This window comes from Gorilla gorilla, chromosome 9, assembly GCF_029281585.2.
Source record: "Gorilla gorilla gorilla isolate KB3781 chromosome 9, NHGRI_mGorGor1-v2.1_pri, whole genome shotgun sequence".
NCBI classification, from domain to species: Eukaryota; Metazoa; Chordata; class Mammalia; order Primates; family Hominidae; genus Gorilla; species Gorilla gorilla.
Window position 1 is genome coordinate 12,100,172 of NC_073233.2, and position 70,252 is coordinate 12,170,423.

At 35.6% G+C, this 70,252-nt stretch overlaps 4 protein-coding genes and 1 pseudogene across 4 annotated transcripts in view; 3 read left to right on the plus strand and 2 right to left on the minus strand.

Moving 5' to 3' along the window:
- Window positions 1-7,724, plus strand: part of OR56B2 (olfactory receptor family 56 subfamily B member 2) — a 7,912-nt gene extending 188 nt beyond the window's left edge. Inside the window, exon 2 of the mRNA XM_055355298.2 lies at window positions 3,760-7,724. Within this exon, the coding sequence (XP_055211273.2) occupies window positions 3,760-4,709 (950 nt within the window). The 3' untranslated portion in view covers window positions 4,710-7,724. The remainder of the gene's footprint in view (window positions 1-3,759) is intronic.
- An 8,541-nt stretch (window positions 7,725-16,265) lies between these two features.
- OR52N5 (olfactory receptor family 52 subfamily N member 5) lies at window positions 16,266-17,241 on the minus strand. The gene is given in 4 exon segments (XM_019037086.4): window positions 16,266-16,299; window positions 16,301-17,034; window positions 17,036-17,197; window positions 17,200-17,241. Coding segments are annotated over 4 exon segments (972 nt in total).
- Window positions 17,242-25,079: 7,838 nt separating this feature from the next.
- OR52N1 (olfactory receptor family 52 subfamily N member 1) lies at window positions 25,080-29,869 on the minus strand. Its single transcript, XM_055355297.2, has 2 exons — window positions 29,715-29,869; window positions 25,080-27,461 (listed from the first exon to the last, which is right to left on the minus strand). The coding sequence occupies exon 2, from the start codon at window positions 27,415-27,417 to the stop codon at window positions 26,458-26,460; it is 960 nt and encodes a 319-aa protein (XP_055211272.2). The 5' UTR covers window positions 27,418-27,461; window positions 29,715-29,869; the 3' UTR covers window positions 25,080-26,457.
- A 9,089-nt stretch (window positions 29,870-38,958) lies between these two features.
- LOC129525431 (olfactory receptor 52N2-like) lies at window positions 38,959-39,919 on the plus strand (annotated as a pseudogene).
- An 8,147-nt stretch (window positions 39,920-48,066) lies between these two features.
- Window positions 48,067-60,691, plus strand: LOC101134980 (olfactory receptor 52N2). Its single transcript, XM_019037088.3, has 2 exons — window positions 48,067-48,214; window positions 59,490-60,691. Exon 2 carries the CDS (start codon window positions 59,544-59,546, stop codon window positions 60,507-60,509), a length of 966 nt encoding a protein of 321 aa, XP_018892633.3. The 5' UTR covers window positions 48,067-48,214; window positions 59,490-59,543; the 3' UTR covers window positions 60,510-60,691.
- Window positions 60,692-70,252: the final 9,561 nt, after the last annotated feature.

Below are 70,252 nucleotides of genomic sequence, written 5' to 3' on the forward strand. Positions count from 1 at the left end.
ATAATGCTTCTTTAATGACTGTGTAGAAACCATGAAATACACTTCATGTCAAATTAATCTGAATATTGGAAAACTTTATGGAACCTAATACAACAAAATGTTAGATATTTCATAATCACTATGTCTTAATATGTAAAAATAAAAGTATATTACCACCAGCATTTTTAGAATGATATTTCTCGTTTATTTATTGTTTCGGCATATTTTATTTTATTAGATACTTTGGAGCTTTGTAATTCTTCACAAAATTTTTTCAAGCTCAATATTTAGCTTTTGTATTAGACACTGTAACTCTCCAGCTCCGTTGAGTTTTTATGCATATTCCTGCACATGTCTTTCTTAGCTTGCTGACACATAATACCTGGTACCAGTTTCATGGTATTAGGCATCAAAGGCCCTCATTTAAAATTACCACATAAATATTAATTATCCCATCTTGCAAGAATTTTAATTAGGCATTTTAATAGAATTCTTAACACACTCCAGAATCTAGAAATGAATTATTATATTTCATAGAATAGAATCAAGAATCCTAGAGGCTAAGACTTTTGTTGAAGTTCATAGGGCCACACAGAATTTCATTTTCACCCAAAGTATTAGAATTTTTGCTGAACTGTGAGAATAATATATTTACATGTGTGTCTTTCAATTGGAAATACTAGAATTGGAAAGACAGAGTCTCACATACACCCGCCAAGAAGTAGTATTAATGTTTAGCAATCATCAATATATAAATATAATCCACTGTAAGAATAAATTGTACAGTTTTCTTCCAAGCAGTTTTTCATTATAAAAGATTTATCTTAAGTTTTCCTGGTATTTCAAGCTAGATCATTGTATTTTCTAAGATAGATGCCACATGTATTTTTTTTTCTTTACTAATCTATTGAACAGTGGACCCTTACTTCATTGAAGAAAAATAATTGACTTACTATACTCTCTAGCAATTTAAACAATTTTTCTCTGGAGGCCATGTCCAATACTATTTTATATTTGATTCATTTATCGTTTAATGCCCTTGCTAAATTTTTCTAAATATATGAATGTCATTTGTTTTTTATGGCTTTTGATAATTTTGCATGTTGTTTTATGAAATTTATGATATTCTTTGTTACTTCTCACTCATTACCCAAAGCATCACTGATATTCATGCTTCTTCTTTATGTATTTATGATCGGTAATCTCTTATTTTTTGCAAGAGATTTACATTTAACTCCTTTGGTACAAATATACAGTTATATAGAATAAATAAAACCTAGTATCTGATAGATCAGTAGACTGACTAAAGTTAACAATAATCTATTGTACATTTCAAAATAGCTGGAAGAGAATAATTTAAATGTTCCTAGCATCAAAGTATCACATGTACACTGAACATCTGTACATTTATGTATTAATAAAAAAAGACAAAAACAAATAATTCAAGAAAAAATCTATATCACTGCCAGTTTTTGTTTACGTATTTATTTAAAGAAATATATTTAAATATACTTTACCATAACCATACTTTGTCATTTTCTACTAGAATTTCAAGTTTAGGTTATGTGTTTGGGGTCAGGCTAGTCACAAATACTATATTACCCTGTTAATGTTTATTATAATGTTATTATCATTTCATAATTATTATTTTAACTGAATTACTAATTTTATATATGACATTGTTACATTGGTTTTCTTATCTAAGAATACCCGATTTATTCTGCTTTCAAATTTTGTATTAAAGTTTCTTTCAAAAATAGTACAGTTTTTAAAAATGTAACCTGAGTCTCTTTTTAATTAGCAATTATAATCTATAAGAATCAGTATGTTTACAGATGCATATGAATTACCTCTTTCATGTTTTATAATATGTATAATTTTATTTTTAGTTTTCATCTTGTCTTGATGAGATATCTGCTATACTCTTCTACCCCTTGATTGTTTCAACATGATTCTCCTTTCAATCCCTGTCTCCTTCCATTACATTATATTTATTTATTTATTTTTGAGACGGAGTTTCACTCTTGTTGCCCAGGCTGGAGTGCAGTGGTACCATCTCAGCTCACCGCAACCTCCGCCTCCTGGGTTCAAGCGATTCTCCTACCTCAGCCTCCTGAGTAACTGGGACTACAGGCATGCGCCACCATGCCTGGCTAATTTTTGTATTTTCAGTAGGGATGGAGTTTCACCATGTTGGCCAGGATGGTCTCAGTCTCTTGACCTCCTGATCCGTCTGCCTGGCCTCCCAAAGTGCTGGGATTACAGGCGTGAGCCACTGCGCCTGGCCTCCACTATATTTTTAACGTGCTTATATGTCAATAGCCCTAACCTCCTCATAAACAATACAAGACTCATGGACATAAAACTGCTTATTTCTGCTTCAGTATTCATTCACATAATATAAATTGAGTGCTTATTAAGTGTCTGTCTCTCGGGGAAAAACAGTGACATAAATAACGAATATCCCATGCCTTTAGGTTTCTATGGGAGATACGTATATCAACTCAATGACCTACACACTGATATATATTTTTCCTTCTTTGGGCAGTTAGACACAATACAGTATTCCCCAAGCCACATTTTAATTAAGCATTAAAATTTGTAGAAACAATTTCATCAATTAACCTTATTTTGTTACAAGTAGTATAAGATGTTATTACCTAGAGTAAAGTGAATATATGGACCAAGTCAACATAACATTGCCTCCTCTGTAGACTCTATAATTTTAGCGCACAAATTTTAAAAATAATTTTTTGCCTTTATATTGTATCCTTAATATTTTAAATACTTAAAAGGAAAGAAGAAATAAATAGTGCAGAGTAGCACAAGTAAAACATTTCATGAAAATTTGTTCTGAATATTTTAATTCAAATATTAACAAAAGAATATAGAAAGGAGGTGTCAGATACAGAGAGATTAGATATTAGGAGGCCTTATGCCAAAGCATTGCTCTCAAAATCACTGATTTGCATGCATGTCTATGTTTGTGTGTGCATGTGCGTGCATGTTTTTAACTTCTACGCCAGTCATCATGGCCATATGGCCATTAGAATGCTCCCAAAACCAAAAATATACGCAAGTAGAAATAAGTAACACAAAACTACAACCAACTGAATTTACAGAACACCGGTATTTCCAAACCACATTAAACTCTTTCATATTTGCATGGATTTATACACGTTATTAGAATGCTTACGCATCAATTACATGACTATAAAATGGGTATATAACTTAGCTCATACATTTTAATAAAAAGTAAATAATATAAATCAATACTTCATAAATGTTTAAGTACGTGAACAAAAAATAGTTCACTTCTATATACTCTATCATCAAATATCTTACCTAAAAGGCCTCCATGCATAAAAAACCACTACTCTGAGTTTATACATTAGGTCTCTAAAGAAACCAACTCGTTAACAAAGACAAACTTAGGAAACCGGGCTGCAATACCAGATCACTTTCAACTTGTCCTGCTCCTGTGACTTACTGTAAGGAAGCTCTTAAACAAGGTCCTGATTTTATAATGTCGTATACCTTAGATATGAGAAAATGGAAAAAATATGACCTACCTTATAGAGTATTACAGATGATTAACTGAGTTATCACAGAGAATGTACCTAATATCACATAGGATAATACATGTCCAATAGATGTAAGTGACAACATGAGATTAACGAGGCTGAGTCACACCTCAATATCATGATGCTAGGTAATTATTTTCTCAATATTTTCATTGAGATTATTAGAAATACTAATATCAAATATTTTTCCCCTTAGTGGTGCTCCAGGAGCTCAGAGATTCCAACAGCTCTAAGTTCCAAGTCTCTGAGTTTATCCTGATGGGATTCCCTGGCATTCACAGTTGGCAGCACTGGCTCTCCCTGCCCCTGGCTCTGCTCTACCTCTTAGCTCTCAGTGCCAACATCCTTATCCTGATCATCATCAACAAAGAGGCAGCACTGCACCAGCCTATGTACTATTTCCTGGGCATCTTGGCTGTGGCAGACATAGGCCTGGCTACCACCATCATGCCTAAGATTTTGGCCATCTTATGGTTCAATGCTAAGACCATCAGTCTCCTGGAGTGCTTTGCTCAGATGTATGCCATACATTGCTTTGTGGCCATGGAATCAAGTACCTTTGTCTGCATGGCTATTGATAGATATGTAGCCATCTGTCGACCGCTACGATATCCATCAATCATCACTGAATCTTTTGTTTTCAAAGCAACTGGGTTCATGGCACTGAGAAACAGCCTGTGTCTCATCTCAGTGTCTGTGTTGGCTGCCCAGAGGCATTACTGCTCCCAGAATCAAATTGAGCACTGTCTTTGTTCTAACCTTGGAGTCACTAGCCTATCTTGTGATGATCGAAGAATCAATAGCCTTAACCAGGTCCTTTTGGCTTGGACACTCATGGGAAGTGACCTGGGTTTGATTATTTTATCATATGCTTTAATACTTCACTCTGTCCTGAAGCTGAACTCTCCAGAAGCTGCATCCAAGGCCTTAAGTACCTGCACCTCCCACCTCATCTTAATCCTTTTCTTCTACACAGTCATCATTGTGATTTCCATTACTCATAGTACAGGAATGAGAGTTCCCCTTATTCCAGTTCTACTTAATGTGCTACACAATGTCATTCCCCCTGCCCTGAACCCCATGGTATATGCACTCAAGAACAAGGAACTCAGGCAAGGCTTATACAAGGTACTTAGACTGGAGTGAAGGGCACCTGATATGGAAAAGATATTCATTTTTTGAAAATTTTCTTCACATGTTTTTATATCGTATTCTCCAATTGCTGCAAATGGCAGAACAACAAAGAAATAGCATAACGAATTGGTGGCAACAACTGACACTTTAGAACAAAGGAGATAGAAGTAACATTTGAAATATTTGGGAGTCAAGCAAAAATCTTCATCACAAAGGGTAACGGTGATGCTATTTGTCTCAAGGAATTCAAAGAAAAGACTAATGTAATCTACATTTCATGTTCTTACCCACTTGTCTTAGCTAAAACTTCCAGACGTGTTGAATAGAAGTAGTCAGAGCAGATATTGTGTCAATCTATTCCTTTTAATTGAAGAGCTTAATATTTTATATTTGATGTAATAATTGATAAAATAGGAGATACTTCTGCATTTTCATGATTTGCTTTATTATGTGTCTTATACTTTTAATTTGCAAAGGACTTGAATAGACATTTCTCTAAGATTACATGCAAATGTCCAAAAAATACATGAAAAGATGCTCAACATAACTAGTCATTAATCATTAGGCAAATTCAATCAAAACCACAATAACACACCCCTTTACCCCCTATATTATACAACACCACAATAACACACCCCTTTACCCCCTATATTATACATATAAATGTACTGCAAATTTATTTTTTGCAATAAGAGATTAGTGTTTGCAAGTATATGGATACACTGAAATCTCAATACATTGTTGGGAAGTAAAAATGGCACGGTGGCTGTGGAAGAGTTTGGCAATTACTCAGAAACTTCAGTGCCATTAACATATGACCCAGGACCCAACTTTTAATAATACACCCAACATAATTGAAAAAAATGTTAATATAAAAACCTGTACACAAATATTTACAGTAGCATTATTAGCCAAAAAGTAGAAACAACCTATATATCTATAAGCTGTGTCTTGTTCTGTTTTGTGTTGTTACAACAGAATACCTAACACTGAGTTAGAAATACAGGTTTATTTAACTCATAGTTCTGCAGGCAGGGTACTTCAAGGACATGTCCCTGGCTTCACGTGAGGACTTTGGTGTTGCCTCATAACATGGCAGACAAGGTCAAAGGGAAAACAGACATGTGCAAAGAGACAAAACCCAACGGGCTTCCCAGCTTTATAACAACTCACTGTCATGACTAATCCATCTCCCAGAGAACTGATCCAGTTATGTAACAGAGAAAACTCAGTAACTGCCGCAAGAATAGCACCAAGTCATTCATGAGGAATCCATCCCCAGGACCCAAACATCTCTTACTGGGCCCCACTTCCCAATACCACTACAATGGGGATCAAATTTCAACCTGATTTTTGGTGGAGACAAGCAAACCCTATCCACACCATAGCAGCTACTGAATGGATAAACAAAATTAAGTGTATCTATACTAGGAATTATTATTTAATAAAAGGTACCTATATGAGATGATAGATATACTAATCAGCTTCACTATAATAATTATTTTGCTGTCTCTATCCCATAATTTCATGCTGTAAACCTCAAATATATATAGAATAAAACTTATCTTACAAAAATTCAACTTGATTGAATTAAAAATTGCTAAATTTAACAAAATGATATGGAAAATTTTGTATAGTAAAGAGGAAAAATATAAAAAGAATAAATTCTCCCAACAACAAACAAACAAAAGTAAATAAAGTACTCGTACAATCTGCAGCATACATGAACTTTGAAAACATTATGCTTAGGTTAGTGAAGAAAGCCAAACACAAAAGGCTACCTAGTATCTGATTCCATTTGTATGAATATCCAGAATAGGTTAAGTCTATAGAAAAAAAAAGCAAATTAGTTGTTAGCAGGGAATGGAGACTCCAGGCAATAATGAGAGACTAACTAATAGTTATGAAGTTTCCTTTTGAGGTAATGGAAATATTGTGAAATTAGATAGTGGCAATGGTTGCATAGCATAATGAATGTAGTGAAAGTCACCCAATTGTACTTTTTTTTTCATTTTATATAAAATTAAGGGGTACAACTGCTTTTTGATACATGGATGTATATCCATGTATAGCCTGGCTGTGGTGAAGTCTGGGCTTGTAGTGCACCCATCACCAGCATAGTGTATATTGTACCTACTAAGGAATTTCTCATTCCTCATTCCCCTTCCATCTGCCCATCCCCCAAATCTCCAATATTTATCTATTTCACACTCTATGCCTATGTGTACACATTAGGTAGTTCCCACTTAAAACTGAGAACATGTGGTATTTGCTTTTCTGTTTCTGAGTTATTTCACTTAAAATACTGGCCTCATAATCTATGCACGTTGCTGCAAAAAACATTATTTCATTTGTTTTCTTGACTGAGGAGTATTCCATTGTATATCATATCACATTTTCTTTATCCAGTCATCTGTTGATGGACACAGGTTGATTCCGTATCTTTCCCTGTGATAAACATACTAGTGCCAATATTTTTAAGTGTAATTATTTTAAATGCAATTATCTTCTTTTGGGTAGATACCTAGGATTGGCATTGCTGGATGGAATGGTAGTTCTAGTTTTAGTTTCTTGAATATTTCCGTACTGTTTTCCATAGAGGTTGTACTAACTTACATTCAATATAAAACAATATAAAAAACTGCAAAAATTATTCTCTACATGTATATTTGTTATATAACTTTCTGTAAATTAAAAGAACACAGATGTCTGAGAACAGGAAAATACTTAAGGAAGTGTGTAAAACACATAATGTGCCTTTATTTAATCATAATACTGAACAATCCTTTTTTGAATGTGCTTAATATAAACATTAACTGAAAATGATAGAATTTTTGTTTAAAATTTGATGTTATCCAAACGTTTGTCAAAAGCATATATAGCAATTGTATATAAAAGAAAAAGTATCAGAAGTTACCTCTACATTATAGAATTAGGTTCTAATTATCTCTGTGATGTCCTCATTTTTATTTTTACACTTAATAAAAATAAACATTTTTCTTCTAAATAAAAATACATAAAATTAGATTAATTATTGTCTTTTATTATTGCGTTTATTTGCATCACTATTATTATCTCAAAATTAAGGCATCTATTTATTGCTAGTTTAATATTTATATGTAATAAGTCTGAACTTTTGATTAATTTTTACAATTCCATAATATTCATCACCAATCTTCCTTGGAAATAAATTGCTTGAAAACCAAGGCCCATGTTTTCTGATGCTTTTTTCAAAGTTCCTAGACTAACTCTGAGAGTATGAAGCACTCAATGATGTTACTTAACACATGAAAACATAAAAAAAGGAAGATGCAAAGTTGTCTGTGTGAGCAATTAACACATTCTGTGCTTGCTTCCAATTTGTATGCCACAAGGCCTTAAGCAAAAAGAAACAACTCTGCAATCTTATTAATAACATTATTTTTAAAATAAAAACATCCTGTGTTCTTTCTCGCTTCCCCCCACATACACATGGCCACACATAAGCACATGTACAGATACATTCATAGGAAAGTATTCACTAGTTACTTATGAGGCATCATATAGGTGATGAGCATGGAGTGTTTCCACCCTTTCATCTCCTGTGAGCACTGTCTTAATTCCAACACTGTGACCCTAATTATATGAAATATCCCCTTGGGACATATAACACATAATTTTCTTTAAAGGCTCATATCAGTAGTAAAGGTATCAAGGGATTTTAATGTTGGGGGGAGTACATGTACATATATTGTAGGATTCTCATGTGTTCTTTGACCAAGATTCTGAACATCTGGGCCAAACTGCATTCAGCTCATTCTATTGGCATCTGGAAATTAGGTATTAAAGGACATAAAAAGGAGACAGGGGTAGTGACAGGATTTTTCTTGTTGTAGTTCATAGTAGATAAATTGGAGAGATGTTTTGCCAAAGTGTACAGAATCTTTGAGTGTATACTATTGATTATTCTCAGAAATTCAGACTTGATTTCATCCACTTAGTTTGAAGGTAGAAGTGTTGCAGACATTTGTTTTGCAGAATGTTTATTTCCCCAATTTTCAGGTTTTCATTCAGTGAAATTTTTATGATGATTTTGAATATTTATAAACAAAGCAAACACGAACCATTGGAAATGATGAAAGTCAGGTATGAACCACCCGACAAAAAATAGAAAACAGTTCTTGATTATGGTCAGAATTCTTCCATAATCAAGTTCTTACCCGTCCTCCTCTTGTTCCTTAGAATAAGAATCTAATTAACTGGCTTTATTCCTAGACAGACATAGTTGTGACTGTGTTTCTTTGATTTTGGATAGCAAACATACTTGGATGAACCTACAGTCATTTTGAGAGAAGAGCATGGTCTGTAAAGATTGAGCATGGTCAAGTGAGGAAACAAAGTTACTATTTACAGAGTTTGGGGTGAAAATACACAACCGATGATATCAAAATCATACTTTATAAATGGTGGTATTTGTTTTTAATGTTATCACTTAATAGACCTACTCACTCACAGCATAATACAAATCTATTATTCTTGCAGAATTATAAGGTAATATAGCATTAAAAGCATTTTATAGGCTTATATTTCTTGATGAGACTCATCACTTTTTTAAAAAAGTTGTGGCCCTCAGCTTCAAATCCTGATAATTGGGAACTCAGTGTATTGGGGACTAGAAGGTATTATAATTTCCCTTTTTCATAAAATATAAAGCTGAATTATCTTTCTTTCATCACCAGCAATTATATAGATTTGTGTAAATTTACATTGCCACAGCAGTCACATTGCCCAGCTGAGTTTCCAGCAAGTATAAATATCATTCTCAGAGGCAATTTATAGTACAGTTCAAACAGACATCTTTCTCAACCGAAATCTCTTTCCCTTTGACTCTCGGGAAGCACAAATTAGAGAAATACAGAAAGCGGCATGTAAGATAAAATTAAAATGTAGCTGCTGTATTAAAAGAAGAGAGAATTAACAAAGTAAAATAAATTTTTGCTAACTTTAAAAAAAGCGTTTTTAATTTGTTTTGGAGAAAGTATTATATAACTTGTGCTTAGTGCTATATTATTTTGTATCAGCAAGATCTTTAACTGAGATGCTTATAAATGTAATTGAGATGAGAACTAAACTTCTCATGTAACAATAAAGCCAGTTTTAGTAATTAAAACTATATAAAAAGGAAACACAAGAGACATAAATAGGATATTTATGTGTTTCCCTTTTATAGTTACAGTTTTAATATATATTAATATAATGTATATTAAATATATATAATGTGAGCTATAATGTAACATATATTAAATATATAATGTGAGATACTATATATGTAACATAAGATAAATATGCAATGTGAGATAAAGACAGCATAACTCATCCTAAAGATATATTTTTTATTTTCAACCTAGAGGTATCTTTACGTTCTCTAATTTCTCTACTTGCTTCTGTTACAGACATATAGAGTTAAGAGTTGACTGCTTAAATGAATCGATAAGGAAAAGCAAGCAATAATTCAATATTTTTCAAATATTTATGAGAACTTGGCATATATTAGTCAAGTATTTATCAAACTACATTAGAAAATCTAGCTTATTTTCACAGTAATCTATACAATTATGTATGTATGTGTATAAATTATTAATTTTGTTTCTTTAATAATAAATTATAAAGGAAATTTGAAAAATATAATACACAAACATGAAAAACAAATTTACAAGCTTCACAGAAAGAAAATTGATAATTTTGTTATACAAGGAAACACTTTCTCATTTTGTAAGCACATATTTTTCTTATAACCAGAATACTAATTACAAAGCTTTTCTTAGCCTTGAAATTATTTGTGTAAATCCATACCAGTGTTGCTAAGTCGAAAACTGAAGATCAGCCAAGAAGTTGTGTTAATGTAAGTGGATTCCCCATTTTAAAATGTTCATTGTGTACTAATAATGTGAGAAAAATAACTTCAGTGTTTTCCATTATTTTGCTTGAGGGAAACTGTGTCAGACAGGAAAATGAAACAATTTGGTTCAATCAGTTTTATTTTTTTTTAATTTTCAATTTTTTGTGGGTACATATTACATGTATATATTTATGGGGTATATGAGATGTTTTTATACAGGCATACAATGCATAATAATCACATCATGGAGGATGGGTTATCCATTCCTACAAGCATTTATCTTTGGTGTTACAAACAATCTAATTATACTACTTATTCTTAAATGTACAATTAAGTTATTATTGACTACAGTCAACCTGTTGTGCTATCAAATACTAGGTCTTATTCATTCTTCATAACTTTTTTTTTTGTACTCATTAACCATCACCACCTTCCCTGCCAGCTCCCACCCCAACCCACTACCCTTCCCGGCCTCTAGTAATTAACCTTCTATTCTCTATGATCATGAGTTCAATTGTTTTGGTTTTTAGATACCACAAATAAGTGAGAACATGTGATGTTTGTCTTTCTTGCCTGAACATAATTATTATGGTATTTTACTTCACATAATAATCTCCAGTTCCATCCCTGTTGTTGTAAATGACAGGATCTCATTCTTTACTATGGCTGAATAGTACTCCACCGTGTATATGTACCACATTTTCTTTATCCATTCATCTGTTGATGGACACAGGTTGCTTCCAAATCTTGGCTATTCTGAACAGTGCTGCAATCAGCTTTAATTGCATGGTGTCATGCATTTCATCTACTGTTTATTGAAAGTTGTCTCTACCCAGTACTTACTTTCTTTGGTTTCTACTTTTATATTTCCTCAAAAAATTTTGGGGAAGGTTTTTAGTATGTTTAGTTTCTATTTCTATGAAACTCTTTGTGCATATATTGTATATAATTTTGCCTTTGTACTTTTTTATTGCATATGTATGTATGTATGTGTATGTATGTTTATGTGTGTGTGTGTATATATATATATATATATATATATATATATACCCTAGCCCTGTGAAATAGGATCAACTTGTGGTAGAGATTAAATAATTAACCTTTACCTCCCAAACCAAAATATTTGTTTGGTCTGCCACCTTATTTACTTATTTATTTATTTTACCTTTTGGGGTTATCCTTTGTTTTCCCTAGGATTTTTCCAGGAATATTTTTTACATCATTATTAATCAAAAAGTAGAAATGACGTATATATCCATCAATTGCTGAAAGGATAAGCAAAATAAAGTATACCCATAAAAGGAATTATTATGGAATTATTATTCTGTCACCAGAAGAAGTGAAGTATGGTACATGTTGCAACATATATAACTATTGAAAACATATTAAGTGAAAAAGTTAGACTCAGTTGCCCATCTCTTGTGTGATTCCATTTATATGAATACCTACAATAGTCCATAGAAACAGAAAGCAAATGAATTGCTGTCAGAGCCAAGGGGGACAGGATGATAAGGACAGACTGACTAATGGTTACGGAGTTTCCTTTTGAGATGATGAAAGTATTCTGGGCTTACATACAGGTGATGGTTGCACAGCATTGTAACCATATTTAAAGCCACTCAATTGTACACTTAATTTTATTATTTTTAAATTTTGTGGATGCATAGTAGGTATTTATTATTTGATAAATGAGATGTTTTGCTCTAGACATGCAGTGTGAGATAAGCACATCATGGAGAATGGGGTATCCATTCCTTCAAGTATTTATCCTTTGAGTGACAATCCAATTCACTATTTAAGTTATTAAAAAATGTACAATTATTATTGATAATAGTCACTGTGTTGTGCTATCAAATAGTAACTTTTATTCATTCTTTCTATTTTTGTACCCATTCTTTCTATTTTTTAATTCATTCTTTCTAACTATTTTTTGTACTGTCTCCACCTCCCATGCCCAGACCTTCACTACACTTGCCAGCCTCTGGTAACCGTCCTTCTACTGTGTCCATGAGTTCAATTGCTTTGATTTTAGATCCCACTAATAAGTAAGAATATGAGATGTTTGTCTTTCTGTGCCGGGCTTATATCACTTAACATAATGATCTCCAGTTCCATCTATGTTGTTGCAAATGACAGTATCACTTTTTTAATGGTAGAATAGTACCCCACTGTGCATATGTAACACATTTTATTTTATTTATCCATTCATCTATTGATGATCAAAAGAAAGGAAATCAGTATATATTGAAGGGATATCTGCACTCTTATGTTTGTTGCAGCACCGTTTACAACAGCTAAGATTTGGAAGCAACGTAAGTGTCAACTGTATATTTTTAAAATGGTTAGAAAGGTTAATTTTATGTTATGTAGCTTCTATCACAAAAAAAGAAAAAGTTGTATTTAAAATGTTCTCTACATATATATTTGTTGCATCACTTCTTGTAAAATAAAAATCCACAGATGTCTAAGAATAGGAAAGTGGTTACATAAATCGTGTAAATATATTGGTGTATTTTTTATATATTAGTAAGAGAATGAAACTGAAAAAGGCAAATAATGCCTTAGTATTACTATGAAAATTGTTGTGACTTCATGTCTACACAAATGAACATGAAGCCCTCAACAATCCACGGATAACACCTCAACAACTGTTGCATTAGATATTCCAGAGGTAAAAGTGGAGGGAACAGGTGATAAATCACTAATGAGCAGTGAGCCAGGAAAGAGATACACAACTTAGAGATTATAGTGGAGAAAGTATATTCAAGACTTTTTTACACACCCGGTAGTTGTGAGCTTTATGTATTAAGGTATGAATATTCTTAATAGGCTATTTTATTCAATAGAGAAAATGTCATAAAATTAGTAAATGACTGATCAAAAATAAATCAATATTTAAAAACAGTATGTGTTTTGAGTCATATTCTGCATTTATTATTTTTGAGGCCTAACATATATATTATATGTATTCCTTATTCCCTGAGTAAATTGGCCTGCAGAACATTTTACAATATGACATTTACTAAAGGCCATTTTCAATAAATCCATGAATGCTATTTTTACCTGTATATTATCAGCATAATTCTTTTTCTTTTTTTTTTTTTTTTTGAGAAGGAGTTTCACTCTTGTTGCCTAGGCTGGAGTGTGGTGTCACAATCTTGGCTCACTGCAACCTCCACTTCCTGGATTCAAGCGATTCTCCTGCTTAAGGCTCCCAAGTAACTGGGATTGCAGGCGCCCACCACCATGCCCAGCTAAGTTTTTGTATTTTTAGTAGAGATGGGGTTTCATCATGTTGGTCAGGCTGGTCTCGAACTCCTGACCTCAGGTGATTCACCTGCCTCGCCCTCCCAAAGTGCTGGGATTACAGGCATGAGCCACTGTGCCCAGCCCAGCATAATCTTTTATTCAACCATGAGCAAATATGTACCTGCTTTTAATACCTCTTGTTATATTTGCTGATTTACAAAATTTTTAAGATAATAGGTACATAAATATTTCATTATAAAGGTTTTCATAAATGGAATACATTTAGCTGGAAGGAATTATACCACCAGGCAAGAAATAGCCTTGGTGAAGAAAAAAACAGAACTCTTTGTCTCCCTAGTAAATAGGGTTTTTTTTTTCATGATTTATATTCTGGTTTAAATACCATCTCTCTGTGACTTTCTTATTCTCTCAAGGTTAGAGGATCATTTTCTGTGCTGTTTCAGCACTTGTGCAAACTCTCTTATAATGCTCCTCTAAACTATAGTTTAATTGAATGTATATGTTTACTTGAGAGATTAAATTTTCATTTACTCTTTTATTCATCTCCTACTAAAATGTTCCAGTTAACATAATCACTCCTTTTCTTTTTTAGTTTGAATAGACTATTTGACTCTATCACTCTGCTTTCCATTAAGATGATTAGCATAGCACTGAATTCAACACATTTTTATTAATATTTCACCCCTTAGCTAGACTGTGGGCTTCTCTGTAACAAGGAGAATGTTTATATTTTTCTTATGGTTAATATCTAACATAAGGCCTAACTAATGTAGACTCATTCATCTAGTCATTTAATGAATATTTGTTTTATTTATACCTTTGAGTTGCATTTTGTCAGAGCCTGAAATACAAAGACAAATACATACCTAGTGCTTTCAAATACAACATGTTGTGGTATAGAATGAACAGATGTGTAAACAAATAAACTTATTATAAGAGTGTTGTGATAATATAGTGTGTGTGACAACCAGGAAGAGGTAATGATAAGTTCTATTTTAAGATTTAGCTGAGTTGATAAAAATATTCAGAAATATGGGAAATGAAATAACTAACAAACGAAGCATGAATGAATGAATCAATGAATCAATGATTTAATCAGTCATTTCACCAATTGGTTGACATTTAACTGGGAAAGCCATACCATATACCAACTAGCTCCTGCATTGACTTCTGGTGTACGCAAGCCTTGAGGTAAATAAGACTTGTCTGTCCATTCTAATATATAAATAAAAATATTTCTCATAATTTTAGCTTCAAAGACTGACTGGGCTGGAAAATGTTCTATAGGAAAGATTATCAACATAGACAAGACACTTAAGGACTCTTTCAAAGTTTAAGAGTATATCCAAGATGAATATATTAGATAAAAGTTGTGTGAATTCATACCAATGACTTCATTAAAACGGGCAATGTAACTTTTGTCTTTCTGTGGCTGGCTTATTTCATTTAACATGCTAATTTCCAGCTTCATCCATGATGCTGCAAATTACAGAATTTCATCATTTTTTATGATGCCACATTTTCTTTATCCACTTATCTGTTGATGGACACAGGTTGATTTCATGTCTTGGCTATTGTGAACAATGCTGCAACAAACATGGGAGTGCAGGTATCTGGTATCTCTTCAACATATTGTTTTTCTTTTTTTTGGATATATATTGTTGTTCTCATTTATATGTGGGAGCTAGAAAGGCGGATCTCAAGGAGATAGAGAGTAGACTGGTGGTTACCAGATGCTGGGAATGGTGGGAGGAAGAGAGGATGAAAAGAGGTTAATTAACAGGTACTAAAATACAGTTAAAAAGAATAAGACATAGTGTTCAATAGTACAGTGGATAACTGTAGTTAACAATAATTTATTACGTGTTTCAACATGGCTCAAAGAGAATTTGAATGTTTCCAATAAAAAGAAAAGATAAATGTTTGAGGTGATGGATATTCTAATTACCTTGATTGAATTATTACACATTTTATGCATGTATCAAAATATCATTTGCACCTCCCAAATGTGTAAAACTATTATGTATCAATTTAAAAAATTTAGAAAAATAACGTGATTTTTAAAAAAACACCATTCTACTTTTTACTTCTATGAATTGAACTAGTTTTAGCCATTCCGTAAGGTTTATATATATTTAAAACATTATGTTATATATGACATATTTAACTTTATGTGCCAATTTAAATAAATTGAATTAAATTTATTTTTTAAAAACTGGCAATAGACAAAAATTAAGGGAAAGGCACTGAGATATACATCCAGAATGGGCTATAAATTTCCCCAAAACAGTTTCAGAAAACGTAGACTGAGAGAGAAAATGTATGATACTACACATGAATAAATGTAAAATATCACACGTAAGTTTATTCTTTGTTATTTTTCATTTATCTTTCTTCCATCTGAATTAAGTTGCCTTGAATCAACCTGCACCCTTATCACCCTGGAAGAACTTTGACACTCTTTCGTATCTGTTTTGTCTTTACTCCATAAACAATAGGGTTTAGAGTTGGGGGAAGAAGAAGATAAAGATTAGCCGCAATGATGTGAAGAGAAGGGGGAATTGTGTGCCCCCCAAAACGGTGGGTAAAGAAAGTGAAGAATGCTGGAACATAGGTGATGATGATGGCAGATATATGGGCAGTGCAGGTGCTGAAAGCCTTCTGACGAGCATCTGATGAAGAGAGGCTGATCGCTGCCTTGAGGATCAAAGTGTAAGACAAAGATATACAACAAATGTCAAACACTCCAATCAGGAGAGCAACCATTAGACCATAGATTACATTGACCGTGATGCTGGCACAAGATAGCTTTACTACAGACATGTGGTCGCAGTACGTATGGGAGATAATATTGCTTTGGCAGAAAGGCAAACGCTTAACCAAGAATGGGAAAGGAATCATCAGCAATACACCCCTCAGGAAGGTGGCAAGCCCAGCCTTGGCAATGATAGGGTTGGTGAGTATGGTAGCATAACGCAAAGGGTAGCAAATGGCTACACAGCGGTCTAGAGCCATGAGCATGAGCACCCCAGACTCCACACCTGTGAACCCATGAACAAAGAACATCTGGGCCAAGCAAGCATTGAAGTTAATTTCTTTGAGACTGAACCAGAAGATGCAGAGTGCATTGGGTAGAGTGGTGGTGCAGGTAAGGAGGTCAATGAGGGAGAGAGCATGGCTGAAAAAAAAAATACATCGGATGATGTAAGGACTCTTCATAATAAATGAGGTACACAAGACCAAGATTCCCCACAAGGGAGATGATGTACATTGTGCAGAGTGGGAGGGAGATCCATACATGTACTCTTTCCAGACCAGGTATTCCATTAAGAATAAAAGATGGAGGAGTCACATATGAATTGTTGGAAACCAGCATAATGAATTAAATAGAGGCATTCTATTTTTCCAGAAGTTTCATCCTGAAGAGAAGGAATTATGAAACAAATTTCATTCAAATTTTCCTTGCAAATACAAATTCAAATTTAGAATAAAATTAAGTTTATAATGGCACCAACAATTATAAATAATAGTGACTATGAAAATATACAATGTATTGAATAATACTGTATTCCAGATAACATTTTAAAAGTTTCATAAACAGTCTAAATGTAATTCCATAGCCATAAGTAAAAAGTTGTATTTTTTTTACCACCAAATAAAAGTAGAAACTGGGGCATAGAAAGATTGAATAATATTAAATGTCACACAAGTAGATTCAGGAACAGAAACAGTATTCATATATGACTTCAACATTCATGCAGTCTTTTTACTGTGCATCCTGGCTTCACAGAGGACATATCCTATGACAGCATGTGAAGCACGGTCCAAAATTTCTTCAGTAAATTAATGTTGTGTGCCAATACACAATAGGAAGCTTATGGTTATTTCTACCAAATAGCACATTATTCATATTTCAGTTTTTTCTATACTAACTGTGTGACTTGATAAGCTTTATGTCACTCTCCAAGCCTCAGTTGCTCATCTTAAATGGGAAGCACGTGATACCTACCTCAAAGAGTTCTGAAAAATAATCAGAAGTTTATTTACTCTTAGGTTAATATTCTGATGGATTAGATATGCTGATTATTCAAAATGCAGGTATAGATACAAAATGGATATAAAACACAGGACTAATGACCATAAATGTCAATCTGATTTGATTGTTGCAAGAAGGAAGAAGAAAGAAACCTCTTTTTCTCAAGTACCCTATAATCCTTCAATGTCATTGAGATTATCTATTTTCTTTCCATATCTTCTCTTTTTATATAATTCTCAAGAAGCATATTATCTAGACTCACTTTATTCTCTTTTTGGGAAATGTTTTTACTCTTATGACCTCAAGTATAACCAACATGAAGATAATTTTCAGATAATTACTTGTATAAATAAGTTATGCCACAGCTGTTGAGTCCTTCTAAATGCATGATGACTATTTTCATCAGAAATATCCATAAAATTTTACATTTATTATGTCTAAGACTACACTTATTGCTTTAATCTCTACCTGTGCCCAAAATAGACTTTACCTCTAAGTTCTGTCTGTTGGATAATGGTGTCATTATCTACTACAATACCTAAACTAGTATATTTATGATCTTCTCTGGTATTTCTCCACCTCATCTTGGATATAATTCATTTACAGCTCAAAGGGTCCTAATTGTTACTCCACCCAGGTCACATCAACATATCTATTTTCTGTAGTCTATCTTCAGAAAAAAACTTTTAAATCAGAAAATTTCTTATATCAGCTCTTCCTTTCTAACACCACTTTCAGCGTAAAGACCACCTAGCCACATCCATTTATTTCTTGGCATTGCCTCTTTAGTATTTCATAAGTGAAATTTTTCCTGTAGTACAATTTTGAAGATGTTTTAATCCACTGCTTAATAATCTTCAATGTCTTCCCATTACTTTGAGAACAGGGCTCAAATTCCTTGGTATGACATTTAATAAAAGGAAATTTAGGTCTTATCTTTTCTTTCCTATTTCTTTCCATTTTCTAACCACTTATAAGCATCCTGGCTTAAACAACGCATTATATAGTCAATGCAGTTTAGCATTTCGGGTTTAAATACTTGCTAATCCCCCCCAGATACATATACTTAAAGTCTATGTTGACTTTTCTCAATTTCTTTCATTTATTTGCAAATATCTCTGCAAAGTAAAGAATATTATAGCTGAAGTAAATTAGAGACTAGAAAAATAATAGAAAAGATTGACAAAAATAAGAGTAACTTTCCTGAAAACACAAAACGAAAATTAACAAACATTTAGCTAGATTAACTGAGGGGGGAAAAAAAGAAAACTCAAATAAATAAAATGAAAATGAAAAATGAGACATTACAACTGATACAACAGACATACAAAGGATCATAAGAGACTACTATGAACAATTATACACCAGTAAATTGAATAATGTAGAAAAAATGGATTATTTGACTCAGTAACATACCAAGACTGAAAGATGAAACAGAAAAGAAAGCCCAGAAAAAAGCCCATATATCTACAGCAAAAAAATTTTCAGCAAAGGTGCCAAGAACACACAATCAGGAAAGACAGTGTCTTCAATAAATGGTGTTGGGAAAACTGAATACCCACACTCAGAAGAAAAAAATTAGACCCTTATATCATACCACATACAAAAATCAACTTAAAATAGATTAAAGACTTAAATGACTGATGCTTATCTTAGTAACACTGAGATAGGATGTTACTTTCTTTGAAGAAGACTGTGGTTTCCAGAGTCCAGAATGAGCTATTGCCGTTAAACACCCTGATTTAGATACAGGATGTTTAACTTGCTTAATCAAGGCTATTAGTGATTAACTCAGAATGAAACATAGGTTTCCTTAGGTCAGAATTTCACATATGCTCCATTAAAGCAAATCCCTTATAAACAGAATTGATGCAGAAGTTGTGGACTAACACGTAGTAGTTCAGTGATTTATTTTCTCATTTTTTTGATTTTGTATTTGTTTTCCTATTTCTTTGTTTTCCCTGTAGCAAGATGAGGCTTCATGTTTCTAGCGTGTGACCTCTAATGCTCCTGCTTCTTAAAATTTCTTCCTTGTCCAGCATTGCAGTCATTGTGAAGATAAATAGTAAGAAAGTTGTGTGGGATGATTTATATTTTTTTCTTTCAAAGGAGAAGGTAATTTGGTTACAAATACTATGCGGACTCACCCTGAGCCTACCCGACTTCTTTATTCTTGCTTGTGGTTCTGGGGAATTAAAAAAGGCAACAGAACATAGGCACGCATTTGAGGTATAATAATAACAAAACATACCACATCAAGATGTGCTGCAACATACGATCTTGTGTCAATCACAATTGCTTGTCCATCCTTGATGACAATGAGTTCCATTACCTGATGTAGGTGTCCACGCCTCCAGTATCTGGTGAAGGGTGGAGTGATTGATCCTATCACTGTTGCATCCTGTGCGGCCTCCTCATCCCACTCTGGGCAGCCATTTGACACAAAATATATGTAGCATCCATGGTTGCCTCTGGCTGTTTACAACAGAAAACAGGCTCCTTTGAATTACCACTTTATCCTAACCTTCAGAAAATGTGGATGAATCAGGAACTGCTTAGAAGTTAGGAAAGCCAAGGAGATTTACTTTTTCACTTCCTTTTAACTTCCACGCTATACTTCTCTAGTGATGGCTTGGAACAGTATTTTTTCAAGGAATTCAGGAACCAGTACACAGAATAAAATCCTATCAGGCATCTGAACGACCTATCCTTGATTCTCTGGAGAGGAATGTCAGGATAAAGCTGGATCCAGAAAAGAGACTTCTAGATTCTCTTATGCTATTTTATCTTTTCTGTTGTTGCTCTAAAATGTTTTCCCAGAAATGTCAAATCAACCTTTTAATGACACAAAATGCTGTAATTGAATCTGAATGTCTCAAGTGTATGGACTCCAAATTAAATTGAACATATTTCATTTGTAAAATTAAAAAATATATATATATATTATCTACTGTATCTGTGCCAGGCAATGTATCCTTTGGCACTTAGCAGAAGGACTTTCTCCATCTCTACTCTGGTGTTTTTAGGTTTATCTTGCACATAAATAGCAGATTTGCATATCAACTCCAATATTTATCCACATGACTAGACAAAAAAAAGTAATAGTAGTACTATTTGATTGTCTATATTTACCTGTTTAATATATTTGCTTATTTAATATTTGAATTAACTGGTGAATTTAATCACATTCTTATAATGTATCTGCTAATTAAATAGTATCTAATCACTATCTAATCAAGACTCTTTGTTCAATAGCTTGCCAAAGATACAGAATTTTGTGCTGTCTACACTAAATACTGGTGAGGCACAACCCCATCTCTCTTAAACCAAACCAGAATTATTATTTGAAATTCACCTTTCTTCCTCTTTGCTACCTTCACATTTTCTCCATTTTTATGATGATGATAACTTGGGCACCAGTGCTCAAACAATTTATATTTATTCTGTCTCCTTACTGACCTGTGAGCTGTTTTAGTCTATGGGCCAAATCTGCCACCTATTTTATCCCATGAAAAAGGACAGTACCCAGCTTAAAAAAGAATACTCAACAAATTGGAGTTGTATTGACTGACTCCAAGTTGTATGACCCAACTGAAGAAAAGGGAGGGACTGGGAAAGGATGGGCTAGTGACTTGAAGGGAAAACTTTATAGCCATTTGTTTTTTCCTGATTTAAGAGACAGTAAAGTTCTTACTGTCCACTTCTCTGACCCTGGCATTACAGCACATATTAAAAAAAAGAAGAATAATAAATATAAGGAGAGGAGTTCCTTAAATTCTAAAGGAGATTTTGAGGGCATCTAACCTGTACCTTGTCCACCAAGAACACATATCCCTTACAAGTACTATCTCTGCTTTGAATGTGGAATGAACATACTCTTCCTAATTTTCTCAGACTAAGAAATCACCAACAACATTTTCTGTAAGTCAGTGTCTTTGATCCTTATGATGACACAAACTGGCTAGAACAAGACAAGGCTTTGTCACACAATAATGTCTGGAAGGCAGAAATCTCTTACCCACAATATAGCTCCTGATGAGAAGTGCTGTGAAAGGTGTTCATGCCAGGGAGAGGGCCCAGGAATGCATGTGATGGCAGGACCCTGGCTTCAGCTTATAGAGTTTGGATCAGAAGTGCTTAGTCCAGCCGAGTTCCCACAGGAAACAGGCATAATCTCATATGCTCGAGAGTCTCAGTGTGAAACTGGGCTTCAGAGACCCCAGAGACCACAGAGCCCTAAGGGAAAGATTACTATATGTGAGGGAAAAAACTTCTGTGACTATAGCTGGGCTCCAAAAAAGAGCAGTCAGGAAAGTAAATCCCATGCCACAGCTATCCCACCATTAGGACTAGAACTTGGCAATTCGTGTCTAAGGCAATTAAAAATAAATAAAAGATGTATATGAGTGTGATATCATAAGTGTGTTGTTATTTATTATTGTTAATTCTAAAATAGTAAATGCTTATTAGTCGAAAAAGAAAAAAGTAACAATAAAGGCACTTCTGAATAGTACATACTTCAGATATTCAGAAACACTTGCTACTAGGATTTTGTGTGTTTTTATTTCCAGGTATGTGTAAATTTTTTTTGAAAATCACAGTTTTCAGAATATTCATAGTTTAGAGGATATTTTATCACGGTTTTTTCCATTATGTCATGAATATTTCACTCTTTCACTCCTCTGCAATATGTCAAAGTCAGCAAAGCTACTTTATGGCTATAAACTTTCCTTTATGTATTTTTAAAATTTAAAACATTGAGTTAATTTCCAATATGTTACAACTTTATGGTGAACATCAACACAATCATGATTAATTCCATTGGAAAATTTATAGACCTGAATAGATATTGAGTAAAAAATATGCTAATTTTAAAGCTTTTATGTTGCTAGACTGTTATCCCCCCAGAAAGATTGCACCAAAACTCTACTGTATGCTCTTGAACACAATCCAAGTATATATGCCACCTTATTCAGTAAGGTTCTCTATGAGTAACTGGTCTCCCCCAACTATAGGTGCCAGATAATGGAAAGTAAAATAGAACAGGCCATAAGTACATGTAAGTGGGACCAACCTTACCCATAGTCAGAATTGAGGGTCATTGTTACGTTGGATTTCTTGGTGTGCTGAAATTACGATTTAACTTCCCGATAAACTACCTTTCTGAGCGTGAAGATTTTCTACTTAACATTCAGTAATTTCAGGGCCAGGTGTGGTGGCTCACACCTGTAATCCCAGCACTTTGGGAGGCTGAGGCAGGCAGATGGCTTGAGGTCAGGAATTCAGGACCAGCCTGGCCAACATGGTGAAACCTCAGATCTACTAAAAATACAAAAATTAGCAGGGTGTGGTGGCAGGCACCTGTAATCCCAGCTACTAGGAAGGCTGAGACAGGAGAATTGCTTGAACCTGGGAGGCAGAGCTTGCAGTGAGCCAAGATTGCACCATTGCACTCTAGCCTGGGCGACAAGCAAGTCTCTGTCTCCAGAAAAAAAAAAAAAAATCAGTAATTTTGATAAGCATTGTAGTTTCTCAGCCTCCACTTTTTAAATATGAACAAACAAGTTATCAGTAACCTAGTTTATTCAAATCATTTTCTTTAATTATTCATTCAAGAAAATAACTATCAAGAGAATTAAAACAAAGATGCAGTTATGAGCTAAAATAAAGCAGAGGACTATCTGTATTCCTCCTGGCAAGTGTGTCAACAGGTGAATGGATAAAGAAAACATCATATATATATATATATATATATACACACAATAGAATATTATTTAACCTTCAAAAGAAAGAAATTCTACCATTTATAACAACATGGATGAACCTGGAAAACTAAGTGAAATAAGCCAGGCATAGAAAGATAAATACTTCATTATCTCACTTACATGTAGAATTTTTAAAAAGCCAAATTCATAGAAACAGAGAGAAGGGTGGAAACAGATTAGAAGCATGTTAGGGGGTGAGGGAAATGAAGAGGTGGTGGCCAAAAAATATAAGCTTACAGTTATCAAATGAGTACGTTATAAAGACATAATGTGCAGTATGGTGACTAGAGTTAATAATAATGCATTGTATGTTGAAATTTGCATAAAAAGTAGGTCACATATTCTGACAGTTGTGTGTCCGGGTTTGAATCTTCTATCAACAATTCTTCTAGGTATTTTGGCATTTCTTGGTATTTCTTAAAAATCACATTTTGAATTTGGTTCTTAAAAATTATTTCATAGTGGTTGGGATAAATTACTCTTTGCTTTAGCAGTTTCCTCTTTTAATAGCAATCATAAAGTCAGACATTTGACATCCTGAGGAGATGATCTATATCATTACTTTTATGTTTTACATTGCCTTGCCTTTTTCGTGTCCTTTTTGTGAGATTTTCACAACTTTATATTTCTTTTCTTGGATATTTTTGCTATCATTCCTTCTTCTCTGTTATAAATGTTATTTTCTAATTGTCTATAACTCCTTTCCTTTTTGATTGGTCCAAAATATTCTCAGAAGTCTCTGAAAAAATATTGATACTGGAAACATACTTCAAGAATAATGAAGATGATGATACTGAACTAATGAAGAAGAAAATATAATCCCTACTTTGCTGTAAAGTGATTAGCATTCATATTCAACACTCGTAAAATTATTTATATAATTATAGTAATTCAAATACTATTTATTAGTTTTCCGTTATTGCAACCAAACTATAAACAAATCAAAAAGATTTCCAGAATTAATGCAAGGTGGTAATTATCTTGTAACAGAAAATTAAAGATATAACATTGATGTTTTATATGTGTGTGTGTGATTATATACATACACATATACACATAAAATATTTTGAGGGAAAGGGCAGGTGACAGATATAGATACAGTTATTAAATCCTCACTGTGTGTAACAGAGTAGTTGGTAATCTTATTAAAGTTTAAACATAGCTTGGAGTAAAAGAAATAACCACCAAAAAGAAGAACAACAAAAACATACACATACACAAACAATATATATTTTTTATATTTTTTTATTATACTTTAAGTTCTGAGGTACATGTGCACAACGTGCAGGTTTGTTACATATGTATATATGTGCCATGTTGGTGTGCTGCACCCATTAACTCATCATTTAACATTAGGTATATCTCCTAATGTTATCCCTCCCCCCTCCCCCCACCCCACAACAGTCCCCAGTGTGTGATGTTCCCCTTCCTGTGTCCAAGTGTTCTCATTGTTCAATTCCCACCTATGAGCGAGAACATGCAGTGTTTGGTTTTTTGTCCTTGCGATAGTTTGCTGAGAATGATGGTTTCCAGCTTCATCCATGTCCCTACAAAGGACATGAGCTCATCCTTGTTTATGGCTGCATAGTATTCCATGGTGTATATGTGCCACATTTTCTTTATCCAGTCTATCATTGTTGGACATTTGGGTTGGTTCCAAGTCTTTGCTACACGAACAATATTTTTAAGAGGCCATCACTAAAAAGGGACTAGATGGAGGACAGTTTCAAAAGGGAAGTTTAATTTTTTTATGATGATCTTGTCTTTGTTGTTTTATTATGATTTGTACAAATATGCACATATTATTTATGCTAAATTTAACATACTTCTGAAAGAAAAGAAAGTATATATACTTTGTAAACTATAGACAGTTGTCATAGGAAGCAAGAAAGAAATGTCTCACAGCTTAGGGAGGTGAGAGTGTGTGCTCAAGACATATTATTTTAAATAAAAATGTTGAAGCATAGTACACAGGCAAAAAGAGCAGATATTACAAATAATAGGCTCATGAAATATCACTAAGTTGATACACCCTGCAACTACCATCCAGGTCAAGAACCAATCAACGGCGGTACCTCAGAAGCATCCCCTCATTACCTGGTTTCTCATTCTCAAAGTTAAACATTATCTCAGTTAGTTTGGCCTACTTCTGAACTGTACATCAATGACAATATATAATATGTGTTTTTATCTCTTTCACCTAATACTATATTTGAATAGACCACAATTATTTATTAATGTTGTCTAATGTTGATGGACATTGGTGTGATTGCCAGCTTCTGGGTATTACGGGCATGCTTCAGTTTACAACTTTAGAAGTTTTCTGGTTAACATATGTATGGGTTGCTACTGGATATACAGCTGGCAAACTTGGGATAGAAGCAGAATAAACTCTAAGTGATTTTGGCAGGAAAATGATGAGCTAAGTAAGTTAGGACAGACATAAATGAACACGGCTCATGTTTTGCCAGAGATTTAAATTTTTTAAAAAGTTTCACTCCAGTGTTAGTGATCCAACCACTGTGCTGCAAATTTGTGTAGACTGTCATTTAGGAGAGAAGATGATGTCTGTGAAGATTAAATGCAGTGAACTTCGAAGTCCTCTATAGTAAAAAGGCTTTAAAGAACATGGAATAACATAAGAGAGGGTATTTACCTATTTGATCATGATGGTACCCTTTCCAAAGATGTAGAGTAATCCGACTATCATAAAAATATTCCTGTGGCCAGATTTCTGGTGTCATTTAAAGAGCTCCCTATTGACTTGGTGATCTCAACCTGGCTAAGAAAATTCTAACATCTCAGAAGACTTTAAAAGGTATGAGAATTGTCCTTTCCCTTAAGAAAGAACCTAATGACACTTTCTCGTACCTGCCTAGTTTTCACCCCATACACAATAGGGTTCATTGTGGGAGGCATTAGTAGGTAGAGATTAGCCATAATAATATGTATGTGTGGAGGAATGGTGTGTCCCCCAAAACGGTGTGTAAAGAAGGTAAAGGCTGGAACATAGGTGATGACTATGGCACAGATGTGGGCAGTGCAGGTGCTGAAGGCCTTCTGTCGAGCATCTGCTGATGATAGACTCACAACTGCTCGAAGAATCATAGTGTAGGAGATTGTAATGCACAGGATATCAAAGCCCCCAATCAGCAGGGCAACTATCAAACCATAGATGGTGTTAACCCTGACATTACCACAAGATATCTTGGCCACAGACATGTGGTCACAGTAGGTGTGGGGTATGACGTTGCCCTTGCAGTATGGAAGGCGCTTGGTGAGGAAAGTGGAAGGGATAACAAGCATCACACCCCTAAGAAAAGTGAGGAACCCAGCTTTAGCAATGACTGAATTAGTGAGGATGGTGGCATAACGCAGAGGGAAGCAGACGGCCACATAGCGGTCCAGGGCCATGAGCATGAGCACCCCAGACTCCATCCCTGTGAAGGTGTGCACAAAGAACATCTGGGCGAGGCAGGCTTTAAAATCAATCTCCTTGAGATTAAACCACAATATGAAGAGAGTGTTGGGAAGGGTGCTGGTGCACATGAGCACATCTGTGAAGGAAAGAAGGGCTAGGAAGACATACATAGGTCTGTGTAAGGCCTCATCACAGTAGATGAGGTACATAAGGCCGAAGTTCCCTGTAATAGCAATGCTGTACATGGTACACAGTGGGAAGGAGATCCACAAATGCACATCTTCCAAACCAGGGATGCCATTTAGGATGAATGAAGCTGGAGTTAGGCTGGTGCCATTTAGAAATGACATAATGACTGTTGGAAGTTCATTGTATAGCAGTTATAGCATTGCCTCTGTGAGCAGGAAAAAAAAAAAGAGTAATTTCAGGGAGTAACTGACCATCAGTCTTCTTTCCCATAATGGCTATTTTGTTTTTCTTGTAGATCAATGACTATATTTGTTCTATTATGTTTAATATGTGATACATACACTGTCTGGGTGTGTGCCTTAAGCATTAGGTGTTGACAGGAAAAACTGAGTCTAGTCAGTATATTTGGACCCGAATATCTGGGGTCTTTTGTTATCATGTAGTCCATTCTCCAGGCCAATGTTGGCCATGAACTGAACAACTCTGTGGTCAATAATTGATTAAATATTTGCTCTATTCTAGGTGCTCACCATCTTAGAGATCTCCGTTGTATTCTGAAATGTTAACAGACTTCATTAGTTCCTGTGGGCTTACCTTTCAAATTAAATCTGTCCTAATGGACATACTGACAATATTTTCAATCTAGTTTTAGCCCAAACTCCACCCTTTTGGTTTGCAGAAAACTTAAATACAGAAAAATATGAATCATCCCCTTGTAGCTGTAGTTTTCTTGAAGCGAAATCATAGAATGATCTTAGAGGCAAATAAATAATAATAATAATAATCCACTTTCTAATATCATCAAAAGACCACTTGTTTTATAAGTACCATGATATATAGAGGATGAAGGAACATTAAAAATGCAAGAACTTATGAGAATCCAATGTTTTCCTAAGATTACAGTCTAGTCTAATTGACTCTAGAGTCAATTCAATGAAAATAAAGATGCTTATCATTCTAAACAAAATAAATTGACATTCCCTTTAGAACATAGTGCTTTATATTCTACCCATATCAAAACTTCCGCCATAGAATCAAATATTTTTGAGGCTTAAAATAAAGAATATTTTTATCAAATATTTTTGAGGCTATGTAATCTCCAAAACTAAGTTTCTTTTGTATACGGAAGATGTTCAGTACGTTTTTCAAGGCCCACAGAAGAACAGGCAGTGGTAGAACAAGGACCAACAAAACATTTCTGAATAGTAAGGGAGAGAATATTTGGTGTGATAGTGTGCTGTGAGAAAATAAGAACAAACTCAAAGTTATGACCACAGAATAGATGAAAATAGGCTTCACGGGTCTGAAGAAGTGGGCTATATCAGCCGGAATGTGTTGATTAAAATTTTTTAAAAGGAGCAAGTTGTGTGATGGGGGCATATTCCCATATAGAAGGATACTGGAGGAAAACTAAGTAGGCTTTCTAATTCAAAAATATCAATATTGATATTTATAGTTCCTCCTTGACATATTGGAGGTGACCCACCTGTCACTTCAGGGATGTCACTATTGAAAATTTAAGGTTGTATAAAACTGGCTATCCTATTTTCATATGTGTCTTTTATAAAATTTTTATGTCCTTATTTTATGAAATATTAGGGCTGAATAAATGAACTCTTGTCACTTTTCTAATTGAGATATAATTCAAATAACATTACTATCATGTGAAATAGAGGCAACTCACTGAAAAGAAGACAAAACACAGAAAAGTATGGAATGAGGCTGTCATCTCTCTTTTTTTCAGATCACAGAATAAATTCTTTTCTCTCAGAAATGCTGCTTTTAGCTTTCACAGCCAGAGGGAATAAATAGAATACTTCCTGCAAAGATTATGTTTCAGTAATTGAAATGGGAATATTTTATCCAAAGTGAAAATGGAACATACAAGCCAGTTTGTCTGCTGCACCATTTTAAAAGCTAGGAGAATAACTCTTCTGACAGCTCTCTTATTCATCCTCATTTCTCAGCTACTGCAATCTGCACCCATCCCTTTAATAAGAATAAAGCAATCTCAGTTCAGAAATCTGCTCACCCTAATGATCAGTGATGTTGAGCTTTTTCTCATATCATTGTTGGCCACATATGTGTTTTCTTCTGAGATGTGTCTGTTCATATCCTTTTCCTACTTTTTAATAGGTTGTTTTCTCCTTCTAAATTTAAGTTCCTTAAAGATCTGGATATTAGACCTTTGTCAGATACATAGTTTGCAAAAATGTTCTCCTATCCTGTAGGCTGTCTGTTTACTCTGTTGATAGTTTCTTTTGCTGTGCATAACTCCCATAGGAGGGAGAGAATCAGGAAAAATATCTAGTGGATACTAGGCTTAATATCTGGGTGATGAAATAATCCGCACAACAAACCTCCATGACACATATTAACTTACGTAACAAACTTCCAAATCCTGCACATGTAACCCTGAACTTAAAATAAAAGCTTAAACAAAAGTAAATCTGCTTACCCTGAAAACTACCGGAGTTCCTCAAGAAACTGAAGACCTATCCATGGATCAAGTCATATTTATGTCTATGTGATCCTCTTGGTCCTGAAGGAGAAATATAATACCTACACTGAGACCTTGGGAGGCAAGTGGAGGAGGGAACATTTCTATTATCTGTCCATATGTGTGTGTGCGTGCATGCATGCATGTGTGTATGTTGTGGATGTTTTATATTCTGAAGTTGAGTAATGGAAAACACTTGGTTGTTATTGTCTCTACTGTAGTCTCAGAAGAGAAGTGATTTCCCCAGTGAATGCATTTGTGTATGTGTGTATGTTTAGAATATGAACAAAAGAGAATTAAGAATCAGCTATATCTGGGTCCTAAGGATACTGGCTAAGCCAGTGGGAGCAGTCTTCAGAACTATTTTGACGTCATTATAGTCTGGGACTCCTGGGGACATAATTTTTTACAGGTACAGCAGAGATACATATGTCTGAAACCACTTGGAGTACCATAATTAAATCCTTTTGAGAGGCACACCTGCCTCTTTTTTCAAAACTTAGCACAATGTCATGCACAAAATTAGTACTGAAAAAGATGTTTTTAAAGAAAACTTAAATAATGCTGGTATGCAAACAATTGAGTTGTATATGTGACCTTTTATTTCATGTCTCCAATATATTTGCTTATTATTTATAACATTTTTATGAACATGATTTGGAATTATCTAGACATATTTTTCACTCTGTGAAAAATGAGTAATTTGCTTCTTTCTTTCCTATTTGTATGATTTTTTCTTGCCTTATTGCACTGGTTAGGATCTTCCTTCTATGCAATGTTTACCAAGAGTAGCAATAATGAATATCTTTGCTTCATTACTAAGGACTGGGTATAATGATGCCTACCGAGGGTAATGAAACTTAGTTCCAAATGATTATATAAAGACCTAGACTAATGGTACAGTGCAGAAGCATAGCTATGCCATAATAAAAAATAATATATTTCACTTAACAATGCCCTCTAGGTTCATCTATGTTGTTGCTTGTGACAGAATTTTCTGAATTTTTTAAGGCCAAATAGTATTCCATTGTGTATATATTCCATATTTTTAAGCCCATTCATTCATTGATGGACACATTTTGACTACTGCAAATAATACTGCAATGAACACGAGGTTGCAGACATCTCATTAACATATTGATTTCAATTTCTTTGAGCATATACCCAGTGAGACTGCTGGATCATATGGTAATTCCGTTTTTGATTTTTTGAGGAACCTCTATACTGTTTTCTAAAAGAACTGCACTAATTTAAATTCCCAACAAGAGTGTATAATGGTTCACTTTTCTCAACATTTTCATCAACAGCTCTTATCTTTCATCCTTTTGATAATAGCCAATATAACAGGTGTGAGGTAATAATGTCTTATTATGGTTTTAATTTGCATTTCTCTAAAGATTAGTGATGTTGAGCATTTCCTCACATACTTTTTGGCCACTTGTATGTCTTCTTTTGAGACATTTTTATTCAAGTCCTTTCTCTACTTTTTATAGGGTTTTTTTTTGGCAATTGAGTAGTTTGAATTCCTTGTTTATTTTGGATATTAGTCCTTATCCAGCATATGATTTGCAAATTTTTTTTTCAATCTGAGAAGTTATCTCTCTATTGGTATTTTTGGCTATACAGAAGCATTTTAATATAATCCAATCTCAATTGTTTATTTTTGCTTTTGTTGCCTGGTGCTTTTGGGGTCATAGTCATTAAATCTTTGCCCAAACCAATCTCATGGAGCTTTTCTCCTATGTTTTCTTTTATTAATTTAATGTTTCAAGTTTTATATTTGAATCTTTAATTTATTTTGAGTTGATTCTTGTATAAGAGATAAGCTAAGGGTTCATTTATATTTTCTGTATGTGGATATCAATTTTTCCCAATACCATTTATTGAAGACAGGTCCTTTTCTTTTTAAATGTGTGGGTTTGCTTCTGGGATCTCTATCCTATTCCATTGGTCAATGTATCTGTTTTTATGCCAGTACCATGCTGTTCTGATTACTATAGCTTTGCAATATATGTTGAAATTCTGTAGTGTGGTGTCTCCAGCTTTATTCTTTTTGGTCAATATTGCTTTGACTAATTAAGGTCTTTTATAGTTCCATAGAAATTTTAAGATTTTTTTCCATTTCTGTGAAGAATGATATTGGAATTTTTATAGAGATTGCATTGAATCTGCAGATTGCTTTGGGCTTTATAGACATTTTAAGAATATTAATTCTTCCAGTCCATGAACATGAGATATCAATCATTCCATTTATTTATGTCATCTTCAATTTCTCTTTTTTAACTTTTATTTTAGATTTGGTGGTACTTATATTTCTAATTTTATACCATTACTATATTTTATTGATTGTCATAGCATTATAATACATTTTTAAATTAGTGTAAGTGCTGTCAATTAGGTCCTTCTTTAAAAAGATTCTTTGGATATCCTTTGTCCTTTGCATTTCCATAGACAATTTAGAATTAATTGTTTAATTTCTACAAAAAGCTGTCTTGGATTTTTGTGAAGACAATATTGAACCTATAGATCAATTTGAGATTCCACAAACTGCACTCATAGGATGGCAAACTTAATTTATAAATGTTGTATGTATTCTCATTGCTACACTGGCCAGCCACTCTCCTGTCTCTCTCCCTCTTCTTGGGCCTCCCTGTTCCTTCAGGCACAACAATATTGAAATTAGGCCAATAAATGACCCTGCAATGGTCACTAAGTGTAGAGTGAAAGGAAGAGTCACATATCTCTCACTTTAAATTAAAAAAAAAAAACTATAAATGATTAAACTTAGTGAGAAAGGCATGACAAAAGCTGAGATAGACCAAAAGCCAGTCCTCTTATGCCAAACAGTTATCCAAGTTGTGAATGCAAAAGGAAAGTTATTGAAGGAAATTAAAGGGATACTGCAATGAACACATAAATGACAAGAAAGCAAAACAGCCTAATGGCTGATATGAAGAAAGTTTAAGTGGTCTAGACCAAACCAGCCACGATATTCCCTTAAGCCAAAACCTAATCTAGAGCAAGGCATCAACTATTTTAATTCTTTTAAGCCTGATAAATGTAAGGATGTTGCAGAAGAAAAGTTTAAGTTAGCAGAAGTTGGTTCATGAGGGAAAGAAGCCATCTCCATAACACGAAAGCGCAAGTGTTGATGTAGAACCTGCAGCAAGTTATCCAGAAGATCCCACGATCATTGATAAAAATGGATTCACTAAACAACAGATTTTCAATGTAGATGAAACAGCCTTCTCTCTCTCTCTCTCTCTCTCTACATATATATATATTTATTTATTTATTTATTTATTTATTTATTTATTTATTTATTTATTTTGAGACAGAGTTTCACTATTGTCACCCAGGCTGGAGTGCAATGGCCCGATCTTGGCTCACTGCAACCTCTGCCTCCCCGGTTCAAGTGATTCTCCTGCCTCAGCCTCCCAAGTAGCTAGGATTACAGGCTCCCTTGCCACGTCTGGCTACCTTTTTGTGTTTTTAATAGAGACAGGGTTTCACCATGTTGGCTAGACTGGTCTCAAACTCCTGACCGCAAGTGATCCACTCACCTTGGCCTCCCAAAGTGCCGGGATTACAGGCATGAGCCACCGTGTCTGGCTGAAACAGCCTTCTTTTGGAAGAGCATGTCATCATAGAGAGGATAAGTCAATGTCTGTCTTCAAAACTTCAAAGAACAGGCTGACTGTCTTGTTAGGGGCTAATGCAGCTGGTGACTTTAAGTTGAAACCAATGCTCATTTACCAATCCCCAAATCCTAGGGCCCTTAATAATTATTCTAACTCTATGTTGTCTTTGCTCTCTATATAGAACATCAAAGCCTGGATGACAGTACATATGTTTAGAGCATGGTTTATTGAATATTTTAAGCCCACTGTTGAAACCTACTGCTCAAGAAAAATGGATTCCTTTCAAAATATTCCTGCTCATTGACAATGCACCTGGCGACTCAAGAGCTGTAATGGAAACATACAGGGAGATTAATTTATTTTCAAGCCTGCTCATACAACATCCATTCTGCAGCACATGGAACAAGAAGCAATTGTGACTTTCAAGTCTTATTTATTTAAGAAATACATTTTGTAAGACTATAGCTGCCATCGATGGTAATTGTTCTGATGTGCATGTGTAAAGTCAACTGAAAACCTTCTAGAAAGGATTCACCATATTAGATACCATTAAGAACATTTATAATTCATGGGATGAGGTCAAAATATCAACATTAACAGGGGTTAGAAATAAGTTAGTTCTAACTTCGATGGAGTCAAGACTTTACTGGAGGAAATCACTAAAGATGTGATGTAAATAGCAAAAGAAATAGAATTGAAAACGAAACCTGATGATGTGACTGAATTGCTGCAATCTCATGAGAAAACATGAATAATGTGGAGTTGACTTTTGTGGATGAGCAAAGAAAATGGTTCCTTGAGATGGAATCTACTCTTGGTGAAGATGTTGTGAACATTGTTGAAATGACAACAAAGGATTTTGAATATTACCTAGATTTAGTTGAGAAAGCAGTAGTATGGTTTGAGAGGATTAACTCTGAAAGCTGCTTCACTGTGGGTAAAATGCTATCAAACAGCATCACATACCACAGGCAAATCTTTCATGAAAGTAAAAGTCAATCAATGGGGCAACATTTATTGTCCTATTTTAAGAAATTGCCACAATCACTCCAACCTTCAGCAACCACCACCCTAAGTAGTCAACAGCAATCAAAGACTCTCCACCAGCAAAAAGATTATGGCTCACGGAAGGCTCAGATAATCACTAGCATTTTTTAGCAATAGCATATTTTCAAAAAGGTCTATTTATTTTTTAGGCATAATGCTATTGTATACTTAATAGACCATAGTATAGTGTAAACATACATTTTATGTGCACTGAGAAACCCAAAATTCATGTGACTCACGTTATTGCAGTGGTCTGAAACTAAATCTGTGCTATGTCTAAGGTATGCCTGTATTATAACCAGATAAATAGACTTCATTTTAATTTCTCACACCTATTCATAAGTATATTATTATATACACATAGCATTTATAAGCAGATATACCTGCTTAATACAGTTTTAATTCAGAAAACAAACAAAAAGCAAAAAAAAAAACGAAGTAAGGATATTTTTCAAAGATTTTCTTACTTGAGGAACTTTGTAGCAGAGTCTAGGACTTGAAGCATTACCTAGCATCTGATAGCTTACTATTTATTTAAGTATTATTTTAAAAATGCTATTAATATTGTAACTCACAAGTTTTAAAAGGAAAGCTGACATCTATGTTTTTCATTTATTAGCTAACTGCTCTGGAATAAAGCTACACACCACCATATTGTTAATAATTGAAGACTCACTCTGGGCTGAAGCTCTATGGCATAGAGCTTATTTTATGTGTTTCGGTAAGCGAATTGGCTCACTGAAAAAGAAAAAAGGATCTACATTTGTGGGGATTCTGTCCATCGTAGCTGCTTGTGCTAGAAGAAAGATGTACCATTACATCATATTACTGTTTACCGTTTTCACCTCTCCATAGACTGCATTCATTCTACAAACCCAAGGTATTAAATTGTGGTCACGATGTTCTTTGATTCCTTTCCAGACATCTGTCTACTTTGAGGAGAATTTCAATCCCAGCCTTTGATGTTTCCTTAAACTTGATCAAGATGTACTAACAGGGATTGCAACAGAAAAGAATGCTATATTTCTACTGAAGTAAAGGGGAACAGTGATGGAGAGACAGTGCATTTAACAGTGTTAACCTTTCAAATAAAGACATAACTCAGCCTTATTGCAGAATATATATATTTTAATGAGCCCCTAGCATAAAAGATTCTGAAATTGTTTACTCAATATTTTTGAGAAAGCTTTAAAATACCCACATGGCACATGAATAAATATATAAAATGTTATGAAACTGGAATGGAACTGCCCTAGGGAGTCAGGTAAAATTCCAGGTTTATGATTCAATAGATGCTAGACACTTCACATGTCCCATCAATAATAAAATTTGAAATTTTTTTTCTGTCAGGCATAGACATATTCTAAATATAAATCTATTTTCAACAAAGGTAAATTCACCTCCTTTTCAGAGACCTATGGGACATCTATCTGTAAAGCCCCAAAGAATTTTTTTACCTTGGCTTGGAAAATCCCCAGAGAAGATATTAAGTTTGTTACATAGGGTTCCTCATCAATATTCTGCAACTGTTTCTGAGTAATATCAGTCATGAATGGGAATTTAAAAACATCTGGCACCAGGGTGAGTTTGGATGAAAATGGTTCAGATAAAAGGAAAACAAATATATAAAATGCACAAAATTGCTACTATACAGGAGGGATTTAAGTGAGAGAGCAGTTGAATAAGGAAGTTCTGAATTACTTCACTCTTTAGAATTTTGAAACCAAGGAATTTGCAAATTGCCTTGAGGAGGGAGAAGAGGGAGACAATTAAATGTAGTTTAGGTCCTGAAGGAAGGGGATTCCATGAGGCTGATGTGACAAGGACCAAAGAGATACAGGCAAGCATATTTCTATACAATAATAGAAAAACTTCTCTGCCCTCCATAGATGGAAGAGTATTCCTCAGGAAGCAGTAACATCTCTACCATTGAAAATGAATTAGTGTAAGAGTTAGGATGGAGGGTGGGAAGACGGAAAAGATCAGAGAAAATAACTAATGGGTACTAGACTTATTACCTGAGTGATGAAATAATCTCCACAACAAACCCCCATGACAAAAATTTACCTATGGAACAAACCTGCACTTGTATCCCTAAACTTAAAAGTTAAAAAAAAGAACACTTGGAAGAAATTCTAGTGATCACGTAGCCCAAGTTCTTGACGACATTAATGACATATGCCGTTTTCCCACTGCTTGATACCTCAGATGGCAGTGATCCCATTATCTTATTAGAAAATTTTATCTGTGTGAATGGGCAACATTCCTCAAAGCCAAATTTACATTTCTGTAACATTTTTCTATTTATAATATGTTTATTTTGGGGATATGCAAAATAACACAAAAGACAATTTGCATGCATCTACTACATGTACTCTTCCCAATTCTAAATATCTCCGATTTCATTAATTTTTAATTTTTGTAGGTAAGATTAAGGACGTCTTGAAACTTGAAATCATGTCTTCCTAATACATTTTTATTTTTCAAAGTTCATTGTGACACTAATTTGTTAAGGTATTTATGTATAAGCAGGAGGACCATCCAAAAAGGAGATTTTAGAATTTATTCATCCATCCATTCATTACACAGCTTGGGATGAACATAGCAGGCATTGATACTGCAAGTAGAAACATCTTTAATTGTACATGTTTGTTAAGCTTGAGAAAACTTCAGTAGGTATGGATGGACTGAGAGAATGAGAATTAGAATACTGGGAGATACATTCAGATATTTAAAAGAGCCCTAATTGTGTAGGATTTTGTAAACAAATATAAGGATGTTGGTGTTTGCTCTGAGTAAGACGGAAGTATCCAGGAGGTTTTAAGGGATGGCTCGATATAATTTTATTTTCACTTATTTTGTAGAGCAATATAATGATAATAATACTAACAATAATTATGATAGTATTACGTATTTTTCTTATTATGTTCCAGGTTGTGCTGAAAAATTACATGGTTTACTTTACTTAACATTAAAAGTATTTTGCCTTAAAGCAAAATGCTTTAAAAATAATCAGTTCTATTTTTTATTGTTTTCTAGAAGGTTTTACTTTTATCTTTTTTATATACTGAGATTATTTATACAGCAACACTTGAAAAGATTTCCACTGACTAATGGTTAAAAAAAACTCTGTAGAAAACTCTAGGTTAAATCCCATCACAGCGATAGAGACAGACAGACAGACACACACACACACACACAGAGAGAAAGAGAGAGAGAGAAGCAATCAAAATTAGAACTTTGAAGAAGGAGATTAAAATATAACAGAAGATAATATAAAATAATTTGTTAAATTGCAATGATATGGAAAAATGAATAATTCAATTTGGTAATCTACAGCAACCAATAACTGGGGAAATATTTTTAAAAAGAAAGAAAGAATGAAAGAAAGAAGGAAAGAAACAAAAGGTAAGACTATGGAGTCTCACTTTAATCAGAAAAGCTTACAAGGTTAGATTCATGTTTCAGACTTCAGAAGAAAGATGGAAAGCTAACCATTCTCAAAAACTGGACTAAAAAATTAGTAAAGATTTTATCCTACCCAATATAATTGTCTATAGTTATTTGGGGGCTAAAAATAATACATCAAAAGAAGGTATAAAATTATGATCATATGTAATACATGTACTGTATATTAATAGTATATGTAAGCACACTTATATAAAAGAGTGATATATATCATGGATTTATCATATGTATCATGCTCACATATATCATGCTTATATATATCATGCTTATCAACATAGAGATTTGAGGAGAGTTAACAAAAAGCATGAAAATTACGTAGAGCTTAATAATGTTATTAGCTAAATGCAAACATTTCAAAAATATTTCATGCTTACCATCAAGAAACCTGAAAGAATACAAAAAGAGACGAATACAAAATACACATGGCCATGATTTATAAATTGTAACTTATTATGTACCTTTCTGGCCCTTCCCATCTCTGCCCTTGATTTTTCCGACTTGGAAAATCCAGACTTGCCAGGTTTACACTTGTATACAGATCAAGCTGAATCATAATAGAAGTGCATAATTGGTAGGTGCTGACATAATTTGATTAACTATAACCCAGTGGACACATCTCAAAGTATTTCTTGAAAGAAGGGATAGTATGTAGTGAATTAAGAAAATCAATGTTACTTAAATAGAGTTTATAATTTGGAAATAGGTTGAGGTTGCAAAGTCAAGCATTACTAAATGGCCCAGGAATGTAAGCAGACACATATAAACAGAGTTTCCAGTAGAAAACCAAGCCAGGCCAGGGCTTTGGCACTATGTTTACAATATGTTTTTATTCTGTTGGTTCAGTTACAGTCACAGGACCATTCAATAGAATCAAAAAACATAGTTTGGGTACAAAATGATTATTTTTTCCTAAATTTATTATTTAGATTGTGAAAAATGCTTTTTTATATTTTTTTCTCTGGATGAAAATAATCTCACTACTCTCTCCTTATACAGGACAACTTTATTGGCACAAAAACTAGCATGTTTTGTAATTGGTGAGCATCATGCATGGAGCCAACAGTTCCAGCCTGACACCAAGATATTTCATTCTCAATGGCGTTCCTGGGCTGGAAGCTGCACACATCTGGATCTCCCTGCCTTTCTGCTTCATGTACATCATTGTTGTTTTGGGGAACTGTGGACTTATATACCTCATTAGCCATGAGGAGGCCCTGCACCAACCCACCTACTACTTCCTAGACTTGCTGTCTCTTACAGATGTTACTGGATGTACCTCATTTGTTCCCAATATGTTATGTATTTTTTGGTTTGGCCTCAAGGAAATTGACTTTAATGCCTGCCTTGTGCAGATGTTTTTCATCCACATGCTGACAGGCATGGAGTCTGGGGCGCTCATGCTTATGGCTCTAGACCGCTATGTGGCCATTTGCTACCCTCTACACTATTCCACCATCTTCACCGACACTGTAATTACCAAAGTTGGGCTTGTCACCTTCATTCAAAGTGTGTTGCTTATGATTCCATTTGCTTTCCTGATCAAGTGTCTTCCCTATTGCAGGGGCAACCTCATCCACCACACCTATTGTAACATATGTCTGTGGCCAAATTATGCTGTGGTAATGTCCAGATTAATGCCATCTATGGTCTCATAGCTGCCACATTGATTGGGGGGTTTGACGTGTTCTGTATCTCCATGTCTTACACCATGATTATCCGTGCTGTAGTGAATTTGTCATCTGCAGATGCTGCCACAAAGCCTTCAGTACCTGTACATCACATATATGTGCTATTTTCATCACTTATGTCCCAGCCTTTTTCAACTTCTTCACTCACCGCTTTGGGGGACATACCATACCTCATCATGTTCACATTTTTATAGCTAACCTTTACCTGATGCTGCCTCCCACCTTAAATCCAATTGTCTATGGAGTGAAGACCAAGCAGATCCGTGAAGGAGTGATCAAATTGTTTTTTAGAGAGAAAGGTATTTTAAGTATGACATAAATCTATGATATAGAAGTCTGAATCAGCATAAAGATAAAGTTATAGAGGAAGAGAATAAATGTAAGATTCAAAAACTATGAACTCAGGAAAAAATGTGAATATTCTGCCATAAATTTTATTAAATAATCACAAAATGTTTAATTGAAGACTTCAATGTGATAAAAGACATAAAATAGACAAGATATAATTATACATTTTACAAAACTTAACTTTAGTTAGACCTGTCGAATGGACTGAATTTCAAATGTCCTGTTATCCTTTCTAGTCTATATTTATGTGAAACTTGTATAACTTTAGAGAAAAACATCTTTGCCTGCTCATTTATCTCTGACATCCTGCTGCCTGGGTAAGTATTTGGATTTATATGAATGCTCCAGTGCACACAAAAATGAAGCTGCAATAAATGTGGTTACTAGAGTGATAACGATTGGGGAAATACTCTTTGCAGTTAATGTCAAGAATAATTTTGAAAGATTCAATGGATACTACTTGAGAGTTGTTTGAGGACAGGAGAGATGTAGAGGAAAGAAGACTTGAAGAAATCTACATACTTTGCCAATCAAAGATGTCTGGGCTTGACTGACTGATCTGAGTTTCATGTAGATGGAGAAGCAGTAGAGTGGTCAAGGACAATGGAGAAAGTCGTACAGTTGGCCCTCCTTATATGTGGGTTCTGCACCCTGGGATTCAACCAGCTGCAGATAAAAAATACTTGGAAAAAAATAATACAACCATAAAAATGATAGAAACAAATAATACAATATAACAACTGTTTACATAGAATTCACTTTGCATTAGGTATCATAAGTAATCTAGAAATGATTTAAAATACACAAGAGGATGTGTGTAGGTTATATAAAAACACCACACCATTTTATATAAAGGACTTGATCATCCACAGATTTTATTATGGGTCGTGTCCTGTAACCACTCCCTCATGAATACTGTGGGAACACTATACTTTATTTAGATTTCTGGAAATAGCAGAGATAAAGTGCATGGTAGTATTAGAATGATAAATGTATTTAGTAATAGCAAGATTGAATTAAACGTGAGAAAAATATTAAGAACATAATCCAAGAGAAAATTGAAGTAATAAATAGACTGTGATCACAAAATAAATATAAATGGATAAGCAGGTCAAGATGTTATATTGATGAAAATTATATTCTTATTTGCTAATATAAATGATATATTTTAATATCATGTTATATATAGTCAAATAGCAAAATAGTAAAATAGATTAATCACACCATATATTTTTGCAATAAGATTTTCATATCTGGGAGTAAAACCTGAGTTTTTTGTTTTTTTTTTTTTTTTTTTTTTTTTTTTTACATTTTTTTTTATTATACTTTAAGTTTTAGGGTACATGTGCACATTGTGCCGGTTAGTTACATATGTATACATGTGCCATTCTGGTGCACTGCACCCACTAACTCGTCATCTAGCATTAGGTATATCTCCCAATGCTATCCCTCCCCCCTCCCCCAACCCCACAACATTCCCCAGAGTGTGATATTCCCCTTCCTGTGTCCATGTGATCTCATTGTTCAATTCCCACCTATGAGTGAGAATATGCAGTGTTTGGTTTTTTGTTCTTGCGATAGTTTACTGAGAATGATGGTTTCCAATTTCATCCATGTCCCTACAAAGGACATGAACTCATCATTTTTTATGGCTGCATAGTATTCCATGGTGTATATGTGCCACATTTTCTTAATCCAGTCTATTATTGTTGGACATTTGGGTTGGTTCCAAGTCTTTGCTATTGTGAATAATGCCGCAATAAACATACGTGTGCATGTGTCTTTATAGCAGCATGATTTATAGTCCTTTGGGTATATACCCAGGAGTTTTATTTTTTAAACAAGCTAAAATTATGAAGTGTCTCTATGTAATGTAAATCATAAGCTTATCAATAGTAAAGTTTTTATATCTTAGAATTAGGTTTTTTCATTTGGTAAAGTTTGTTTATCAGGAAACTTCATTTAAGCCATTCAAAACACTATCAAACAGATCAATAAATTACTTTTCCTAAATTGTTGTTTTAAAACATATACATGGTCTAATATTATAATGATGTTTCACATTTATTATTTCACCAAACTTTTACTTCAAAACTATGAGATAGGTATAATTGTCTGCATTACATAAATGAAGAATATAAGGTACACAAGTGGAAAGACTGGATGAATCTTAGAATATTACAATTAAAATTTGAAAACAATAATGTTAATAGACCTATGCTGGGGTTGGGGGAAGAAACAACAGCAACAGCAACAAAGTAAAACAAGAATATATCCTTAAAATCTGGATAAGTAAAATGCAATAAATAAGATGTATTTGAGGCAATGAGTAACAATCGCAAATTAATCTTGTTATCTTCATCATTACAAATTCAAAAGTATGTTTCATGAAAAGAAAAAAGACTCTGAAAACTAAGACTCAAAATTGAATTACAGCCAGCAGGCCAATATCTTTGAGAAATTTCAAAAAGAAGTATAAGTTGGATGGCCATAGAACAAAATTCTACTTAGTATTCATGGGAGAAGAGACAGAGAGATAGATAGAGGTAGACATAGAGATAGAGATGGAGATAGAGATAAAGATAGAGATAGAGACAGAGATGATAGAGATAGAGAGAGATGGGAGAGAGAGACAGACAGACAGACAGATAGGGAAGAGGGAAGGAAATAAAAGGGAAGCAGGGGGAAACCAAGAGGACTGGGAAAGATAGTGGAAAACATTTTATTTTAAGTTGCATCTTGTGCCCTAGAGACCAAGTGTTGGGTGGCAGAGATCGGCAGGCTTTCTGAAACAGACCCCAATATTCCCACATCAACTTCACACAGTTACATTAGATCTAGAACCAAGGTATCAAAGAACTCACATTGAGATTTCAATTTGTTAAACCATGTTTCCTTTTCAAACTCTAAGAGATATATTAATATTCCCAAAGGAAAGGAAGAAAAAGAAAATGACAAAGTGATACAAAGTATAAGGAAGATTATCTTGTTTTTACAGAATCTCCAGAACCACTTAGTCAATCATTTCAGATGGGCCACATGTGCAGAGATAAAGAAAATGGAACAAAATAACAATACAGGTGGGAGGACACAAAATACAGCAAACATTCCACAGGAACTGCTTCTGCTCACAAATCTCTACTAATAGTTATGTTTTGTGTTTTACTGAACTGGCAAAATTAAGTCAAAAATATAACTAATATCTTATCTCACTCTTTCCCTGAGTTCTGTCTCTTTTAAATTAATGACAAATGTGCTTTCCCTTAAATTAAAAAAAAAACTATAGATATAGCTTGTTGTTGGGTATAAAAATACTCTGGGAATAAATGCTCGGTGCCACAAAGTGAAACCCGCACTCAGGCAAAAGTTATCTTAGCAAGGCAATTTACTTCTGCAGAAGGGTGCCACTCACATCAATCAAGATTGCAAGAGCACAGGGAACAAAGGAGAGCAGCGAGGTTTTCTCTCTAATGGTAGTTTCTACTTCTGTGTCACTCCCCCATGGGCCGGGGTCAGACCGCACAGTCTGAGCTAACCTGATTTGTTACTTGCAGATATCTTTCTAAATATGGAAGGGAAGGGGGACTTGAGGTACAGTGGTGAGGCCTGTGAGATGTGCAGTTTCGGGGGAACAGTGGGTGCAGACAACTAAGGGAACAGATGTGAGTTATTGATTAGAGCTGATGGGAAGCAGGTAGGCTGTTTTACAGTAACTAGGGACAAGGGGGAACAGGAAAGTTGAGTTTGAGAACAAAAGACAAGGAAGTTAGCAGGCTAAATCTTTGAAGAGAAACTCAGAGAAATTCATTGTATCTTACAATTCCACTCTTTTAATTTTCTTATGATTCTTTCTCTTCAAACGTTTTTAACATGTCTTGGCTTTGCCATTCGATTTGATCTTCTAAAAGGAAGAGCTTACTTGAATAAGGTGGAGGAGAACTAAGGGAGGCTTTAGGACGTGCTGTTTGTACAGTCCTTTGTATTAGCCTATGGATGCGTGGTATGACATAACACCTAACAAGAAAGAGTACACTTATTACAATTGCAAGAGAAATAAGAATTAAGGCTATGATTCTTTTCCGTTTACTGAACTACTTTCTTAGCCATCCTGAAATAGGGTCAGTGACTAGAATTTTTAGCTAGTTTATTGGATAAAGTGGTAAGTCTTTGTAAGGCCTTTTTTATGCTCCTATCGGGGGCAGTGTTGTTTGGGATTAAGGTAAAACATTGGGTTTTAATCATAACACAAACCTCACCTTTTTGGCTAATAACATGTCTAGTGCTATTCTGTTTTCTTAAGCTCTTTGGTTAGTAGGCTTTAATTGGTCAGCTATTCCTTTGATAGCATCCCTGGTGTAATTAATAAACTGCTGCTGATTATAATGGATGTAATTTATCTAAGCTACATTTTTATTAATAGTTACTTGTGGAAATATGGATTCAAATCCTGCAGCTATTTGGTCTCGGGCTTTGAACCTGTCAGGCACTCCTTGTGGGACACTAATGGCATCTATGTAAACTTGAGAGTTAAAAGACTTACAAGGGGCTTCTCTTATTTTTCGGTGTTGTGGTTTTTCTTTTTCTGGTTGATGAAATTCTAGAGTGAAAGGGATAGCCAACTGGACAAAAGCACAAGTGCCGCTCCCATTACTTGGCAGAGTGTCCAGTAAGGGTGTACTGCAACACTACCATATATCCGCTGAAGGATGACTAAGGGCAGACTGATGGGTAAGCTCTTGGAAGGGCCTAAGCTTGCTGCAACGTGTTAAGCTTCCAAGGAATGCCAAGTTCTCCCCGTTGGGAGAGACATGAGGTGAAACTGACATCAGGAGGTGGAAGCTGAATGGCCCTCGGGGGCTGACCTGCAGGGTGTTGGACTTCAGGATATAGCAGAGAGAGAGCTTGGCATGATTTGTTGCCTTAGGCTGTGGAATCTTGGAAAACAGCTACTATACAGCCCATGTCTGGTCGACTGAAGGACTATCCTAGTGGAAAGGAGACAATCTGGGCCTCTGGTCTGCTGTGCACACAAGAATAACAATTGCTTTTATTCAAAGTGCGGACAGAATATTGAATCCATCCCAAATAAGCATTTATATCTTTAGATCTTGTTTCAATTGCTAGAGTTTGTCTTAGATCCTTCACTTCTACAATATTTACTTTGGCATTGTTGTTGGGCAGGGTAGAAAGTTTAGAAGGTGAAGGAGGGTCAATAAAGCGTATTTTAAAGAGGCCTACAGGGTCGTATCCATTGGCCTCTGCCCCTAAGCCGTAAAAGCCTTCTAAAGAAAGCGTATGGTTGGTAGAGGTAGCGGCATTAATAGAGATAGTTACTGGGTTACAATGGTAAAGTTGGCAATTAGAGGGGATGGTTCCTTTGGTAAGGAGGAGGTAAGATTTTAGGTTGGTACAGCCTTCTGGGGAGGTCTCGCCGTGTTCATTGGTAGTCAGGATGACATCTGCTCATTGAGAACGTATCTCCTAACTTAAGGTGCCTTGGTACCCCCACCATGAGCAAGGCGTGAGGTCAGTGGTTTCTCTGAAGGGGCAGAGGTGTTTTTCTAAAGGAGAGACACACCTTTGCCATTGTTCGTCCTCTTCACAAGGCATAACAAGGCAAGCCTCAAAGGTAATGATTTGGGGTGAGTCTGACTTAGTTACATTGATAACAAGGTCAGCAATAGAATGAGGAAAGAAGAAAGGGTAATAGAATAGATAAAAGAGAGTTAAACTTTCTTTAACTTTAGTTTGAGGGTTTTTTTCCCTTGAATAATGGTCCATGACTTTGGGGATGGTGGTGCTTTCTTGACTCGGGCATGATGGGTCCATCTTTTCTTGCTGTTTGGACTGCAGTTTCAGTGGTTTGAAGCACTAGGCCAGCTCCTCAGGCTGGTGTCAATATACTGGGAACTTTAGGGGTGGCACCTGTACCGGAAAATTTTGAGTTCTGAGGGAAGAGAAAGTGGAAGATAAACCAAGTATGTAGGAATGTTGGCAGTAGATTGTTTTGGGAGGTAGTTTGGACTTACTAGGGTAATAGGAAGATAGAAGACATTTCATCTATGGCAACCAAGTCTCTAGACTTGTTTGGCTAAGGGTATAAATTCCTAAACACATATAAACTTTGACTGTGTTGTACATCGCTTGGGGTCTTTAATGGGTAATGTTTTTCTGAGTTCCCTTTAGTGCCTACAGGAGAAACAGCAGCCTGTTCGGCTTATCTGATTTGCTAGGTTATTTTAAAAGACAGGCTTTTCTGGTGCTTGGGGACATGGACAATAGATACTTGGGTGATTAACTCCTCATGAGCAAGGCTTTGACTTTTACTATTAATCCAGTCTGAAATTTGCTAAATGTATTAGCCACTGTAAAGGCGTATTTAGAATTAGTACAGATGGTTCTTTCCTGGCCCCGCAGGTAATTTAAAGCTTGACTAAGTGCAGACAGCTTATACATTTCTCTAGGAACTTCTTTATTAATTACTGAACACCTGTTGCGTTCTTTTTCCCTTAATCATTCCTGAAGAGGGTTTCTTCTAAGTTTGGCTGGACGTTTGTAATCAGTTAAATCTAAACACGTGTGCTTTCTTTTTAGCTTTGGATATGTCATTAAGAAACTTGCTAGATTAAGCGAATTATCAGTCATTAATGTTAAACTATACTTTTAAACTTGTAGTTATACACATGTAATACTTTTCTGGTGGTACATTTTAATATAAGTGACTTTAAATAATCAAAGTCTTTTCTGGTGGATATTTTCACTTTTAATACTGGCCTGACCCATAATAAATGCTAGCGGATATATCAGCTGAAAGATTATCTACTACTTGCTCAGGAAACTTAGCCGCGGGGATGCCTAGCTGCTTGGAGCCGCATCTGAAGCCTGTATTACTTGACCCTGGCAAAAGTAAGGCATATGTCCCATAATGTAGTCTGCTTAGGGCATAGGCTGTGGCAGAGCATGGGCTTTTTCTGCTGTGGGGGCGCACTAGAGGCTGCACGACAACGACAACATGTTGAGGCAGATCCTTGATGTCGCTAGCCTGTCAAAAGCCACCTGGCGAATTAGGAGCTTGGAGTCCTTTCAGAGAGGGGGACTTAGGCTGGGCCTGAAGGGAAGGGTTGGGGTTATTAGATGGGGGACTAGGGGCATTAGGTAAAGGATGGTCCAGGGAATCCTATGTGCTGTTTTCTTTGCTAGGATCCCCTGAGAACCCTCCTTCACTGTCTCCACAGTAGGGGCAGGTGCATAAGGGAAAGGGAGGACAGGTCTTTGCCTCCAAAAAAGAGCATAGTCCAGTTCTTCTTGAGAAACTGGGCTTTCATTATTTACATGTTAAACTGAAAGTTGACATAGTATATCCTCAGTTGACCCAAACTTTGGCCAGAAGATTGAGGGATTGAGGTTAGGTCTTTGAGTCCAAATAGAAAAGCAATATTTTATCATTTGTTGCTTTTTCTTATGTTTAGTTCTTTCATTATCTTCCCAACATTTTAGCATGAGACTTATGGGGCTATCAGGTGGTATATCTTTGTTACTATTCATATCTTTTTTCATGAGACTTAGGGGACTATCAGGTGGTATATATCTTTGTTACTATTCTTACCATTTTTGCTTGTAATATTTCCCATATTGGGTCTTGGCTAGGCGCAATCTCTCATATTAGGAATTTCTTGCCTAACGGGGGATTGCTGTGGCTCAACCCCATCATATTAGGGATCTCTCGCCTATTTGGCGAGGGATTCCTTGTGGCTCAACCCCTTGTGTTAGGGGACCTCTTGCCTATCCTTCACTGGAATCTTAACTGAGGCTCAATTCGCCTATCCTTTAGCCCCACCTGCTGGAGGCTCTTTGCATCCTTTCGCTTTGTCCACTCTGGCCGCTTCCCTCGTGGGAATATTTCAGGTTCCTCTTAGCCTTGATGGCGGGTCAGCATAAACCCCTGATGGGACCCCCATATGAGGTGACCACGGAACCACAGTTTGGACTCATTCATTCTGCGCAGCAGGAGAGCTTGCTACCATTCACGCACTTTCAACCTCCAGAATGCCCCGACCCACGGCCCCCAACCACCAAGGAAGTACTTTGTCGCCGCTGTGACGTTTCCTACCTTGATCTGTGCACAGAGTTTACCTGGTCACCGCGGTATTGCAAGCCTCTCCTCCTCGCGTTGCTGAGAGTCCGGGTTTATTCATCACAATGGGTGGGTCCCGATCTCCCCTCCCTGAGACTACCGCAACGGGGCATTGGAATGCGTCTCCCCTGGGTAGGATGACTGAAGATCCCTTTCTGAAGGAGAGTGGGGATCCCAGATGAGCCCCCAGAGTTGTTGGGTGTAAAAATGCTCTAGGAATAAATGCTCAGTGCCGCAAAGTGAAACCAACACTTAGGCAAAAGTTCTCTTAGTAAGGCAATTTACTTCTGTAGAAGGGTGCCACTCGCATCAATCAAGATCACAAGAGCACAGGGAAGGAAGGAGAGCAGGGAGCTTTTATCTCTGACAGTTTCTACTTCTGTGTCACTCCCCCATGGGCTGTGTCACTCCCCCATGGGCTGAGCTGACCGGATTGGCTACTTGCAAATATCTTTCTAAATATGGAAGGGAAGGGGAACATGGGGTACAGTGGTGAGGCATGTGAGATGTGCAGTTTCCGGGTAACAATGAGTCCAGGTAACTACGGCCAACAGATGTGAGTTATTGATTAGAGCTGATGGGAAGCGGTAGGCTGTTTTACAGTAACTAAGGAAAAGGAAAGTTGAGTTTGAGAACAAAAGACCAGGAAGTTAGCGGCTAAATCTTTGAAGAGGAACTCAGAGAAAATTATTGTATCTTACGTTGTCTTTCAAAAAAAAAAAAAAAAGTAAAGCTATTTTCAAAGCAGTTCTATAAAAAAGCTGAAAAGTGAATACCATTGCCCAAGGATAGTTTCACTATTCTGTGGGCTAATTAAAGACAAGAAATTTAAATGTGTCCCAGAGATTCTGGCACATTGTGTCTTTGTTCTCATTGATTTCAAAGAGCATCTTTATTTCTGCCTTCATTTCGTTATGTACCCAGTAGTCATTCAGGAGAGGCTATCACAATCTGAATTTAGTACAAGAACATACTGTATTATGAGAAAGAACAAATAGCAGTAAGTTTAAGGAAAGGAAGAGAGATTTGGGAAAAGGGTATAATTAATTATTCTACACTTATTACTTCAAGTATAATGACTTCATTTAGAACAACATTCTTCTTGTCATAACTCATTCCTCTGAGTGGGAGAAGCATCAGATATCAGTGAGCTATGGGTGAGTTATATGCTGAGCCTTGACGCTTCACAGAAGTCAATCTCCCTGCCTGAATAGGCCATGCATTCTGGTCTGTCCACATTAGCAAAGTCAGTGGCCAAGCTTTCCGAAAGAGACTTGTATGTGTCTATGCTAGGGACTGGATGAGCAAGCTAGTCTAAATCAGAGGCAAGGCAGAACAAGGTATTTTGCCTGAAAAATCTAAAGCCTCATTTTCCCAGATGTATATCATAAAATTGTTGACATTCTCTGTCAACTCCTTGTCTCCTGTGTGTCTCAGCTCTGAACTGAGGAGGAAAGTACAAGGTTGTATTAACAGGCCCTCAAAAATCCCAAAACATTTTAAAATGGAATTATGATGGAAAGATAAATAAATAAGGTAGGGGAAAAGTCAAATGAACCAAAAACGCAAAGGAATGTGTTATAAGTATAATGAGATGTAATGTCACAAATTACAAATACCAGAAAAGACTTTCAGAAGGAACAAATGCTCAAGGTGGTACAGAAGATAAGCTGGTGTTAACATTGTGGAAGGGGGATGGGAGGTAAGAACTGTTTAAGGAAGAGGAAATGGCCGGCATGGAGGTTTTGAGGAATGAATGTGCCACACATGAAGGGACTGAAAACAAGATTAAGTGGGCTCAAATCAGGGGCCAGTTCTATCTGAGTTTATAGTACACAATCTTTTTCTTTAACCTAATATGTTACCTTTTTGTTGTTTTGTTATTGTTGTTTTGCTTCATACTAAACCTAGAGCCCTGTGCCTATGATGTCAGGTAATTTCATAGAGTCATTTTTGGGTTTATGGTAAGAACAAGAGAGACAATGAAAAGGTTTAAGAAGATGAATGATAAAAGCTTTCTATTTGGAGATAAAAATTTTTTTATTGTAATACAGAAAGTTGAGAAAATAATTTTTGAAAAAACTATTGGCAAAAGTGGCTAAACACAAAATATATTAAAATTTATAAAATATGATATATAAATATAATTTAAACTTTGGCCACCTGTTTTATTCTTGATATGTAAGATTTAATATAAAAATGAAATTCAAAAGCTAAGAGAGTGTATTACCACCAGACCTGCCTTACAAGAAATGCTAAAGCTGAAAAAACAGGATGCTGATTAGTGACATGAAAAATATGAAAGAATAAAAGTCACTGGCAAAAGTAAGTACATAGTGAAACTCTGAATACTCTAATACTGTAATGGTGGTATGTAAATCACCTATATCATTAATATGAATGTTAAAAGACAAAATTAATTTAAAAAATAGACAGCTACAATAGTTTGTTAAGGGATATACAATATAAAAAGAAGTAAATGTGACATCAGAAACATAAAATATCAGGGAGAGTTGAGTAGAAGTATGGAACTTCTTTATGCAATTGAAGTTGTTATCAGCCTAAAATAGCCTTTTATAAATATAGAATGTTTTATGTAAGACTTGAGGTAACCACAAAGCAAAAACCTATAGTAGATGCACAAAATATAGAAAGTAAAGAACAAAAGCACACTATGAGAGAAAATTATCTATCACAAAAGAAGACAACAAGAGAAAAAGAAGGGAAGAAAGAATGTAAAAAACAACAAGAAAACAACAAAATGGCTGTAGTAAGTCCTTACTTATCAATAATTACCTTGAAAGCAAAATGATTAAATTCTTCAATCAGAAGACATAGATTTGCTGAATGAATTAAAAATAGAAGACCCAACTATTTGCTGCCTGTGAGGACATCACTTCACCTCTAAAGACACACACACAGGTTGAAAGCAAAGGAATGGAAAAAGATACTTTGGGCAAATATAAGGCAAAAGAGTTCAGAAGTAGCTATATGTATATTGGCCAAAATAGCATTTAAATCAAAAACTGTAAAGGCAGGAACAGAAAATCAAACACTGCATGTTCTCACTCATAAGTGGGAATTGAACAATGAGAACACATGGACATAGAGAGGGAAACAACACACACCAAGGCCTGTTGCGGGTTGGGGGTTGAGGGGAGGGAACTTAAAGGATGGGTCAATAGGTGCAGCAAACCACCATGGCACACGTATACCTATGTGACAAACCTGCACATTCTGCACACGTATCCTGTTTTTTACTTTGAGAAGAAATGAGGAGGGTCGGGCAAGGTGGCTCACACCTGTAATCCCAGCACTTTGGGAGGCCGAGGCAGGCGGATCACGAGGTCAGGAGATCTAGATCATCCTGGCTAACACGGTGAAACCCTGTATCTACTAAAAAATACAAAAAATTAGCTGGGCATGGTGGCGGGCGCCTATGTCCCAGCTACTCAGGAGGCTGAGGCAGGAGAATGGCGTGAACCCAGGAGGCGGAGCTTGCAGTGAGCCGAGATCCTGCCACTGCACTCCAGCCTGGGTGACAGAGCGAGACTCCATCTCAAAAAAAAAAAAAGGAAATGAGGAAAAACAAAAATTTTAAATAGTGTAAAGGTAATTCTATATTGATACAGAGGGCAATTAATCAAGCACATTAACCATTGTAAATATATATGTCTGTAATATCACAGCACCTAAATACATAAAGAAAATATTAATAGAGCTGAAGGGAGAGATAGACTGCAATAAAATAATAGTAGGGGATGTCAACACCGCATTTTCAACAATGAAAAGATCACCCATATAGATAATCAACAAGGAAACACTGGACTTGAACTACACTTCAGACCAAATCAGTTATATTTTAGGCTGGAAAACAAGTCTTAAAAAATTTAAATTTTAAATAAAAATTTAAAGACTGAAATCATATCAAATATATTTTTCTATCACAATTATATAAAACTAGAAACCAATAATAAGAGGAAGTTTGAAAAATTTACAAATACATGAAAATTACACTCCTGAAAAACCAATGGATCAAAAATTAAATAAAAGGGGAAACTAAATAATATATTGATACTAATGGAGATGTAAGCACAACAAAGGAAATCTCATGAGATGCTATGAAAGCAGTTCTACAAGGAAAGTTCATAGCAAGAAACACCTACATCAAAAAAAATAAAGATCTCAAATAAATAATCTAATGTTATATTTCAAGGAACTAGAAAAAGAAGAAAAAGCTTAACCTATGTAATTAGAAGGCAGGTAATGATAAAGATCAGATCAGAAATAAATGAAATAGAAATATAAAAAAATGTAAAAAGATTCAAATGAAATAAAATTAGAAATGAAAAAAGAGGCATTACAACTGAATCCAAAGAAATCCAAAGGGTCATAAGACACTACTACAAACAATTACATGCCAACAAATTGGATAACTTACAAGAAATGGATAAATTCCTTGGCACTTACAACTTACAGAAAGTGAATAAGGAAACATTGGACCTGAACTATACTTACAACTTACCAATACTAAATCATAAAGAAATAGAATATCTAAACAGACCAAAGATAAGTAAAACAATTGAATCAGTAATAAAAAATCTCCCATCAAAAAAAATAAAAAAAATCCAGGACATGGAGGCTTCACTGCTGAATTCTACCGAACATTTAAAGGGGAATTAATACCAATTATTTTCAAATTCTTCCAAAAAGTGAAAGAGAAGGGAATACTTCCAAACTCATTTTAATAAGCCAGCATTACATTGACATCCGCCAGACAAGGACAACAAAAAAGAAAACAATAGGCCAAAATCCTGTTAAACAGATGCAAAAATCCTCAACAAATTCTAGTGAACCGAATCAACAGCACAGTAAAAGGATCATTCACCATGATCACTTGGGCTTTATCACCGGAATACAAGGATGTTTCAACACACACAAATCAATAAATGCAACACACCTCATTAACAGAATGAATGACAAAAATATATGATCATTTCAATAAATGCAGAAAAAGCATTTGACACAATTCAACCTCCTTTCATGATGAAAACTTTTATCAAGTTAGATATTAAAGAAGTGTACCTCAACACACGTATCAGAAGCCCACAGCTAACATCATACTCGGTGGTGAAAAGTTGAAAGCTTTTCCTCTGAAATTAGACAAGACATAGGTATCCTCTTTCACAACTTCTATTCAACACAGTACTGAAAGTCCTAGCCAGAGCAATTAGGCAAGGACAAGAAATAAAAGGCCTCTCAATTGGAAAAGAAGAAGTAAAATTATCTTTCTTCACCGTTGAAATGATCTACTATGTAGAAAACCCTAAAGATTCCACAAAACTTGTCAAAATAATAAATAAGCAAGGTAACAAGATACGAAGTCAGAATGCAAAAATCAGTTGCCTTTTTATGCATTAACAACAAACAATCTAAAAAGAAATTTAGAAAAACAATTCACAATAGCACATAAAATAATAAAATACATAAGAAAATACAAAATACATAATAAAATTATATTTTATTTTTAATTCCATTGTAAATTAAATTATTTTCCTAATTTCCTTTCAGATTGTTTGTTATTAATGCAAAAGTTAGAAACTTATATAATTAGAACTGTAAAATATTGCAGAAATAAATTAAAGAAGACATTAATAAATGGAAATACATGCTATGTTCAAGGGGTGGACGATAGTATTGTTATGATGTCAGTACAACCCAAAGTAATCTACAGATTTAGTAAAATCCCTATCAAAATCCCAATAATTAATTTTGCAGAAATAGAAAAATCCATTCTACAATTCATATGAAATCTCAAGGGACCCTACATAGCCAAAGCAATCTTGAACAAAGAGAAAAGCTGGAGGACTCACATTTCTGATTTCAAAACTTATGACAAAGTGACAGTAAACCAAAACAGTGTGGCACTAGCACAAAGTCAGAACTGCAGACCAATGAAGTAGAATAGAGAGCCCAGAGATGAACCCTCACATATGTGGTAAAGTGACTTTTGACAAGAGTGTCAATATCATTCAATGTTGAAAGGACATTCTTTACAATAAATAGTGCTGAGAAAACTGGGTATCTACATGTACAGAAATGAAGTTGGACTGTTACATAACAGCATGTCCAAATATTAACTCAAAATGGATCAAAGATGTAAAAATAAAACCTAAAATTATGAAACTCTTGGAAGAAAACAAAGAGAAAAAATTTTATGACATTGGATTTGGTAATGATTTCTTGGAAATGACACTAAAGGCACAGGCACAGGAAACAAAAGAAAAAAACAGATAAATTAGACTTTATGAAATTTGTTTTTAAATTGTGCATCAAAAGATTCTATAAACAAAGTAAAAAGGCAACCCACAGACCAGAAGAAAATATTTATAAATTATATATCTGATAGGTATTAATATCCAAAATATATATAGAGCTCCTAAACCTCAACAACAACAACAAACAGCTTAATAAGAAACGGGCAAAGGATTAGAATAGACATTTCTCCAAAGAAGATATACAAATGGATAATAAACACATAAAGACACTGGACATCAGTAATCATTAGGGAACTGCAAATTAAAACTACAACAAAATACCACCTTACACCAATTAGGATGGCTACTATAAAAATAAACAGAAAATAATAAATGTCAGTGAGAATGTAGAGAAATTGGACCCTTGTGCCCTTTTGGCAAAAATGTAAAATGCTACAGCTGCGGTGGAAAACAGTATGGTAGTTCCTCAAAAAATTAAAACTAAAAATAGCATATGATTCAGCAATCTCACTATTGCGTGAGATCCCCAAGAGAATTGAAATCAGTATGTTGAAGAGGTGTCTGCAGTCACACGTTCATTGCAGCATTATTCACAGTAACCAAGATATAAGAACAATCTAATTGCCCATCAATGGATGAATGAATAATGGATAAGCAAAATGTAGTATGTACGTGTATGTGTGTATATACATATGTGTATATACGTGTGTATATATACATTATATATGTATATATATATGTATGTGTGTATATACCTGTACATATAATGCAATATTACTCAGACTTAAAAAGGAAGAACATTCTGACATCTGCTACCACATAGATGAAACTTAGGACATTATGCTAAATAAAATATGCCTGTCACAAAAAGACAAATATCATATGAGTCCATTTATATAAAGTACCTAGAAAGGTCAAAATCATTAGACAGCAGAAAGAATGGTGGTTGCCAGAGGCTGGTGGGAGGGCAAATGGAGAGTTATTGTTTAATGGGTGTAGAGTTTCAGTTTGACAGGATGAAAAGAGTTCTGGAGATGGATAGTGGTGATGGCTGCAAAACATGATGAATGTATTTAATGCCACTGAACTGTATATACCTGAACAGGCTGCAAAACATGATGAATGTATTTAATGCCACTGAACTGTATATACCTGAACATGATTAAGATGGTAAACTTTGTTATGTATATTTTACTACACTACAAAAAGAATGAATCAGGCATGTCAATAACTAAACCAAACACAATACAAATATTTATGAGCAAAGTGATAAATTATAGGGCACCCTATGAACTTTCTTTTTAAAGAACTGCATAGGAGGTCTTGATGCAGTTGAGTGTAAACAGTGCGGAGGCCATGTATGGTCTCCAATTTAGGAAGCCTGATATAAATTTTTTTTTTTTTTTTTTTTGAGAGACACGGTCTCACTCTGTCACCCAGGCTGGAGTGCAGTAGAGCTATCTCAGCTCACTGCAACCTCTGCCTCCCAGGCTCAAGCGACCCTCCCATCTCAGCCTCCCGAGTTGCTGGGACTACAGGCTTGCACTACCACGCCTGGCTAATCTTTGTATTTTTAGTGGAGACGGGTTTCACCATATTGTCCAGGAAGGTCTCAAACTCTTGGGCCCCCCAAAGTGCTGGGATTATAGGTGTGAGCCACCACGCCTGACCTCCTGATCTAAATCTAACCAATGTTTCATACCAATTCTCATTTTTCTACATTTTTAGATCTAAAAGAGAAGAGTTTACACTGAAACTCAAATATGTATTTTTGTAATAGCTGCATTAATTTAAATTTTGACAAAATAATTATGTGTGTATTCTATTGTTTTTTAAACACAACTAAATTTTTCATTTAAATGAAAGTTTTGTTTCCAAGGAGTCTCAGGAATCTTTATACACCTGTATGTAATATTGCTAATGCTGAAAGCTAAACAAAACAACAAAACGAATACATTAATTTTTTAAATACTTATAAATTTCTGGAAATACATGCATCAGACTTTAGGTTTTAATAGCATTTACTTCAGAAGTGGATTAAGGTGAAATGTGAGTTTATGGGAATGTTATGACTATTTTCTACTTCATATCATTTCATACAAAAGAGTTGAAGTATAGAAAATTGTGTTTTGTGGGGTTTTTTAGTAAAAAGGAAGAAAGGTCAAAATATACAATTACTTTCCACTATAATATAAAATTTAAAACCAATACTACCTTGAAAAAAATGTTTGCAAATACAACACACAATGAGTTGATAATTTTCATTTTGAAAGTGCTTATCATGCAATGAATAAACACTAACACCTCCAATGAAGATGGACAAGGAGGTGGATGACTAATGAATATACAAAAAAAGTTGACCAAGAACGCTTGAAAAAAGTGACATAATTACTACTAGTGAAGTTAATTTTAATTCAATTTAAAATACAAGTGAGACAGTATTTGCACTAGTGAAGCTTGGGAAAGAAGGAATATAATAGTATTCTTGGGGGGATGGTTCAGTCGCTTTGCATGGAAATGAACATCACCACAAATTTTATTGAAATGATTTTTTCTAACATTTATCAACACAATCAAAATTGTGCAAGCCTTTTGAGCCCATAAACTTCAATAACATTTCCATCTATCTGTAGAGAAGAAAAATCAGAAATGCATACAGAGTGGATTAAGATATTCATTGAGGAATTATATTTGATAGAAAAATTTGGAAACAAATATTCAAGAGTAATAAAACACATGATTAAATTTGGTACAGCTATTGGATGGAAAGAAGGTCTAGCTATTAAACTTTTTAATTCAAAGCATATACAATGTCATGATGAAATGTGCACAAAATAATACTAGCTGGAGATAGAAACAATGTATACAACTCCATATCATCTGCAATTTACTTTTTTGAAATCTCGGAATATTATACATAATAATTATAAAGTGATTGAATTAAGTACAGAAAACTTTTTAGAGGGCTTATTCCTCTGTTTTAGAATTACAAGTGATTTTCCACTCTTTATTATACTTTTCCATAGTTTCCAAATTTTCTATATTAAAGACATACTTCTCTTGTTGTAAGAGGAAAAAAAAAGTTTTAAAAAATTATGTTTTTCATGACCAGACTTGGTGACCATATTTCCCACTTGGGAAAAGGCATTAAACTTTCTCTACTCAAAAGCTGCTAAATATACATCTATTACCAGCAGGCCCAAAGTTCACTCTCTTTTAAACAGAACCCACGGAGACACCTAATTGTGGAGACTAAATCAGCCTGGGGCATCTTGTTGGAAGTTCCCCAGGGAAACAAAAAATTTTATGTAAGAAGATGTCAGCCTAGATTTCAAACAACTCCTAAAGATTCTCAGCCATGCATAGAGATTTGATTGTGCCTAGCACTGAGGTGAGATTGGTCAATTTTCATAAATCCCTATTTTAGGAAAGTGTAAAGACATTTTTGGCAAAGAATGCAACAGCCTGATACATTGAAACAGTTTTTAAAAAGTAATAGCAGTAAGGGGCAATGTATTTTACTTTCCCTTTCACTTCTTAAGAGGTAATGGCTCTTTTTCTTTCTGGGTGGCTTCCACTGGACTTAATCTTATTTTCTTTTCATCCCATTCATTTCAATGTGGTGTACACATAAAAGATGGTAGACACTAGAAATTTTAATCTTTAAGTTTGTCTTGTCTAAGAACATAAAATGATGGTTTCTTGAAACAGTGACATTCTGGAGAGGTACTGTGAGAACTTCCTTATAAGAAGGGATTATTTATATGAGATCCAGTCAGGTAGTATTCAGAGATCACGAGCTTCTGAAACATGTGGTTGCTTTATATTTCCCTCCATCACTGGAAATTTCCAGGTACTCTAGCCAGTGGACATGACAACTGCAGTGATTTCTAGAATGTTTCGGTCACAGAACTCTAAGCCTTGTGGATTCACAACCATGTAATCCATGCCATCACACTGCAAATATATATCTATTTCTGCTAGATAGTGAGGAATGTTTTGCATTGGCTTTGCTCCATGGGGTCTACTACAGAACTTAAGGATTAGGGTTTTATTCCGAATAAAAAAAATCTAATCATTAGGACACTTCAGCTTTCTTCAAACACCCCTGAAGCTATAAATTCCTTCAAATACTATTCAATTATTTCTACTGCTCCATCAAGAAATAGAATCCAAAGATGTGGTGCTATTTTTTAATTGACTTCCTTTCAGTTATAACAAAAATAATACTAAATTAAAGCAGTACAAACAATCAATAATCCCAGAACTTCAATGGCTTTTTGAGTGTAAATTTAGTATTGAGAATGGATAGGGAACTTGTGAAAAGATAGAGAAGCCAAATTTTATACCTAATTGAATTTAGATCTTTAGTAAAATCACTACTAAACTTACGTAAAACTTGTTAATGATTTAGAATTGTAAATATCTTCCTGTTTCTTGTCAAGAACTTCCTTTCAAATTCCATGGTATAGAAAAACATGATTTTGACATCAGATAGAGTTTGAGTATCAGACATACCAAATTCTTAACTCATGTATTCACTCATTCACATATATTTTATTATCTACTATGTATTTTCTTGAGTAAGTTATGTGGGACATTATTGACATCTTATATATAGAATATAAGCATTTTTTGTTATCAAGGCAGGGGAAAAGTGCTAATATTTGAGATATTGTTAAAAATGGAAAGTTAAGCTACTGATAAGAACTGGTCATATTAGGGTGATGCTGTAATTATACCCATGTGATTTCAGTGACAAGACTCAGGTACAATTAGAATGGGAAGATTCTGAGAGCACAGAATAGAAATGGACTTATTGAAGGAGGAAGACAGTTACAGCCTAGCTCACAATTTGTTATTAGAATGTAGTACAGTATAAGAGTTGTGCTGGGGAGAGGTGTGGTAAGTGAGGATAGTTAATCAAAGTTTGCAATGGCACATTGAGTAGTGGTAAGACTGTACTGCTTAGTGACTTTGGACACTGTAGTTCAAAGTCTTTCTTGCTATAGTTGGAAGAAAGAATTTCTGGTTATCAATGTAAGGTGAATGTACATGGCACTTGAGGTTCACTTTGTCCAAACCAGTACCTCTTATCTCGTCTCTAACTCTCCCTCTCCCTCTCCTAGGCAGAAAGCAATGGCTGCTAAAGAGTATAAAATGCTCTCCTCCTGTCAGCCATCATGTCTGGGGACAACAGCTCCAGCCTGACCCCAGGATTCTTTATCTTGAATGGCATTCCTGGGCTGGAAGCCACACACATCTGGATCTCCCTGCCATTCTGCTTTATGTACATCATTGCTGTTGTGGGGAACTGTGGGCTCATCTGCCTCATCAGCCATGAGGAGGCCCTGCACCGGCCCATGTACTACTTCCTGGCCCTGCTCTCCTTCACTGATGTCACCTTGTGCACCACCACGGTACCTAATATGCTGTGCGTATTCTGGTTCAACCTCAAGGAGATTGACTTTAATGCCTGCCTGGCCCAGATGTTTTTTGTCCATATGCTGACAGGGATGGAGTCTGGGGTGCTCATGCTCATGGCCCTGGACTGCTATGTGGCCATCTGCTACCCCTTACGCTATGCCACCATCCTTACCAACCCTGTCATCGCCAAGGCTGGTCTTGCCACCTTCTTGAGGAATGTGATGCTCATCATCCCATTCACTCTCCTCACCAAGCGCCTGCCCTATTGCCGGGGGAACTTCATCCCCCACACCTACTGTGACCGTATGTCTGTGGCCAAGGTATCCTGTGGCAATTTCAAGGTCAATGCTATTTATGGTCTGATGGTTGCTCTCCTGATTAGTGTGTTTGATATCTGCTGTATCTCTGTATCTTACACTATGATTTTGCAGGCTGTTATGAGCCTGTCATCAGCAGATGCTCGTCACAAAGCCTTCAGCACCTGCACATCTCACATGTGTGCCATTGTGATCACCTATGTTCCTGCTTTTTTCACTTTTTTCACTCATCGTTTTGGAGGACACAATATCCCAAACCACATACACATCATCGTGGCCAACCTTTATCTGCTACTGCCTCCTACCATGAACCCAATTGTTTATGGAGTCAAGACCAAGCAGATTCAGGAAGGTGTAATTAAATTTTTACTTGGAGACAAGGTTAGTTTTACCTATGACAAATGAAACATAGAATAGACATATTGTTTCAGGTGGTGAGAAAATAATGGAGACAAAATTTCACAAAAGATGTGAATAAAATGGTATTAAAATCATGACATGCAATTTACCCATGTAACAAACTTGCACATGTACCTAAAATAAAAATAGAAATAAAAAATCAAAATAAAGACATAAATTTGTAAGTCACCATAATATGTCAATTTTCTGAAGTCTCTGCAAGTTCTTGAATTTGTGTGTGTTGGGAGTGGGGGCAAGGATCTGCCAAAGCAGAGAACGCAAAATAAAGAAGTAATATACCCATTACTTAAAGAGTTGATGCTTTTCCTAAGCGTTTATAGACTCACATGTTTGTGAGACCAGAAAGGTAATAAAATAAGGACAGCAGATCTGCTGACAATCCACGCATTGTGTGTAAGTGGGGAGGCTATAGAGACATAGAGAAACATAGGTCCAGTGTTCACTATTTTTCAGTATTTTTTAAAGACAAGCTCGATTTATATGTTCTATGAAACCTCCCCATTTTAATTGTCAGCAAAATATGTGTTAAAATACCCTATAATTCATAGAAGAATGTCCAAGGGTTCTGTTTTTCCCAAGTCATCAGTTTAGGGTCTCCATTTAAAATGGATCTAAATGGGAACAATAGACTCCAGGGTCTTCGAAAGGAGTGGGAAGAATAAACACGGAAAAGCTTTCTGTTGGATACTACATTCACTATCTGGGTGAAAAAATCTACAGAAGCCCAAACCTCAGCATCATGTAATATAACCTTGTAACAAACCTACACATGTACACTCTGAATCTAAAGTAAAAATAAAATAAATAAATATATTATAAAATGGATCTGAAAATATAATTGTCATGTTATTGACCAAGCAGGCAAAACATTAAGCTATTAGTATGTATTATAATTTATTTATTCATTCACTCATCAATTCATTTTTTGAAACACTAATTTAAGCAATATTATTAGTCATATCTTAGATTTATTGAGAGGGAGGCAGATGATACGGTTCCTGGTTTCAAGATACTCAGAGTCTGGACTGTAGCCAGGGATGTGTGAGAAGAAATACATATAAAAGAAAGGGGAGAGAGAAAAAATGAATGCAGTGTGAAGGAAATAAAAAGTTTGTAGGAAAGAATTGGGGGAAATATAACATCAGTTTCAGATTCAATTCATCTCAAGTGTTAAGTCCTCTGTCTTTTAATTTCTAGCCACTAGAGTTGGACAGGCTACATAATCTCTCTAAATTTTGACTTCCATATTTTCTTCCAAATGTGAAAAAGAAAATGTATCACAGAGATGTTTCTTCTAATTAAATGCTCTGATGCAAAAAAAGCTTGTAGCACAATCTCTGATGTATACTAACCATTCAATAAATTTTAGTTATTTTTATGAGCTATTAGTTTCAACTCTGATTCATTATGAAAATCATAGTTTGAGGATAAATCTTTCCAGTTGTACAGGCAGTGCACAGTGCAGTATCAGTTTTGTGTGGACAAGCTTTCTTTTCTTTTTTTTTTGAGATGGGGTCTCACTCTGTCACTCAGGTTAGGCTGCAGTGGCATCATCTCGGCTCACTGCAACCTCTGCCTCCTGGACTCAAGTGATCCTCCCACCTCAGCCTCCTGAGTAGTTGTGACACAGGCATGTCCCACCATGCCCAGCTAATTTTTTTGTATTTTGGGTAGAAACAGGGTTTCACTATGTTGCTCAGGCTGGTCTTGAACTCCTGAGCTAAGGAGATTCGCCTGCCTTGGCACCCCAAGGTGCTGGGATTACAGGTGTGAGCCACTACGCCCAGCCATGGGCAAGTTTTCATTGAGTTCTCACAAACATACTATCAATGTCAGCCAACAAGTTTTTCTGGGTACAATCATGTGCCTGACTCCATGTGCCTACTCCACGCTGAGAAATGTAAATGAAAACAAAAACACTAGCTAATTCCTTGTCTAGTAGATATAAAATGCAATGGAATCATTATAAAATGATAACAAGGTAATTGTACATCACAGATGTTCACAAAACTCATGAATCCTGAGAGCATGATCATCAATATCTATTGGAGGTAGTGTGTAAAGATTTTACAGGGAAAATAGTATATAGGGTCAATCTCGAATTATATGTATAAGTGTCCTACAAAGAAAAGCAGATGGAAATTATTTGGAAAAAGATAAACAACCTAGCTCTAATATTAAGGCTGAACAAAGAATAGCAAGTTTAGGTTCACAAAGGTTTTTGTATATTCAGAGGTAAAAGAGAAAGGGTGAGGAGTAAAAAATGTGACTAGAAAGGTAGACAGAGGTCCTATCAGGAAGTGCTTTGTGAGTCTTGTCACAACTTCAGGCATGCCCCACATTGCTCTTCATCTGAGAGATACTAAGTATATTAGAATCACCCTTCACCTTTAAGCAGCTGTTGCCCCATTCGTTACCCTTCTGGACTGCTCACATCTCTGCCATAACCACTGCCTCTTAAATCCTGTCTCCCTCTGTTTTTTCCTCCCCAACGTTCTTCTTTCTTCCACTAAAACTCATTTTCTTAGTTTTTACTTGCTTTTTCATGCACCCAACCCAGGTTCTTTTCAGAACTCAAGGCATTCCTGTGTAGAGATCCCTTATGTCTTCCTCCATACTTACTTACTTTCAAAGTGTTAACTGTTCACACACACACACACACACACACACACACACACACAGTTTCAAGATAATAGCAACAACAACAACAAAAAGTACATAGCATTTATTTTCCAGAAATGTATTACTGTATTGCATTCTCATTTAATCCCAAAACCAACTGTAAGGATGGTACTATTTTATGCCCAGTTTACAGATAAGCAAACTTACAGATAAGATAATCTCTCTGAGCCACAGAGAGGTTAATAAGTTAATGAAAGTCATATAATCAGCGAGTGGTAGGTCTTGAATCTAAACACAGGCAGTCTGGTTCCAGTCTCTTTAATTTTAATGACTATAATACACTGGACCATTTCTACAAGGAATTTAAAAATTAAAAGAATTTGTAGTATGCACTTTATGATTGAGATGGTATAAAGTCCTCCAGTGATGGCCTGGCACTGGACAAAGTGACAGATTTTTTTTCAGAAAATGGCTTATTAAAATATGAAGGGCTGCCATTGAGGCAGAAGATAGGGTCTGGAGGCAGGGAACATAAGGCTGATCCACACTTCAGCTATAGAGGAAATACCCTCTCCATAGGGCATACACTGAGTAAATGACTTTGTAACTTTACTTCATCCTCTTCATTTACATACAGTGTACCCCAACTAGTGGGTATTTAAACTCACAAAAACCCTGTAACGGGGCCTTTGAGCCTCTATGCTCAGGCTGCTTCTACACTGTGGAGTGTACTTTCATTTTCAATAAATCCCTTCATGCCTTCCTTGCTTTGTTTGTGCATTTTGTCAAATTCTTTGTTCAAGACGCCAAGAACCTGGACATTTGATCCACTGTTAACATCAAATTCTGAAAGTGCCACATGGTATTACACAAATGTACATAGTCATAAGACTAAACATTTCTGCATTTTCTAACTCATCCTAACAAATGACTTCTACAAAAGCCACGAAGACAAATTAGAGGAGTTAAATACTTTATATTGCAACCTCTGAGTTTCTTCCCGCTATGAACAGAAGCATAATTTCTTGCTCAGTGATGACCACATCAAAGATTTATACCTTGAACACCATATTTAAAAGTGTACCTAGTGCTCCCAACTTTTTCTTACTCTCATATTTTTATAGAGCACATTCATTTCTAAATCATTATAAAATTTTATATATTTATTATGTTAACTGTTATTGGATGTCCTCTCCAATCATGCTCTTTAAATTATTAGTACCACAAGGCCAGGCACAGTGGTTCGTGCCTGTAATCCCAGCACTTTGGGAGGCCGAGGTGGGTGGATCACTTGAGGCCAGAGTTCAAGACCAGCTTGGCCAACATGTATCTTAGTCTCTACTAAAAATACAAAAATTAGCTGGGCATGGTGGCACATGCCTCTAATCCCAGTGATATGGTTTGGCTGTGTCCCTCTGGAAATCTCATCTTAAACTGTAACTTCCACAATTCCCACATGTCATGGGAGGAACCTAGTGAGAGGTACTTGAATCATGGGGGTGGATCTTTCCCATGCTGTTCTCATGATAGTGAGTATGTCTCAGGAGATTCGATGGTTGTAAAAATGGAAGTTTCCCTGCACAAGCTCTCTTCTCTTGTTTGCCACCAGGTGAGACATGCATTTCACCTTCCACCATGATTGTGAGGCCTCCCCAGCCACGTGGAGCTGTGAGTCCATTAAACCTCTTTCTTTTGTAAATTGCCCAGTCTCAAGTATGTCTTTATCAGCAGCATGAAAACAGACTAATACAGTAAACTGGTACCAGAACAGTGGAGTGCTGCTGAAAAGATACCTGAAAATGTAGAAGCAACTTTGGAACTGGGTAACAGGCAGAGGCTGGAACAGTTTGGAGGGCTCAGAAAAAGACAGAAAAATGTGGGAAGTTTGGAACTCCCTAGAGGCTTGTTGCATGGCTTTGACCAAAATGCTGATAATGATATGGACAGTGAAATCCAGGCTGTGGGGCTCTCAGATGGAGATGAGAAACTTGTTGGAAACTGGAGCAAAGGTGACTCTTGTTATGTTTTAGCAAAGAGACACAGCATTCGGCCCCTGCCCTAGAGATTTATAAAACTTTGAACCTGAGAGATGATTTAGGGTATCTGGCAGAAGAAATTTCTAAGGAGCAAAAAATTCAAGATGTGACTTGGGTGCTGTTAAACGCATTCAGTTTTAAAAAGGAAACAGAGCATAAAAGTTCAGAAAATTTGCAGCCTGATAATGAGATAAAAAAGAAAAACTCATTTTCTGAGGAGAAATTCAAGCTGGCTGCAGAAATTTGCATGAGTAACGAGGAGCCAAATGTTAATCACCAAGACAATGGGGAAAATGTCTCCAGGGCATGTCAGAGACCTTTGAAGCAGCCCTTCCCATCACAGGCTGGGAGGTTTAGGAAGAAAAAAATGGTTTCATAGGACATGCCCAGGGTCCCTTTTGCTGTGTGTAGTCTAGGGATTTGGTGTCTGTATCCCAGCTGCTCCACCCATGACTAAAAGAGGCCAAGGTACAGCTTGGGCTGTTTCTTCAGAGGGTGGAATCCCCAAGCCTTGGCAGTTTCCACATGGTGTTGAGACTGTGGGTGTACAGAAGTCAAGAACAGAGGTTTGGGAACCTCCATCTAGATTTCAGAGGATGCCTGGATGTCCAGGCAGAAATTTGCTGCATGGGTGGGGTCCTCATGGAGAAGCTCTGCTATGGCAGTGTGGAAGGGAAATGTGGGGTTGGAGCCACCACACAGAGTCCCTACTGGGGCACTGCCTAGTGGAGCTGTGAGAAGAGGGCCACAGTCCTCCAGATCCCCCAGAATGGTAGATCCACCAACGGCTTGCACTGTGCACCGGGAAAAGCTGCAGACACTCAATGCTGGCCCAGGAAAACAGCCAGGAGGGGGCCTATACCCTGCAAAGCCACAGGGGCAGAGCTGCCCAAGACCATGGGAATCTACCTCTTGCATCAGCATGACCTGGATGTGAGACAAGGAGTCAAAGGAGATCATTTTGGAGATTTAAGATTTGACTGCCCTGCTGGCTTTTGGACTTGCATGGGGCCTGTAGCCCCTTTGTTTTGGCCAATTTCTCCCATTTGGAATGGCTGTATTTACCCAATGCCGGTACCCCCATTGTATCTAGGAAGTAACTAACTTGGTTTTGATTTTACTGGCTCATAGGCGGAAGGGACTTGCCTTGTCTCAGGTGAGATTTTGGACTGTGGACTTTTAAGTTAATGCTGGAATGAGTTAAGACTTTGGGGACTGTTGGGAAGGCATGACTGGTTTTGAAATGTGAGGACATGAGATTTGGGAGGGGTCAGGGTCAGAATAATATGGCTTGGCTGTGTCCCCACTGAAATCTCATCGTGAATTGTAACTTCCACAATTCCTACATGGGAGGAACCTGGAGGGAGGTAATTGAATCATGGGGGTGGGTCCTTTCTGTGCTGTTCTCATGATAGTGAATAAGTCTCAGGAGGTCTGATGGTTTTAAAAATGGGAGTTTCCCTGAACAAGCCCTCTTCTCTTGTCTGCCACCATGCTGGACATGCCTTTCACCTTCTGCTATGATTGTGAGGCCTCCTCAACCATGTGGAACTGTAAGTCCATTAAACCTCTTTCTTTTGTAAATTGCCCAGTCTCAGGTATATTTTTATCAGCAGTATGAAAACCGACTAATACACCTAGCTTCTTGGGAGGCTGAGGCATGAGAATCACTTGAAGTTGGGAGGCAGAGGTTGCAACGAGCCAAGACTGTGCCACTGCACTCCAGCCTAGGCAACAGAGTGAGATTGTCTCACAAAAAAAAAAAAAGAGAAAAATAAAAAAAAAAAAAGATTATTAGCACCTAGCACCACAAAGACAGGGATCTTTACCTGATTTGCTTACTGAAGTGTCTCAAATACCAGGATGATTGTCTGCTATGTGGTAGATGTAATGAAAGCCTATCACAAGGGCTCTAACTTAGACAAGGTGGGTAGAAAATTCATTATTGAGAAAAGAACATTCAAATTGCCACTTGAAAGTAGAGAAGGAGCCAACTAGGCAAAGGGAATAAAGATCTTAATGTGACATTTTTTTAAAAGTGTGATTATATTGTAAATTTTTATAGCACTCATTTTATTTTATATTATGAACTTTTTTAGATTTCACGTATAAATGAGATTATACAGTAGTTGTCTTTCTGTGCCTTTTTTCACTTAAGCATAATGTCCTCCAAGTTCACTCACATTGTCAAAAATGACAGGGTTTCCTTCATTTTTAAGGATGAATAGTATTTGTGTGTATGTATCACATTTTCTTTATCTGTTAACCTGTCAATGGACACCTGCATTGTTTCCACCTCTTGGATATTTTGAATAATGTAACTATGAATATGGTTGTGTAGACATCTTTTTGACATATTAATTTCATTTCCTTTTGATATAATCCCAGAAGTGGGATTGCTGGATCTTATGGTATTCTATTTTTTATATTTTGAGGAACCTCCATACTTTTTTTTCCATAATAGCTATATTAGTTTACACTTTCATCAACAATGTACCAGAGTTTTTTTTCTTCATAGTCTCATCAGCACTTATTCTCTTTGTCCTTTTAAAAAATATGAAGTCAAGGTTTCTTTTCTGATTTTGCTGTGTAAGATGTCATACTCAGAAAATAGCTATGTCATTTTCATGATGAACATGTTTCTATTTTACAAATTTTGACTCAATCTAGAGTTTTTCAAACACCCTGTAGCAGCTACTCGTTGGATAAAATTAGAGAAGGGGAAAAAGTTTCAGGAATTAACCTCTCTACAGGAAAAATTCAGTAGAGATGTTAGTGGTCATTCAGCCATTTGCAGTTTTGGGGCAGCTATTCCAGAATTGAGATGAAAACAAGGCCAAGAAATAAAGTCAAGTTCAGGGACCCTATGGTGTTGAAGCCTGTGATCTTAGCCCTTACTAGATAATCTCACCAACATTAGGAGCTGTGTTGTAGTGAAAGCACCTGTTTGGACTCAAGTTTTGCTTACTGCTTCATGAATTCTGAATGTGAGTACTCTGTATTTAAAAATATGAAGACTTTGCTAATATGAAAGAGGAGTAGATTCTAAGAAATTTGAGAATAAGGGCTATATTGTACAATTTTTATTTTAAATGATAATTCTTTAAAGACACATTTAACATTCAATTATTCGTAATCACTGATTGTAGAATGTAATGAATGTTTTAGAAAATAAACCTCAAGCCTAAAAAAGACGTTCTATGAAGAAGAATAAATGTATGTTGTCAAAATTCTGAAGATGCAATGAGATAAAAAAAATTTAAATAAGAAGAATTAAAAGAAAAAAATAAAATAATTTCTGAGAAAAGATTGTAAGACACCAACATAGATTTTAAAATCCATACATTTCTCAGAGGAAGTTTAAAAATCATTTTCTGGGAATATTTTAGACCTGCTACAATATTAAGACAAAAAGAAGTTCTATTAAAGAAATTCAAGGCCATTCCAAATGATAGAATTTTTAGCAGCTGTAGGGTGATTTCCCATGATATAGACACATGGTGTCAGGTCCTGTAAGAAGCACAGCCCTCAACAGGACATGCTGCCTCTCCTGGAAAAGACAGGAATCTTTTTGTTGTTAATTCCTGAGAAATAGCCAGATAAAGCAGAGCGCCCTGCAGTGGGATGGGGAATAGCTACACAAATAATCTGCTCACAGTTGTTCACAGTGGAGAGAAAAATCAGTGGCAATTCCTCAGGGATCTAGAACTAGAAATACCATTTGACCCAGCCATCCCATTACTGGGTACATACCCAAAGGATTATAAATCATGCTGCTATAAAGACACATGCACACGTATGTTTATTGTGGCACTATTCACAATAGCAAAGACTTGGAACCAACCCAAATGTCCATCAATGATAGACTGGATTAAGAAAATGTGGCACATCTACACCATGGAATACTATGCAGCCATAAAAAATGATGAGTTCATGTCCTTTGTAGGGACATGGATGAAGCTGGAAGCCATCATTCTCAGCAAACTATCACAAGGACACAAAACCAAACACCGTATGCTCTCACTCATAGGTGGGAATTGAACAATGAGAACACATGGACACAGGAAGGGGAACATCACACACCAGGGCCTGTTGTGGGGTGGGGGCAGTGGGGAGGGATAGCATTAGGAGATATACCTAATGCTAAATGACAAGTTAATGGGTGCACCACACCAACATTGCACATGTATACATATGTAACAAACCTGCATGTTGTGCACATGTACCCTAAAACTTAAAGTGTAATAATAATTAAAAAAAACAGTAATGAGACCATGTCCTTTGCAGGGATATGGACAGAGCTGGAAGCCATTATAAAAAAAAAAAAAATTAAGAAAAAGCATCCCAGAGACTGAAAGGAGAAATTAAGCATCAGAGTAGCAAATAAGTGATTATCTAAGCAAGTGTTCAGCATTACATCCACAGACATAACTGGGAAGGCCACTTACTTTAAAAGGTAAGCGAGGATAAGTAGCATGCCTTGTTAAAAGAAGTAATTCAACATGTTTTAGATTCTACCCACCATGCCCCATCCCCAACACAATTACCAACCTAACCAGCAAAAAGAAAGCAGGATGAACTTGAAAAGTATTTATTTATCGCGGCGATCTCCAACCTTTTTGGCACCAGGGACTTGTTTTGTGGAAGACAATTTTTCCAGGGATAGGGGAGCAGAGGCTGCGGTTGGTTTCGGGATGAAACTGTCCCACCTCAGATCATAAGGCACTAGTTAGATTCTGCTGTGCGGCTTGGTATTCACCTTTCTCTGGTGCCTCCTTAAGTAGTTTAATAATTGACCTTCTGAATTCTTTTTCTGGCAATTTAGAGATTTCTTGGTTTGCATTTATTGCTGGTGAGCTATTGTGATCTTTTGGGGTGTTATGAAACAGTGTTTTGTCATATTACCGGAATTGTTTTTCTGGTTCCTTCTCATTTGGGTAAATTATGTCACAGGGAAGATCTGGGGCTCAAGGCTGCTCCTTAGATTCTTTTGTCTCATGGGGTGCTCCTTTCATGTGGTACTCTCCCTCTTTTCCTAGGCATTGGGCTTCTTGAGAGCCAAACTGCAGA

What these genes read in the sequence shown, in the direction of transcription:
- OR52N1 (XM_055355297.2), bottom strand. Translation starts at nt 27,417, where the DNA reads ATGTCATTTCTAAATGGCACCAGCCTAACTCCAGCTTCATTCATCCTA.
- LOC101134980 (XM_019037088.3), top strand. Translation starts at nt 59,544, where the DNA reads ATGTCTGGGGACAACAGCTCCAGCCTGACCCCAGGATTCTTTATCTTG.